Here is a 69767-nt window from a genome sequence, read left to right as displayed (position 1 = left end):
GAAGAGGCAGAGATGGCAGTGGATGGGGTCCCAAGAGGTGGGCCTTGGGATCTACTTGGAAGGGGGCACCCTCATGATTGATTTCCTGATGGAGCTTTTGTTTGGGGGAAAATCCCCCAGGCCCTATCCTCAAGGGCAGCCTTTCGAATGGTCCGTGGGAGGTGGGAGATTCCAGGTCTGCTTCTTTCCCAGGTAGGCTGGTGATGCTGGGGCCACCCCAGAAGTGGAAAGCACCTGCACACACCCCTTTCCTGGCCCGCATGGGCCCCAGTCCCAGTTCCGCTTGGCGTTACCATCCATGGCATGGTGATGGTAGCTTCCTACGCCACGCCCCAGAGGCTCACCTCCCAGTCACCCGGCCCCACATTCCAGTTAAAGAGGAAGGGTGCAGAACGGGAAGTGGAACTCCTGCCCTAGCCACCCCACAGTCTACTGGGAGCTGGGCAGGGATGGGTGTGGGGAGAAAGAGCAGAGGAAGCGGCTTCTCTCAGCGTTATTGGAAGCCACGAGACACCTCCAAATGCCCCCCTCCTTGATATGTCTGCAAAATCTCTGCTTCGCTGCATTTAATTCAGCATTTAACGAGCCCCCACTGCGTGATTACCCACAGGGCTAGGTGTGGTTTGCATATAAGATCACAAGTCCAGCCTTTGGGGGAAATAGCACTGGCGTCTGACCAAGAAGATCTGGGTAGTTGAGCCCCGTTCTGCAGTTATTAGCTAGCAGGCCACGGGCACTCCAGGAAACCTTCTAGGCCTCTAGTGGGCCATCTTTCGAATGGGGACTGTGGTATCTATCCAAGAGAGCTGCAAGGGAGCAGGAGTGGGAAAACGACCTCATGCACCGGACATCGCTGGGCAAAGGTCAGGTGATGCCCACAGCCTGGAGGCAGAGACCCACACAGGCCCAGCTAACCACAGGGCAGGGCACCCTGGGGTGAGGGCATCAGACACAAATAAGGATGCCATGGAGCCCAGAGGGGAGCGACTCATTCTGACCAAGGGTAGAGGGCAGTGAAGAAAGGGCCTTGAAAAGCAGGTGGGATTCCATGAGCTCAAATGGAAAAGAAAGAGCATTCCAGCAGAGGGAACACAGACAAACCCAGAGGCTAATGGGGTGGGGGTCGGGGTGGTTTCAGAGAGCAGGGGAGTGGCAGATCCAATTTGCTTTAGAGGTCGTGCTGGCTCCTGAGAAGGGATGGAGTGGAATTGCCAGGGCCCAGGTGAGCGAGCCAGCCTCACCCTCCAGGAGAGGGGCGATTTGCAAGCTAGCCCTCCCCACAGTCTGACCTGCCAGAAGCTGTAAAGGGTTAGAACCTGGGCAGGGCTGAGCCAGCTGCCTGCCCACAGCCCCTCCCCCAAGCCCACCCCCACCTCCTGGGAGCCTGGAGACCTGTTTGTTTTCCTTGTAAAGAGGGGAGCCCTACCCTTTGTGAGATTTCTACTTAGGAAGGAGCGGGCAGTCAGCTTGTGCTGCTGCCTGGATTCCCAGCTATTGACACAGACTCTGACAATGAAAGCAAAGGCCAAGAGAGGCAGAGACAGGGCAGCTGATTAAAATGTTCTTCCCGGGTTGTTCAGCTCTGCCTGGGGAGGCTTGCTGGAAAACCCGGGGAGGAACCATCACCTCCAGAGCTTGGCCCAGTTGGAGGCGGGGCTGAGGAGCTTCTGCACCCCCATGCCATAGATCCAGTGGCTCCAGCTCCCAGGGCCCCTGCTTTTGTGGTTTCACCCTCCAGTAATAACCAGGGTCAGGGATGTGACTGTGACTCCTTTCAGGCTCAGTTTTGTTTCTAAAAAGGCACAATAACATACCACTTCATGGGCTTTGTTATGGGTCAGATTTGCCCAAGAAAGGACTCAGAGATGGAGCAGGGTTGCCAGATCAAATACAGGAAGCCCAGTTAAATTTGACTTTCAGATAAAGGAAGGATTTCTTTTTCGTAGGTAAGTATATCCCATGCCATATTTGGGATATACTTATACTTTGAAAAGTGTTCTTTGTTTAACTGAAATTCAAATTTAAGTGGGTTTCCTGCATTTTTATTTGCTAAATCTGACAACAGGAAAGTGGAGAATGTTTCAGTTTGCAGGGTGTGGATGGAGGAGGGCTCTCAGTGTCAGATCCTGGTGAGGAGTGAGGGCAGCAAGAAGGGGCAGAGGCAGAAGACAGAGGGCTGTGGCATCGCCACACAGAGGTCTCAGCTGACCTGCAGGAATGCTCTGGAGCTGGGTGGCTTTCCAGAACTGCCTAAACAGAGGCTAGGGCGCTGAGCTTTTATATTCCCACAATCCATCCATCATTGGTTTCTGGCTCTCCAGGGCTTGACCTTGGGAGAGGGGGTTCACCTCTGCTGAGAGTGGTTCTGAGAGCTCCCAATCCCCCCCTGAATCTGGGGCCTGGGGCCTTGGTCCCCAGGGGGAGTCTGGGCAGCCACCCACCCCTGCCACCATGATCCGATGGTTATACAGTTTGGTGAGACAATTGAGTAAACACCTGAATATGGGCTTGATAGCTAGGAGTCAATGATTTTAGCCCCCACTCCCCTCCCCCCCAGTAAAGGCCAGGTCACTTAGCCTGGTCTCCAAGGCTGCCAACCATCCAGTTCCAAGTTACCTGCTCTTCCAAACTCCTGCAGCTCCTTTCTGCCAGCCCTTTCCCACATCAGCCCTGTTGGTTTAACATCTGGAAGGGGGGCTGGGTTCACAGTTCCCCTTCTGTGTCCATGACAAAATCTGCTCCAGCCTTGACTTCTGCAGGTCTCAGCCAACAGCATAGCACTGGTCTTCTAAAGACGTGTCTCAAGCCCAGACCCCTAGCCACAGCTGTGGGGCTTTGGTCTTCCTCTGTCTGGGTCTGGCCTCATTCTCATCTTAGGAGTTATGAGGCTGCAGTTAATTGGGTTGGAGAGGGCACGCTCCTCATTGGCTAAAAAGGGATCCATCGTGCATTGCCAGTTGTGGGGGCAGCCTGGCTCTGGTTCCCAGTGTCTCTCCAGATGTGGCTTTTGTAAGGTAGGAGGCTGCAGTCCGGCGGGCAGGGGCTGCCTCTGCGTCAGGCTCTCATTAGTTCTAGATGAGCAAGTCCCCAAGCCCTTCTCACCCACCCACCCACACATATCTGTTACCCACTGCAAACCAGCCCCTGCTTGCAGTCTGCCTTTGCAAGGACTCCAGGGGCCTCTGATGAACATTGACCTCCAGCATTTAAGCCTCAGAGTCCCCAGCTTCTCCTCTTTCCATGTGTCCCATTAATGTGAGACATATTTAAGTTCCTAGAACAGAGAATCTGGCTCCAGAGAAAAGCATCTAAGTTTGGATTTGGACAAAGAGGCTAAGGGGTCTGAATACATTGTGACAAAGCAGTTGACGTGCCCTCATTCATTCAGAATCACTAACAGTCACAGAAAGCTTGCTGCCAGCCCATGTTATCCCACTTAATTCTTACAACCACCCTATCAGGAAGGCACTATTAATAGCCCCATTCTACAGATGAGGCAACTGATTCTAGCCCAAGGATCCATAGCAGAAAGAAAGAAAGAAAGAGAGGGGGGGGGGGAGGGAGGGAGGGAGGGAAAGAAAGAAAGAAAGAAGAAAGAGCATCAGAACTCCATCCCACATCTGTCTACCAACAGCTCTTGGGTTCTGAATAGCAGAATGTACCCTCTACCAGACTGCACCAAATCATCTGTTTACGCTCAGGCTTGACGGCCCTGAGTCATCGTCATTTTCAGTATCACTATTCTTGTGAAATAGGTAAACAGCAAGAAAACACAAAACACCCCCAAGGCCCAAGTCAGGCTGAGATTGGCACAGTCAGGAGGTTTGCTGGAAGTAGCAGGAGGGTACCAGCCAGGAGTTTGGTGCAGGGAACAGAAGCCACTCTAGCTATGTGACCTAGACAGCATTCCAGGGAAGGAATTAGTATCTGACACACCACTGGAAGGGCTAGAGCGGAGGGCTGGAGCTGGGCCTCTCAGAATCATACCCCGGACTCCACAGAACTCCTCTGCCAGCAGTGCTGCCTCTTTTTGATTCTTCCGACTATGGTACAAACCACATAACATAAAATTTACCATCTTAACCAGTTTTAAGTGTCCAGTTCAGCAGTGGTAACTACATGCACACTGTTGTGCAACAGATCTCCAAAACTTTTTAGTCTTGCAAAACTGAAACTCAGTACCCATTTCCCCTCCCCCCGGCTCCTGGCAACCACCATTCTACTTTCTGTTTCTATGAGTTTGACTAATTTACATACCTCAAATAAGTGGGATCATACAATTTGTCGTTTTGTGACTGGCTTATTTCATTTAGCATAATGTTCTCAAGTTTCATCCATATTGTAGCTTATGACAGGATTTCCTTCTTTTTTTTTCCTGTCTTTTCAGGGCCACACCCACAGCATATGGATGGAAGTTCCCAGACTCGGGGTTGATTGAATCAGAACTACAGCTGCTGGCCTCCACCAGAGCCACAGCAACACAGAATCCGAGCCGCATCTGTGACCTACACCACAGCTCACAGCAATGCTAGATCCTTAACCCACTGAGCCTGGGATCGAACCTGAGTCCTCATGGATACTAGTCATGTTCGTTAACCACTGAGCCATGATGGGAACTCCAGGATCTCCTTCTTTTTAAAAACTGAGTAATATTCCGTTGCCTGTGCATTTATCACATTTTGCTTATCCCTTCATCCATAGACACTTGGGTTGCTTCCACCTCTTAGCTATTGTGAATAACTCTGCAATGAATATAGATGTGCACAAACCTCTTCAAGGTCCTGCTTTCAAGGGGTTTCAGATGTATACCCGGATTGGAACTAATGGATCACATAATAATTCTATTTTTAACTTTTCGAGGAGCCTCCATACTCTTTCCAGCAGTGGCGACACCATTTAACACTCCCCACAGTGCACAGGGGTTGGATTTTACCACGTCATCACTAACACTTGTTATTTTCTTTTTTTATGTAATAGCCATCCTAATGAGGTTGTGGTGATATATCATTGTGGTTTTGATTTGCATTTCTCTGATGACTAGTGATGTTGAGCTTCTTTTCCTGTGCTGGTTGGCCATTTGTTTATCATCTTTGGAGAAATGCCTATTCAAGTCCTTTGCTCTTTCTATTAGGGTTTGTTTTGTTTTTTTATCACCACACCCACAGCATATGGAAGTTCCCAGGCTAGGGACTGCATCTGAGCCACAGCAATACCGGATCCTTTAACCCACTGTGCTGGGCCGGGGATTAAACCCTTGCCTCTGCAGTGACCTGAGCTGCTGCAATCAGATTCTTAACCCACTGTGCCACAGGGGGAACTCCTGCCCATTTTTAAATTCAGCTATTTATTTTTATTGTTGTTTAGGTATGGAATTCTTTATATATTCTGGATGTTATCACCTTATCAGATATAGGATTTGTGGACATTTCCTGCCATTCCGTGGGTTGCCTTTTCACTTTGTTGATTGTTCCTTTGACACACAGGAGTTTTAGGTTTGATATTGTCCCATTTGTCTATTTTTGTGTTTATTGCCTGTGCTTTGGGTGTCATACAATACATCATTGCCAAATCCCATGTCCTGAAGGTGTTCCCTCATGCATTCCTCTAGGAGTCTTGGGGGAAGGGCTACCTGGCATAGTCAGGAGGATGGGGACATATAGATGGCCAGCTGTAGGATCTCTTAACTTGATGAATACCTACTATTACAAAGACTCGGAGCTTAGAAGCTGCACTGCTCCTCCCCATGACTGCAACTTATCCTTGACATCTGTAAAGCTCAGGATTAGACACTGGAACATGGATGCAGGAAAAACCCACCATCTCCACAAACACATCACCAGGCAGAAGCAACTGTGGTGGCCAGAATGATCTCTGACATACTGCTGCTTTCCAGTCTTGCTTGAGAGCATCTCATTGTGGAACTGCATTTTTGGTCGGGGCCCTTGCAGTGAAGGCATCTAGAAGTGTGATGTTTAGCTGTCAGCCTCTGCAGTATAGGAAGGTGCCCGGTAAAGAAGCTGGAATGCAGGATGAGTGCTAGGGTGAGGGAGTGGGTAATACATTAGGTGATGTATCAGAAAGTGCCAGGGCCCTGCAGACAGCGGAGCATTATTTCACTGGGACCTTCAGGGCGTGAAGGAATGAGGCTGGGCTGATGAGGCAGGGTGGTATCAGGTAGGAGAATTCAATGGTCCTGGGCACTGACTCTGCAGCTGGACGGGGCTGGCGTGGAACTCCAGGTCTACCATACATGTTGAGTGATTGGAGCAGGTCACCCGGTCTCCCTGGGTTTCCCTTTTTGTCTTCTATAATATAAATGGCAGGGGTGGGTGGTGGGGAGGGCGGTGGCCCAGAATTATCTGCTCTCCCCTTTGAGCCACTCAACCTTCTCTGAGAGTGTGGGTGTGGGTGTGGCCCTCAGCCTCCCAGAGTGTCCCTTTGCTCGTAGGCCATTTCACAAGAGAAAATGGGAGGGCAGGGCCACTGACAGCTCCCTGGTTGTGAAGACAACACAAGGCCTTCTGCCGTCAGACCACGTCAATACCCCTCCCAGGGAGGCGGGCTTCTATAGCCCTTCTAAGAGAAACTTCTGGAGTCAGCTGAGAACGTCTGGACAGATGTTATGTAGTTTAATGATTCTGTAACGTCTTTTCTTAGCCCCAGAACCTCTTTTGTTTTTGTTTTTTGGCTTTTTGTCTTTTCAGGGCTGCACTCTCAGCATATGGAGGTTCCCAGGCTAGGGGTCTAATCAGAGCTGTAGCCACTGGCCTACATCACAGACACAGCAACGCCAGATCTAAGCCCCATCTTTGACCTACACCACAGCTCATGGCAATGCCGGATCCTTAACCCACTGAGCGAGGCCAGGGATCGAACCTGAAACCTCATGGTTCCTAGTCGGATTCGTTTCTGTTGCACCACGACGGGAACTCCCAGAATCTCTTCTTTATTTCCTCAAAATATTTTGTAGAACCCAGTGTATTAAACAGATAAAAACTAGAGCTCTTCCAACAGAAGTGGAGGAGGAGAATCCCTGTTGCCATCCTCTCTACTTCCTCCTCTTCTTCCCACCCCTCTGCAGATTCCAGGACCTCCTTAAAGCACAATCTAAAACCCTGACTGGTTTATAGAGCGAGTCATTCTAATGCCAGAAGGCCTAATTTTGGTCAGAACTTACCATCATCAACCTGTGTGGTGGTAGACAAACCACTTTCTCTCTTTGGTCCTTAATTTTCTAATCTATCAAATGGGGATGATTTCTCTGCTCTACAAGTTGAGTCTTGTGTATGAGTCCATAGGTAGGATAGTGCTGTAAGCTGAAAACACAGCTTTGGTTTGGTTTATATGCTGCCTCCTTTGGCAGATGTTTTGCAGTGGGTTAGGGGTCAAATAATAAGCTGACTTTCAAAGTTAGTCTCTCTCTCTCTTTTTTTTTTTTTTTTCATTTTGCCCTAACATCAAAATCTGAGTGGTCTATCTGCTTCATTTCCTTTTCTCTTATATAGGAAGCCCCTTCTCTCTTTTCTGCCCCCTTCTTTCCATGTTCCCAGAATTCCAGGTCCACTTGCAGCCTGGTTGTTCAGCATCTTCATCAGTCTCTTCCCTCTGCACCCCCAGCCCTGTCCCAGCCCACCCTTCTCAGGGAGCCCCAGTCTCTCTCCTGCAGGACCCTCCTTCCAGCAAGGGCACCTCCAAAGAAGGCAGTGTACACTTCCTCCTCCTGCAAACTCCATGCAACCTCAGCCAATTTAGTCTTCCACCTGCATGTCTTTCAGAGCTGAGCCAGCAGCTACCTTCCTGACTATTTCCCAGAGTAATGTAGACACCCAGAGGGGCCAGACTTCATGTCCCCACTTGGAGGAGCTACCAGGAAATCCCAAGACCTTGTCTAGAGCCAGCCCTTCATAGAGAGACTTTATTTGAATGACTACATAATTGCTAATTTGTAGAGCAACCTTTAAAATGGCTTAAACTCTACACAAGGGAGGATGCCAAAGCCAGTTGGTTCTAATTACTTTCCAGTAGAGAGAGCACTGAGAATAGGGAAGAGAGAAGGAAAGGGGTCTGGAGACCCTGATGCAGAGTTGGAAAACAGAGTTTAACAATTGCTTCTTCCCGTCCTGCCCACACGCTCCTTTCCTTCCTGTGTCTCAGTTTGCTCACCTGCAAAACAGGAGCAGAGGGAGTTCCCCTGCTTTTCCAGGTTCCTGAGACAGGTTGGTCAGGGCTCCTCAACCTCAGGGCTCTGGGCATCTGGGGCCAGATCCTTCTCAGCTGTGGGGGCTGTCCTGTGCACTGTAGGATGTTTAGAGGCATCCTTGGCCTGTACCCACTAGTTGCCAGTAGCACCCCTACCCTCTGTTGTGACAACCAGAAACTTCCCCAGCTCTTGCCAATATCTTCTTAGGAGCGAAACCCCACCTGGTTGAGAACCACTAGTATATGTGAACACACCACATAAACTCTTCACTGTTATTGCCCGTATGCGACGACGAGCAGCCTTCTATCCGTTCATTGACTAAAAGGATATGAAGCTGAGAGCAGATTTGGAAGTAAAAACCAAAGCTGTCAGGCAAGTACAGACCCTCTCCTTTCTCCTCCCCCCCACCATCAAGGACAATTGGTGACAATCCTGCCCCCCCACCATCAAGGACAATTGGTGACAATCCTGCTCCCCCCCCACAATCAAGGACATTGGTGACAATCCTGCCTTCATCATCCAGCCTGCCCCCAGCACTCCCCTCCACAGGCCTGGATAATTCTTGCGGCATGGGCCTCACCCTTGTGAAGTCGGATGCATTAATACCAGCAAAATATTTCTTAATCTCCTAAGCCTCCACTTTGAATCCTTAAAAAGGAAAGAAAGGACACAAATCTCTTAATTAGGACGCCCAATCACTTTGATAAATATTTACCTGGTTCCGGCCTGAGGCAGGGAAACCCTGCGCCCTTAGTCAATGGAGGTCAGCAAAGCTCGCCTTGGAAACAGTTCAGGGTGTGGTGGAGCACAGACCAAGAGCTAGCAGGATGATTCCAGTCTTCCGCTTCTGCTAAGGTCAGGTGAACAAACACATTCCTGCCTACGCTGCACAAAGTCCCAAGTGGACACGAGGAGCTCATGAAATTATTGCCCAGAGTCCTTAGCATTTTGGAGAGGTGGTGGCCTCCTCTGCCAGTTGCGCCACCAAGCAAAGCAAAGCAAACCATCCCCAGCGATCTCTAGAATGTCCTGGCTGGGTACCTCGGGCTCTGTCTGGAATTCTCCCGCCTCCTCTCCACTTAGCCTTCCAGAGGGCCACCCCCTCCCTACAGGCAGCTTTCCTGATTGTCAGCCCCCAGCCTGTGACCCCATACTGCTTCACTGCATAGACCCGTTTAGTTCTTAGGGCCCACACACAGCCTGGAATGAGGGGCAGTCTTGCCTTGTGTACGTCCCAAAGGCAAAAGGCTTCTCTTAGGTGTCAGTACCTCCAGAGAGGTACTTATATAAAGTAGGCTTTCTGTAAATTCTGACCAGGTAAGCAATCAAGCATCGCCATTCCCATTTTACAGATGTAGAGACGGAGACCCTGCGAGTTTCAAGGTCTCACCCAGGATCTTACAGATCCTCAGGCTCCTGGTGCCCACACAGTACAAATGAGTGGATTCCTCTCTCCTGACCTTAGGAGACTTGACAACAGATTTCACTGGAGCCTGAAACAGAAGTGGGGATGAGCACAGGGCTAAGAGCTCCCTTCCTCAGGGAGCAAAAACACCTTGTCAGGTGGCCAAACACAGAAAGGATCCAAGGAAGCAGAAAGCACCTGTGCAGGCTGAGGGGGAGGGTTTCTGATGGAAGTACTTGCCCATCCCGGGTCCCCTTTACCCCCTGGAACTTCTGTCCATCCTTCTGTGCTGAGCGTAATCTCTACCTTTCCAGGAAGTCCTCTGAGGACCTCCCCCCGCAACAATTCCTATTCTCCCTCAGAGCCGGATTACTTTATACTCATAGACTTCATTGTTGTGACTTATTTTAGCATCAGAAATGCTACCAACTCCACTACAGTTGTAGTCAGATTTCTCTGCCTCTAGCAGCCCCGCCCCCCGCCACCCCACAAGCCCTCCAAGTCTTTGAATTGGCCCCTCTTTTCTTTCCTCTCCCTCCCGCACACCTTTCAAGGGTCCTTGGGCAGTAGGGATGTCCTAGGTCATCTGAGGACCATGATAAAGAATGGGACTTCCAGAGAGTGAGGGGAAGGCCCGATGACCTCAGGTGGGGCTGCAGAGAGCTGGAGCTGGGTGTTCCCACCTGGGCTTGGCTACTGCCTGGTGGACTCCCTGCCAGGGTTGGGGTCCTAGATCTTTCTGTTCTCTGCAGGCACCTGGAAAATGTGTGAGGAGTTGAATCACGCCATGCTTCCACAACATCGTAACGGCCACCGTAGCTAACCCTTATTGATCACTTAATGTGCCAGGTTCTGTACTAAGTACATTGCATGCATTATCTCCATCGATCCTCAAAACAGTCCTGTGGGGTGGACAGGATTGTTATCTCCACTTTACAGATGAGGAAATGGAGGCTTAACAAGATTAAATAAGTCCCCCAAGGTCACAGAGCCTGGAGCAGCCAGAGAATTGGAAGAGGGATTGGGAGATGCTGGGAAGTCCCTTGACCTCTCAGAGCTCAGTTCCCTTCCCTGAAATGGGGTGGTTGCAGGATGAGCTCTCTGGGGGCTCCCTCTGGGACTTCCTGGGGCCCTTCCTGTGGTCTGTCCTGCAGCCCTGACCTGCATTCCCAGGAAAGCCGAGCTTGCAGAGTGTGAGGGTGAAGACTCTGGAGCTAGATTGCTTGGATTCTAGTCTATCAGCCACTGAAGTGACTGTGGGCAAGTCATTGTACCACTGCAGGTCAGTTGTCCCCTCTGTAAAATCGGGGTGATCCTGATAGCACTCACTCCATTCACTGTGAGAGGATTAAGTATGTTAATATTTGTCAAGGGCTTAGAACAGTGTCTGGGACAGAGTTAAGCACTATGTAAGAGTTTGTTAAATAAAGAAAAATTCCCTTTCCTTTTGCTCTGTGATGAGGTGCTCACTGGTGGAGGAAGGCTGGGGATGACTGGGGGGGCCAGGGTGAAGGCGCATGGAACTGCCCTAGCAGCAGAGTCCAGACTTAGAGAATCAACCAGAGGGTGGGGGGAGGGAGAGAATCAAAGCCAGGGGGGAGGCTGTGGGGGAAGGGATACAGGGAGTGACCCATTCTAGGCACTGGGATTTTCCTCAAATAGGAGGCCACAGCCTGGTGGCTGATCTGAACCAGTTCCTTTAATTCCTGGAAAAGGGAGAAAACACATGGTAATGCTCTATCTAAAATGCTTGGCAGTTATTTTTTAAAAACCAGAAAAGCAGCTCTTGGAGCTAGCCAACAGCTGCCTACCAACCACCTTGCGCCCCAAATGAGGGGCTAGGGAAACTCCACTTTGCAAATCCAGGCCGGGCTTTCTGTCTCACCGGGTGACTTTTTTTTTTTTTTTTTTTTTTTTTTTTTTTTGTGCCAGGAATTCCTCTCCCACGTGGGGTGGACTCCGAGGTACTCAATTAAGCAGCCAATGAAAAGTCAGCTCTCCGGTAGCAAATGACCCTGACACTTCTTGTAACATAAACAGTTGAAACGTTTCCAATTAGAACTGGAGACAGAGACGTTTGAACTCTCTCTCCACTCCCCTCCTTCTTTAAAAATAATTGTCAAGCGCATTGGATGGGGTGTTGTATACATGTTTTTTCCTTTTTTTTTTTCCGCGAGCATACAAAAATGGTTTTTGTCCTTGTTTTTCCTAATTTGTGGGGTGGCAAGGTGCGGGGGTAGAGAGGTGGTGAGCTGAAAGGGGTGCTGGCTTGCTTGCTTACCTCCAGGCTCCTTTTCCTGCTCCTAGGCCAAGGCAGCCCAGAAGAGTGGAGTGCTGCTGGGTGCACAAGAGTGGAAGCCAGGGTCTGGGGAGCCGGGCCTGTGACCTCACCACCAGACCCTCAAAATGAATGAGTGAATGGTCATGAATGAATGAGTGAATGCTTATGTTCCCAGGGATCCACCTCTTGCTGTCAAAGGTGATGCTGAAGTTGGCTGTTGAGCCTGTTGCCCTGGATTGCAATCCTGATTCCTCTGCTCTGCTTGGGGTAAATTACTGAGCTTTCTCGGCATCTCTTTTTCACTTTATAAAATGCAGCTATCAGCCAGGCCGCTTTCTTCGGGAATGAGGTGAGGATGAAGAGCCTTCTGGCCTTGTCCTGAGAAAGCTTTCTGATGCCACTACCATCGCTGATTGCGTGGTGGAGTTCTCTAGTCAGGCCAGGCAGAGGAGGCGGCTCCTTGCAAAACCAGGTCGATCAAACGCCCCGCGGGCTCCTCCAATGTGCTAGGCCCAGCGCTGAGGTTCACAGGTGAATTCGAGGTGAGCCCCACGTGAATCTGCCCTGCAGGAGCACCCTGGCTTGTGGGGTCCTCAGGAAGGCGGACATCCGGGCAGAAGCTACGCCAAACTCGAGACAGAGCTGCTGTGCTCTTCTGGCCACTGTCCTCGGAGGAAGACCCGGGGGCCGGCGGCTGACCCCCGGGCAGGGGCATCTGAGCCAGTCCACGTGAGAACCTAGAGAGAGAAGGCTGGGGCAGGCGCTGCGTCTGGGGCATCTTGAAGGCATTGTGTTTAATAAATCCGGGCTAGACTCACACCCGCTTCCCTCCCCCCACCGGCCACCCCCCTCAACGCCCAAATCGAGGCCTGCTGCGGGATCCCCAGTTTATGGGGTTTTACCCCCCCCCTCCACTTTGATTAGCAGCTTCAAAGAGCTCCCTTTAAAGTTTACCCCCATCCCCGCCCCACCTACCCTTTTACGGGGCCACCACTCCCCCATCACTCCTAGACTTCTGGACCACAACAGAATACTTATTCAAGTTTAAAAGTAAGGTAAGGGGGGAAATCTTCAGGCCTCCTTCTGAATGTGGGTCTTAGAAATTACCTGTTTCAGGCTTGCACAGGAGTAGGAGAACCGTGGAGTTTGGCTTTTTTCCTTTTTTCTTTCTTTTTTTTTCTTTTTTCTTTCTTTCTTTTTTTTTTTTTTGGTTTGTGTGTGTGTGTGTGTTTTACCTTTTATTATTTAAATTGATACGTTTCATTACTAGGGAGAAAAATAAAATATTCCTTTGATACACAAAATCAAATTGATATTTAGCCTCTGCTTACTTTTTTATGCATGGCTCCTTTATACCACATGGTAGTGACAGATTGTTTGAGCTGGAAGGAAAAGCCATTCAAAGCTAATTAAGCAGCCATTCCAAGCACTATTTGCAAGCGGGAGGCTCAGAAGCCTCGGCATTTGTCAGCGCTCCCCCACCCCGCGTGGTTTTGACTGACAGCCGTGGTCGCGGACTGACAGCGCCTGGCAGTTGAACCAATCAGTAACAGAGAGTCCCATTAGCTGTCTGTGATTGGCCTTCCTGTCCTTGCTCGGGGGCGGGGTTGGCGGCACCCACGTGGGGGCAGGAGCGAGAAAGGGGCGGGGCGGGTAGGAAGAGGGTGCGCCCACCCGTGACGTAAGGGGGAGGGCAGAGAAGGGGGAGGGGAAAAGGAAGCTCCAAAGAGGAGCCATTTTGTGTCTAATGAATGCTGCGGCCAGATGCTCGCATCTGTCGAGCCGGGCTTCTCCCCACCCCCCTCTTCGGTGCGTGCCTCACACGATTTATGTTTTTATTTAGGAAAATAAATAAATGAAGAGAGGAGTGCGGTTCGGGGCTGGCGGCCGGAGCGGGCGCAGGGAGGTTCAACTCCAAGGCGGGCGCTCACGTGTAACTCCCAACGCACCGGCCTCCGAGCGCCCGCTTGTTCTCAGCTCCTCATTAAGATGCAAAAGCGAACTCCAGCTCCTAATGAGGGGAAAATATAGATCCGGGGCCAACCGCGGGCCCGGGGTGCGTGCAGGTCCGCGGAGATACTTGGGAAGGGAGTCACCTAGGGCCCACCTGGGCCCGTCCACTCGGCGGTGCCCGCGGGATCTGGGGCGCGGCCACTCCAGCCTTCCAGCCGCTTGAGGCCCGTGTCCCCACGGCCCGTCTGCCCTGATGTAACCCCGAGTGCAGGCGATCGAGGCTATCTGTTTGCGGGCAAACTGGACCCAGAGTCGAGTGTGCAACGGCGCGGGGAGTCCCGGAGGCGCGGCGGCGGGGGTGGGAAGAGGAGCGCATGGGGGCGGATGAGAGTCTGCACCTCCCAGGGCGTCAAGGCTGGCGGCCGAGACACCTACGGGCTTGCACGCGCGCCCCTCCACAGGCTTCCGCCGACGCGACGACCCTGCCGGGAGCAAGCTGAGAAATCCGGGACGGAACTCGGAGCTCCCGGGCCGCGGTGGGGCCAGCGGCCACGGCATTCCCGATTCCGCTTCCCCGGCCCCGACGCTCAATGAACAGCTGCGGCGAGGGCGTAGCCGTCTCCACCAGGAAGGAGCCCCGAGTGGGGACAGCGCGGGAGGACGCGGGTGTCCGCGGGCAGTCGGGCCCTTCCATCTGCTCTGCCCGCCAAAGGAGAGTTCCTTAGGGTTCTCCCCGCGGGCAGCCGCCGCACATCAAAGACGCTGTTTATTTGGCTTTCTGAAAAGGACTAATGAACAAAGAAGAAAAGCTGGGGGCCTGGGGTGGGGGGAGTAGGAGGGCAGGAGAAGGGGAAAAGAAAGGGACACTCTCAGTTCCGAGCAAAATTTTTTTAAGGTGGCAGGCAACTTCGGGAGCCACCATTTTATCGGTCCTAAATCTTGTGAAGTGAAAACATTAAAGTGACAAAGTGATTCTGTTTGTTTTATAGTATCTAATTGGGCTGCTTTGCAGACCTAATGAGATTAGAGGGAGGAACCCTTCGCCGCCTCTGCAGAATAAACTGATACATTACTGCCAGCCACAGGTTTTGAGGACTGTACAGTTTGTCTTTTTTTTCTTTTGTTGTTATTCTTCTGTCTTCTCTCTTTCCCCTCCCGCCAAATAATTATTTGCTAGTAGATCGTGGGAAAAAAGAGCGGGGGGGGGGGAAATCCTTAGCAGCCCAGTACTATAATATATATCTATTTATTATATGTCTTTTGGTTAATTCCTGATCTGAGGAGCGCTGTTTTTCACTCCCCTGCGAAAGTCACCAGCGGGTAGGGCCTGATTGCTACTTTTCATGCATAGTTTTAGACACAAGAGGGCATTGTGACGTCGCGCCCGGCGGCGCCCAGTCGCAGGCCGAGTCCGACAGCCCCACGTGGGGACCCCGCGCTCCCATTGGTTAGCGGCTGGCGAAGCTGCCACATTATTTTGTTACTTTTCAGTCCCTATTTGGAACTGCTCTCGCGGCAGTTCAGACCTCGTGCTCGTCCCCCTCGCTTGTCTGTGTGTGGTATCCGCAGGTCCGGGGCACTTTTTTTTGGTGTGTGTGTGTGCGCGTGTGTGTGTGTGTGCGCGCGCGCGCGCGTTTGGGGGGATTGTCGGGGAGCGGAGAGGAGAGCCGGGCCGAGGGGAAGGAAGGAAGCCGCAGAGCTCCCCGGTCTCGGGCTGCGTCTCCCCTCCAGCGCTCTCCTGCTTGCGCGCTCGGAGGCGGCGGCGGCGCCAAGCGCTCCTCGCTGGGGACCCGGCCCTCGAGCTGGGAGCAGCGAGGACCCTTTTGCGGCGGTTTCCTGTGCCTGCTGGAGTTAGGATGCCAGGGCGGTTGATTCCCACCTCCTGAGCGCGGAGTTTCCTCCCCGGCCCTGGGAAGGGCTCGCAGCGGCGGCGGCGGCGGCGGCGACAGAAGCAGACTGAACGGCAGGCTCTCCTCTCCAAGGGGGGGCGTCGAAGCGCCCGCGCCGGGCTCCCGCCCTCACCCTCCGGCGCTCCTGCGGCCCAAGCCGCCACCTCGGTGCTTGCCTTCTTCCTCTTTTCGCGGAGAGCTGCCCCTGGGATCGGACCTGAACGCCCTGGATGCTCGGACTGCCCCGGCGCGCCCCCCTCCCGGCGCGACGCGCTGAGTGATCCGGAGGGCGCCCGCGCTTGCCCCAGGAGGGGCCCCGGACCTCGGGACCCCGCGCCGGACCCTCCGGGGTGACGACGATGTCCGCGCAGTCTCCGGCTCTGACGCGCTCCAGGCAGCGGGGGGAAGGCGGCCGGCTTCAGTCAGCCGAACCCTAGGTGCACAAAGCCCAAGCCCACCGCCCGGCCTCGGCGCCCGCCGACGACTTTGCCGCCTGCTTCTCGGCTCTTTGTCTCCGCTTGGGGCGGGCGCCCGACTCTGGGATTTCGCTGCGAGAGCGGGCTGGGGGGGCCGGGGGCGAGCTCTCGGTTTCCCGGCCGCCCCCCGCTCGGTCTTGGCTCCCCCCTCCCCCGCACCTCCCCGACCCGAGCTCTCCGCGTTTCTACGCTCTCAGAATCACGACCCCTCCCTGCCATGTATCCGCAAGGCAGACATCCGGTGAGTAATTGCAACTTGGTTTATTTAAGCATCTATCATGGCAGGGTAAACGAGGCAGTTTATCTGGCACCTCCATTTTGCTTGTTGCTACCTTTATGGTGTGTGTGTGTGTGTGTGTGTGTGTGTGTCTGTGTGCGTATGTGTGTGCGCGCGCGCGCTCGCACAAAGGGGATGGGATGGGGGGGCGCCGTTGCGAGAGGAGGTTAATTCCGCTCGATTGGCGGGGGGGGGGGGGGGGGGGCTGCCAGTGTTCCCGGGGAACTGTTTGTTTTCACGCTGTCCTCCGCCCCTTCGCCTAAGTCTTCCAACTCACTCAGCCTGTCTCCCCCACCTGGATCTTACTTGGGAATGGGTGCCCCTTCTAAAAAGGAATGGGAGCCCCGCGGCCAATAGGGAGAGATTCCCCCCCCCCCACGCCCTTTCGGAGAGCTGAGAAACTTGCTGGGAAGGTTCTGGGCCGTGAGGGTGGCTTCTCTGGTTGGGTGGGGGCGGGGGGAGACCAGAGGAAACCACCGAGGGGCCTGGACACCTTGGTGCCCCGTCTGACGCCCCCGCCCCTCCCCTGTCTTGTCCTCGCCGGCTCCAGGCTCCCCATCAACCTGGGCAGCCGGGATTTAAATTCACGGTGGCTGAGTCTTGTGACAGGATCAAAGACGAATTCCAGTTCCTGCAAGCTCAATACCACAGGTAAGGTCGGTGGGGGCTGCCCCAGGGCTGGCGGGGCGGGGGAGTCCCCGCCGAAGCTCCTGTCACCCTCTCCTCTCGGGGACAGATCGGGCTTCAGACCCCGGGGCGGCGGGGCAGCCTGGGCCTCCGCCTTTTGTTTCCCCTTTCGGAGCGCGGCGCCTTAACCCCTTGGTGCGGGCAGCCTCTCGGATCCCCGCGCCGCACGCACAGTCCCCGGGGTGAGGATCCGGGTGGCGAGCCGACTCGCTCCGGGTTCTGGGGCGGGGGGCAGTCTTGAGCCTGAATCAGGATCCCACCCCTCCACCCCCCACCCCCGCCTCCGCAGCCCAGATAGGTTTACTCCCTGGGCCGCGCAAAGTTTCAAATTGTTTCACTCCTTCTCCGCGCGTCGGGGACCCAAGTCCCCCGCCGGCTGCAGAATGAGGGGGTAACCTGGGGGCTCTCCACAAAGTGGCTAAGTGGCTGCCAGACGCCTTTGGGTTGGGGCCTCTGAGGAGGCTGTGCAGGCGCCAGGCCTGAGCCGGCTCCTCCTGCCCTCGCAGCCTCAAAGTGGAGTACGACAAGCTGGCGAACGAGAAGACGGAGATGCAGCGCCATTATGTGATGGTGAGAGGCGGCCGGGGCCAGGGCGGCGTGGGGTTGAGGGGCCTGGAGCTGGGTCCCCTGGCCGGCCCACTGCAGGGCAGCCCCCCAGTGTGCCCATGGGCCCCTCACCAGCCTTCCTTTGCCCGGGCCAGTTGGAAGAGGGTGGGTGAGAGGTGGGGCAGAAAGAGAAACCCAAGCCTCAGGCCAGGCACTTGCGCACTACCTTTTTGTGCCCCTTTAATTTGTGTTTTGAAGGTTTCCCAGAGGGCTGGTTGCCCTGTGTTGGCTAGTGAGGTAAGATTGGATCAGCCCACGTTAGGGTTGGATAAAAATCTCTCTCAGTGACCTCCTGGGAGTGTTTGGAAACTTTGCTGCTTTGCAGCCCCAGGACCTAGCCAGAGTGGGACAGAAACCCTCTCTGCCTACCCCTTTGCTTCCCAGGGGTTTCTGAGAGTGGAGGAGCGTTTTCAAGTCCCCTGTCTCCACTGCCCTTTCAGGGATCCCGCAGCTGAGGATCTGGTCAGCCTGGGGCGGTAGGGAGATGTCCCCCTTTCCCCCAGCATCTGTTCCAGCAAGTTTATGTCTTCTCTTGGTGAGGAGGGCATGGCAGGTACTTGAGTGAGGCTTCCTGCACCGCTTTCCGCATAAGTGGCCTTTGACATCTTGCTGAATAATTCTTAGAGGAGAGGCCAAGAGGGTCCTAGTGTACACGTGATTCCCTGTTGAACCCAAACCTCCTCTAAAGAGGATATGGGGCACAGGTGGAGCTAGTGGGAGGGAGGGCCCAGCTCTTCTTATGCTATTGCTCCTAGGATGTTCTGTTGAGATGAGAACAGCATTCGCCCATCTTCAGCTCTTCAGCCCCCCTGTAGCAGGTTTTAAAACTTGATTTAAACTTCTTTAGCAAACGTATCATAAAAGTACCATTTGGCCACCCCCCCCAAACTGGTTTTGGAAAATGAACAAACTTCATTTGTGAGTTAACAGCAACTCTTTTTACTTTTAGTACTATGAGATGTCCTATGGCTTGAACATTGAAATGCACAAGCAGGTAAGTGCTGCAAGATGTATGTCTAATTTTTAAAATCTTACATAACATGTGGATTTTTTTTTTTTTTTAATGGTCACTCCTGTTTGAAATGAGCCTAGTTGTTGTACCTCCCCTTCCTCCTTGACGAGTGATCAGATCCAGCCCTTGACACACGGGGGTCTGAGGTTTGGCTGATGCCTTAGACACATGTTAAGATTTCAGCATTCGAGCTTGTGAAGTTTGTCCTGGTCTTGGATCTTGGTGGAGGAGAAAGGAGCAAAAGGAAAGTTGTCCCTTCAGGATGTCCTTTACAAACTCCTGAAACCTAGAGGTGGCTGGCTGCCTTTATTTGTTTAATGTAAAATTCTCAAGGGGAGAGACAGGAGGGGGTGTGTGTACAAAACGTGATGTTCTGCCTTGATTAAACTTCGAGAGCCTTAAAAAGCCAGGCTGAGCTGTCAAAATGTAAGGGAATAAGCTAGCAACTGCTTAAAAATATAAAGCCAGAATGAACTACAACCTAATGCCTTACACATTTGAGGCAGCTTTCCCATCTTAATGGGAAGGCAGCCACGGTTGGTCCTATTTTCCAGAGAAGGAAGATGAAGCAGAGAGGTGAAGTAACAACAGCCCAGGGGCAGCCTCGCCAGGACTTTTGAGATGGCTGGGGGTTGAGCTCAGCTTTGAAATCCTGAAGTCAAACCAGTTTAGCTAGTGTGGTGGTGTTTGATGGATATGTAAACTGCTCCGCATTGTCACTCTTCTAATAACAGTATACCTCAAACCGGGCAAATACAAACACCTTTATCTTGGGTGCATATCAGTAACTCATATCCCGGGTGCTGGGCTGGGCTGTGGGAGAGGCCTGTTTGTGTATTTGTGTTCCGAGGAGAGGCTGCCTATAATTTGGCTTGGCCAGCGATTAGCGTTGACTTGGCACGGATAAATGGCGCAGGCCGGTGGTTGTTCTTTTTAACAATTGGTGTTCTTGAAATCTCAGAAGGCTGTTGACTCATTCTAGCCTTTGGTGACCGTGACTTGAATGGATTTTCTGCTCTAAATTAACAACAGTGGTTTACAAGGTTTAAATTTTGCTCTTTGAAGGGGCAGGACCCAGGGCAGGTGAGAAGGGCTGGTGACCTGTGCAATGCTTGTAGGTTCCTGCCCGCTCCAGTGGCTTTTTGCCGAGAACCTATTGAATCTGGTTTCCTTTCCCTTCCTGGAGGGAACCCCAGTGTTGGGTGAAGGGCAGCCAGAAAGGAGCCTGGGTTTGTGGAGGAAGCTGGGGAGCCAGTCAGGGGTCAGCTCCATAGGGAAGCACAGGAAGGCTATCAGGGTTTTACCTCTTGACCCACAGACGTCATTAAACAGACACCACATTGTGAGTAAAGATGTTTCTTTCTCCTCCGGCATCTGGACTAGAGACTGAAGGCCCTACTTGAGGTGGAACTGACTGGGTCTGGCTAGTGCAACAAGAATGTGTGCAGTGGAACAGGGTCCCAGGTGTTTAAGGACCTTGGGGACTTAGGCAAGATGCCACCTCCTCCTTTCTCCACCCCCTCTTTTTTTGTGCTCGGTGTTTGGTATCCTGGGTGTGTTTAAAGAGGGTAATTGCACCCAAGTTTGAAATTTATAGCAGATGTTCTTTTAAGAGCTTCGTAACGAAGGTGTAATACGTCGTTGGATGTTGAGGTCTGCATGGGTGGTGTTCCCCGTGTCTGTGAGCGGATGGTTCTGTGGCACAAAGACTCCACCTTGGCTGGAGGAGCAAAGCTGTTCCTGGAGTCCTGGGGACACTCTGAACCCAAGAAGAGTTATTAACCTTCTTAGCGCATTTGGTGGTAGGGTTTGTATAAGGAGCAGCTGTGTGCATCTGGGACTTTTGGCCGTTCCCCAAACCGGGTTCTTAGGGGGAGAATGCCTGAGGTTTGGCTACATGGTCTCACTGAATCCGCTCAGCTGCCAGAGGCAAATAGATGGATGCTTTGCCTCCTTTTTCTAGGCCAGGAAACTGAGGCTTCAGAGAGGCCAGGAAGGCAGAGCTGGGACTCAAATCTGAGCCTCTGGCTTCCAGAACTGGCTGCTTTACTCTGCTTGCCATTCACCTTTGCCTTCCAGCCTCAGCTCCCACTTGCTTGCTTCCCAGCATGAATGAATATCTGTTCTCTGAGCACAGTGTCTTTGCAGGTTGGGTTGGGTGCAGTTGCCCCATGGCTGTTTAGGGACAAAGAGGCAAGGAGGTGAAGACACCCTGCGCTGAGAAATGCAGCCCTGACCTCATGGGGCTGGCCACTCCCTAGGCATGCGAGGGTTCAGCAGAAGAAAATCGGCCACTAATTGTAGTGTGGGTCTTGGGTGCATTTGGCGGATGGTGGTTAGGCCTGAGCAAACAAGTTTATCAGCTGACCTGTTTAGCGGTTGACTGGTGTTTTATCTGCACACACAATCAAGTGACTGGAGTGCTTGAATTATTCATGCAGTGTCCTGCCCTCTAGACTTGACTGTTCGTGTGATTACATCTGCCTGGAACAAACAGGCTGGATTCCTCATCTTGAAGCTCGGGAGTGGGGGCGGGGACTGTCTGTACTTTTATATAATAGGTGATCTTCAGAGCTAGAACCTTGGGAAGTGTGGCCGTCCTCAGCCTTCTTTCTCTATCTTTCTCTCACACACACGCGCGCATGTGTGCACACCGCGCCCCCCCCCCCCCCCCCCCCCCCCGACTAGCACACCACGTTATTTTTTTTGCGGAAGCCCTTCTCTGCTGGCTCTATGGGAAATGCTTATTTCTTGGGAACCTCCAGTCCTGCTAAATGGGTCTGAGTATTGACACACGGTAGCTGATGAGGTGCATCCAGCCCATTTTTGTTTTACTGAAAAGTTAAACTCAACGGCGGCTGGCTCCTCTCCTGGCAGTTTCTCTGTCTCCCTGTCGTTCTTCTTCCAAGCTGTCAAATCCCAGAGAAACAGGCCATGGTTTCTCCTCCCCTTCTCGGCCTTCCTCTCTAATTGTGGCAAAGCAGAGATGACAGAATCACGGGGCTGGCCCGAGATTTTGAGAGGTCACCCACCTCCTCCAAGCCTCTACTTCCAGGCAGGATGTCAGCGGTGATTCAGTAAGGCTGGGGAGGTGACCATGGCTGGCCCACTCGTCAGCTCCCATCTTGTTCCGGCAGAGGACAGTGTCAGCCACAGATCACGAAGCTCGTTTAGAAACTAGCACTCCAGAGCAACTGTAGTGCCTTGGGTTGGAGGCGCTGATGTTCTGAGATGCTGGAGCAGGCCTTCTCCCCCCATCCCCCCCCCATCACCACTGGGTGCTGAGGTTTTGGAAGAGCACGTGAGGCTTTTGGACTTGGGGGCCATGTGCCAACACTTTCCCATCACCCAGCCACTCTTCCTCTAACTTTGTCTTCTGACCAGGAGAGCTCTTCGGCTTCTTATGCAAACCTTTCAAGTTACAGATGAGGAAACTGAGGCCCTGGCAGGATCCACTGTGTCCAGAACCACCCAGGCCCACATTAGCGGAGGAGCTGCTACTGCTCCTCTCCCTCCTGACCCCAGGTCTGGTAGCAAAACTCAAGAAACGAAGAATGTTCCTTCACTGACTAATGGTACTCTCTGTCTTTACTTTTTGTGGCTTCTTTCTGCCTTATTGTCTCAGGAGGCTGAGGCTACAAACCTGGTTACACCAGAGTCCAAAGTCCCCCATTTCAGGTTGTATAACCATATCAGTTGAATCGTCCTTGCCCACCGATCCTCTTCCGAATTGCCAGCTATTTGCACAACTAATGATTCAGTGTGTTTAGTAATAAACACGATGCATAGCTAGCTGTCCCAGAGGTAAGGTTCACAGGTAAGGTAAAGTGGTAAAACCTGTGAACTTTTCACCCGAGGATGAGTACGGCCAGGGGGTGGCCGTGAACCCAGGGCTGGAGAGGGCGGTGGGAAATCACCTTTTGTCATGTCCTCTCTCTGGGTCTTCATGCCTGCCTAGAAAGGGGCCTGAAGTTCTGTGGCTGCTGTGAAGGTGTGGATGGCCAGAGGGGACCAGCGGGTGGTGTGGTTACAAAAACCCTGCCTAGGAGTGGAGTCTGTGTCAGTAGGGGGAATGTGGGACTGTTTGAATTGAAGGGGACCTGAGTCCCCACACTAAGGCAGTGCCTTTTTGTGTGGCACCTGGGTCGAGCCAAGGAAAAAACTCCTTTGAGTAGTATCATTTGGGCCAGAATGCTGGCATCCAGGAGCCTGTTTATGTCCCGGCCCGCCATCTGCCTTTTCTGGCCTTGTCACTCTCCTCCGGAAAGGTCTCTCCTCTTGTTACTCGGTCCTGGGGTGCCTGACCCTCTCCACTTTGGGGTCCGCCATGCTCAAAGCTCCCTTCACCCTGTCCACCTACGAGGAGCCCCCTTTCCTCATCCAAGACTGACTCTCGCCCCAGCCTTCCCAAGACCCTGTTCTTTCTTGCGGGTGGGGCTGTCACAGCAAGGGTCTCTGTGCTTCTCTGGCATTTTCCTTTCTCATACACTTGATTATTGAGATGACCTGGGAGATGGACACGTGGTCCTTAGGCTTATCTGCCAATCAAGGCACCTGGTCCTTGGTGGGGACCTGGCTCCTTTTTGACGACTCCCTGTGACTCCTGCTGGACCTCGAGCTCCTGGAGGGCATGAAGCCCTTCTGTTTGTGGATTTCTCCTTCCCCACCAAGTACAGGAAGGGTCTAATCTATGTCAGAGGCCCTTTGTTCCCTTTTTGTGTAGGGAGAGCATCAGTCGAGGGATGAAGTCCCTTTCCTTTTGCTTCCTGTGCAGGGCAATGTTTTTCTATCCTATTTGTACAAACTCCTGGGATGCCAGAGGCCAAAAGGTGATCCAGGCCAGACCCCCCCCCCCAACCTGCCTGCAGGAGTTCCTCCCACACCTGGGGGGCTAGTTTTTGTAGCTGTGGGGAAGCTCCTTTTCTGAGGTCTCTTCCACGCACTTAGCACATAATAGGTGCTCACTAAACAGGATGGTTTTTCTTCCTTCCTCAGAATGACTGAGCTGTCTGAGAGTGCCCAAGCCCTGTGAGTGGGGGGGGGGGTTGTTCACTGTGGGCTGGCCATTGGCTCTGCAGGCTTCCTCCTCCTTCCTCCCGCAGCTCAGCACCCACTTTCTTCATCAGGCAAATGAGAAGGTTGGACTGATTCCCAAAACGGTTATTAGGGGCCTGGGATGTGCTTGTCCCACAGACACCATTCCCTTCATGGGCGAGTCGGGCATCTCACTAGGTCATTGCAAAGCAGTGAGGTAAGTGCTAACAGGGCTGGTGTCACAGGAGAGGAGCACCCGGGGACAGAACGGCTCATTCTTCTCTGGGAAAGGGGAGTCGGGTCAGAGAAGACTACACCGAAGGGCTGTTATTTGAGCCGAGTCTTAAAGGGGGGTGCTGCGTCCATGAGGCAGGAGTCGGCTGTGGCTGCTCCTCTGGGGGTGGCAGTGAGGCGTGTACCGGAAGCCATGGGTCCACAAGTGTTGGGAAGCGGGGGGGGGGGGGGGGTTTGCACTTGGGGTGGGAGGCGAGGTGGTGACATGTTGCAGCAGAGTGATCTCCAAGGCCTCTCTGCTCTGCCCCTCATGACTCTGGCTCCTGCGTCCCCAGATGGCTCTCCAGGGCTGGCCCGAGTCCATCTGCTGGGCTGGGGGTGAGCGGCACTCCCTGCTGTCTGTGGCTTCCCCTGCCGGCTTCCCCACCGTCGTCTGCTGGTTTGAACCTTATTCCCCAAAGTGGCATTGTCTTCTTGCTCGTATTGGTAATTCCGTAATGACTGGTTATGACCCGCCCCCTCCCCCATATTTAATTCTCATCAGCGCGGCTCTCCACTTTGCTATTAATGATAGCAGCCAGCAAAATAGCTTTCAACATGCCATTGACAGTCTGGTTTAAGAGAGCACTTGAAGTAGTGCTAGACAGCTGAAAGCACCCATAATTGTGTACCAGAGTGAGAACTGCACGCTCAAGGGCCTTGTTTTTATATGCTTAAAGGGGCAATATCTTGTTTTCAACAAATGCTCTCTGAGACTCACAGCCAAGATGTTCTCTCTCCCTTTCTCTCTCTCTCTGCTTTGCTCCCTTGGCTTTTGCTTTTCCTTCTCTTGCCTTTCAAAATAAATGTTCCCTCTCAAGTTGGGGCTAAGGGGGAGCTTAGGGAAAGGGGAGTTCCCTGCCACCCCAGAAGTGAGGGTGAAGGGGCCATCCACTGCAGACAGCAGAGTTGCGGGGTGTGTGTGTGGGGGGGTGCTGGAGGGACGCCTTCCTGCTGAGGGGCTTCTGGAGGAGGCAGTAGAGGAGTCACAGTTCTCAACTCAAGGCAGTGAGTTTGCACAGTCAGCATGAGGGTGGAGTCGGCAGGCTTTCTAAGCTGTCACCTTGTCACTGTGGATGTGCAGGTAGAAGCCACCTATGGGGAGGGGGGAAGCCTTTGGTGAGTCAGGTTGGGGACTGCTAAGCCCCTCAAATCAAATTCCAGGAGGCTGTTTTTGTGCTGAGGCCCCTCTGGAAATGGTGAGGGGCTTACTTTCTTCAGGGGAGGTTCATTCCAGCTTTATGGGGTTAACCACGGGACCCGTTTACTCAGCCCCAAAGGTTCTGCCTGAGAGCTGATATCTCCCTCCCCTTCACCCCACTAACTTTGACTTTGAAGACGGAACAATCTTCTGAGAAGAAGCTTCCTTCACCTGCTGTCTGTCACCAAAGCTTCTTCTCACCAGTGGCATCCTTTGAAGAGCAAAGGAAGAAAGCTAGTTCTTCTGGGAGTCGGGCTGAGACCCCAGGGGAACCTTGTTGGGGTTGCATCTGGCTGTGACCACTGCCTGTTCTCTCAGAGGCGCCCCATGTCACTCACCCATCACATAAGTGACCCAGACGGGGTCCTGGGCAGCTGCCGCCACCTCGAGATAATCCCCTGAGAAGGCATTTATTGAGGATAAAGACTGAAAATTTTGATCTAGTGAACATTATAGGTGATAATAATATAGCTCTTCATATTTCTGTAGCATGTGATTTTTGGCAAAGCAGAGTAGACATTTCCATGTTAGAAACGTACACCCCCAGGCCCTTGGGCCCAGGACAGACGCGCTCCAGGTGGAGAGCATCAGGATGACCTGTATACTTAGGGGGCCCACAGGGCTTGAGCTGGGGCTGGGGTGGGAGGGAAGGAGAGAATCTGGGCCCCGCGGACTGAGGCCATTTTTTGATCACAGGGACCCCTGAGCCCGTAGTGGATCACAGGGTGCATTTTGTGGGGGACTCCAGGACAGTTGCGTTCCAGCATGGGGTCTCCCCGACTCCACATAGCACCATGGACCTTTCTGAGAAGGATACAAGGCTTTCCTGGGTTTCTTTAAAAGTTGGGATTATAGGAAGAGACGTGAAAGTGTCATAAACCTTTATTTTAATATGTCTTAAGTAGGAGCTTAAGCATTTCTTTTTAAATAGAGCTTAGGCATTTCTTTTCCCATCTCACAGGACAGACAAGGGAAGAAAGGGGGGGGGGAAGAGGTAGTTGGGCGAGAGAAGATACAGCAGAGATGGGGGGGGGGGGATAGGAATGGGGAGGGGCCGGGAAATCTTGCTGAATTTGCCTTAGGAGCAGGAAGCCAGCGTTAATGGCTTGGAGGTAAATTAGTAAATGATGCCTTTCATGCCTTAGCTATCTTGAGTTCCAAGTGTTAGGGCCTTATCGCCCTGCCCTTTTAAATCCTTGATAACCATTGTTCACAGCTCTTTGACTTGTTTTTTTTCTTTAATTCTGAATGGGAGTTCCACCAGCCCAATGGGAGAGGTCCCTTTTTAGTTAGCCCTGGAAGGCCTTCCTTTCTCTCAAAAGTAGAGTCCTTCCCACTGGTCCTGCAGCCTGGGGGCAGGGGAGGGGTCTTTCCTGCTTGGTTGGCTGGGAGGGCTTTGGTTTTAGACCTGCCCAGTGAGGGCTGTGTGACAAGGGAACAGGTCTGGCCTGCCCCTGAGCCTGAGACTGGACGGATCATCCTGGCTGGGACATGCTTTGGGAACCAGTAGTGACCTCTGCTGGGGAGGAGCACAAGACAGATTAGTGTGGACCAGGGGGTGAGAGGCAGGAGTCCTCTTTCTAAGGTGGGGGTGGGGGGGTATGGGACTCTCAGGCTTCGGGTCCGGGAAACGCTTTGGCAGACTCTTGGGCCTGGGAGAAGCTGCTGTGATGCCAGTGGTCTAGAAGGGGGGCCAGACAGCCTGTGGGGCAAGTCGGGGTGAGATGGGGCAGGTGGAGGCAGCTGGGCAGGGCTGATCAGTCAGTGGTGCTTTGTCTTCTCCTTTGACTCCTACTCTGAGATGAGCAGAGGCCCTTCGTCAGAGCTCCCTCACTTAGAGAGGGCTGAGGTCCAGCATTCATCTTGCTTGGCTTAAGAATGGAAGTCTTAGGGCAAGTTTCCAGAGGAATTGAGGTTGATGGCCTTGTCGCCCAGGACCTCACACTTCGTCCCAGAGAAGCAGGATGCCCATGAAGCCAACCCAAAGTGAAAAGCGTTAGAGTCCCCCCCCGCCCCCCTGCGCCCCTCCACCCCAGAGCTGCCCTGCCCCTCACCAGGTTCCTCTCACTGTTGGCATGATGCTGGCCTCTGTGTCACCTGGGGCTTGTGTGTGGCACCAAGGAGCCCAGACTTCAGGATTTCGTGGTGGTGGTCTTGTGTCTGGATGGTCCTCTGTCTTGGCCTTTTTTGCTTGCTCTCTATTTTCGTGCTTGGTTTTATCCTACTTCTCAAGGGACCTCTACCCAGCTCTCCCCATCCCCCTGACCCAGCATTGCAGGAACACTGGGCATTTCCCACCTCCCGGTGGTGGATCTTCAATTAACCCTTTTTCCCAAAGGTGCCAGTGGAATCAGAATTTCTCCATCAGAAGGCTGTTGGTTCTCAAAAAGGAATCCTGGGAAGTCAGGTGCAGAGCACCAGAAGCTGGGGGATGCTGTGTCCTGGTGGCTAGAGACAGGCTTGAAGTCAGACACACTTAGGATTGAGTTCTAGATCAAACCTATTGGCTGTGTGACTTGGGGCAGCCCATTTGCCCTCTGTGAACTGGAGTTTGTCATGGAGATGATGAGGATGCCTCTTAGAGCAGTGCCGCCTGATGGAACTTCCTGGACGTATCTATCTTATTGTCCAGTATGGTAGCCATCAGCCACAAGGGGCTATTGAGTGCTTGGAATGTGGCTGCTGTCAAATTGAATTTCAGTTACTATTAGCTAGCCACACATGGCCAGCGGCTTCGTATGTAGGACTGTGTAGTATAACACTCCTAGCAGGAGTGTTTAGAGGATGATAGGAGATGTTGTGTTGCAGGTGCTTAGCATAGTACATACCTTGTGTGTGGGAAAACCTCAGCAAGGGATTCGCACAGCAGGACAGTCCCCAAGTTGCCAAGGCCTTAGAGAGCAAGAATCTTGGTGTTCTGGATGTTGTGAGACTTTCCAGCCCCTTTGTCATTTGAAACGTACTGGCTCCACATGCCAGCCCTGCAGTGTAGATACCACAGGCCCCACCGAACAGTAGGCACACTGATTCTGTTTCTCGAGGTTAAGTGCATTGGTTGTGACCTCACTGTGGACCAGGGGCAGGTCCAGAACTGGAAGCTGGGCTGGCTTCACTTGGACCAGTGATCTTTATCCACATCAAGGTGTGGTCTCTTGTGGTCTCCGCACTGGCCCAGCCCAGCCACCTGCACATCAGGGCTTTGATTCCAGTGTTGGGGTAAAGAATTGGGTAAAGCATGAGCATCAGGATGTGTAGATTAGGGTTCCTCGGGCTGAACATGGTCAGCATTTAAGGGCTGGATAATTCCTTGTGGTGGGGCAGCCCTGGGCGTCCTAGGATATTCTTCATCTTTTACCTCCTAGTTTTTAGTAGCACTGCTATTGCGACCCTCCAAAATGGCTCGACATTGCCTCATGTCCCTCGGGGAGCAAAATCTGCCGTGGTGGAGAACCCCTGATGTTGGGGGAGGAATTCTGGCTCTAGAGTCGCTGTCTCGCTTTGTGACCTAGGGCAGCTGAGTCCTCTCTGGGCCTCATTGTCTTCATCTGGAAAATGAGATGTTGAAAGTGATGGTGGTTTGGGAGGAAGCCAGTCTGCGAGCAAGCTGATCATATAAACAAGTTTCTAAATAACTGATTTTGATTTTTATGGCCTATGAAATGCCACCATTCCTGCCATCCTCCTCTGGGGAAGAGGGACCCCTCCGACCCGTTTAGTCTAAAGAGAGGGACACGCTCTTGGGTTGTGGGTAGGTCAGCGGGTGGGTACAATGGGGCTGTTTGTGCCCGCAGTGTCCCTGTCTCTTCTACCTCATCTTCCCCTCCCCGCCCACCACCCAGGTTTCCCAGAGAACCCCTGCCCTTAAAAAGCCGGAGCCCTTGCTTCATTTGTAGCGCTGACCTTACAGGGAGACCCCCAAAATTTAACGAGCTGCCTCTGCAAGGGTAATGTGACTTTTACAGCCTGTTGAGGGGCAAAGGGAGATTTGCATAATGTTCCAAGGGGGATTAGGTGGCTGGGGGTTGCCATGGCAACCCCACAGGGATGAATTGAGAATTTTTCCTCCTGGCAGGAGTTGGCCAATGGAGTCTGGGAAGGTGGGGGAGGGGGGCAGGGGGTTATCTGAGGGGAAGGAGGGGAGGGAGGGATGGGGGGGTGGGGGGAGGGTGGTGGCGGCGCCTGGGATGAATGGGCAGTGTTGGGGGAAGATGTAATCTGAAAAGGCTTTCCCTGTTTCCGTCTACACAAGCAGCCTCTTTGAGGGCCATTCCCTGGAGTGGGGGTGGGAGGCAGGCAGAGTTTAATGTGTTTGGGAACCAAGAAATTAAAGTGAACAAATATTTAAAGATTATTGGATCTTGTTAACAGGAAGCCCAGTGGATGGAAACTGAGAGTCTTGAGAAATGAAAGTCTCCGGGTCTTAGAGCCAGGGAGGGACTTACTGTCGTCTTCCCAGGTCTCTCCCATGAAGTGGTGTCCATCCCCTTGTCCCCGTTGGGCTGCCATTGACTGCTCCCCAGGACAGGGCCCTGACTTGCACAGCCCCTCATTGGTTTTTGAGAGCTAATTATTATCTTGGACCCAAATCTGCCTCCTTCCTGCAGCGGACGCTGAGGCCCTAGTGCAGGACACGCCCGGGGCGGGAATGCAGGTCTCTGGACTTTGCATTGCCAGCTCTTTCCAGGGTCGGTGGCCTAGATGCTCCCTCTGTTCCCTGACCCGTGCCACTCCCACCCCCTCACTCAGCCTCACCATTCCCAATTCCCTTACTTCCTAAACTCTTGGCAGAAAATGTCGGAGATTTCTAGTGGGCACAGGAAAGGAAGTCGGATTTCTTCCAGGGAGCATGTGGGATGGCGCTCAGCTCCTCGACCCCCTCGCCTTTCTTCTGCCCAGGAGTGGGAGGAATCCTCGTTACCATCCTTACCCTGTGTGATGGGGGCTACAGCCAGTGTCCCTTTTCCTCTCCCGCGAGACAGATCCTCAGGGTCACACCAGGGTTGGGCCTTTTCTTGTTCCCAGCCCTCCCAGCATAAAGAATTCAGCAGGCTTCCTCGGAAGCATAAATATTTAATGGCGTTGTAGTTATATATAATTTGATCAATATGTCAGTGCTAAAAGGGCCTTTAAGGAGGCTCACCTATCACTGAGTGATCGGTGATGTAAATGTCCTCAGCCCCTCCAGGAGCAGGGGTCATTATCTCCCGGCTGCTAAGTGGGTCATTTATTCACCCCCTTCCTAAAAACACTGGGGAGCTGCTCTCCCCTAGAGCCTTTGCATGGCAGAGATGGAGTGGGGCCTGGGAACCTTTGCTGGAGGCCTCAACCCTTCCTGTCTCTGGGCTTCCTTCCCACGGGCAATAAAACACCCATGTGCAGAGTTCCCATTGTGGCTCAGCAGTAACAAACCCGTTACCGATATGAATAGTATCCATGAGGGTGTGGGTTCCATCCCTGGCCCCACTCAGTGCGTTAAGGATCTGGCGTTGCCGGGAGCTGCGGTGTAGCTGCGGTGTAGGTCGCAGATGTGGCTCAGATCCACGTTGCTGTGGCTGTGACTTAGGCCAGCAGCTGCAGCTCCAATTTGACCCCTAGCTTGGGAACTTCCATATGCTGCAGGGTACGGCCCTAAAAAGGAAACAAAACAAAACAAAACAAAACACCCACTTGCTTTATTTCAGTGCTCTGCTAGCTCAGTCAGGAGAAAATGCCTGGCAAGGAATTTAATCTTGTAGTCCAATAGTTAAGGGCCTATCAATTTAGAATTGCCTAGGAAATGCAATGGGATATTTTAAGTTAAAATTGCCCCGATGCCTTGTTCTGGATTCTTCCTATATTTGATTGCCTGGTGACTGTGGTGCCTGGTTGCTGGTGATTCCTCCTGCATAGCCCCAGCCTCTCCCTGAGCCCCTGTGATTTTAATTCAAGATGAGGCAGACTCACCTTGAACATCTGAGGACTTGTGTCAGAGGGCCAGGTAAAACCTGATTCAAATTCAAGAACCCCGGAACAGGAGTTCCCGTCATGGCTCAGCAGTTAACAAACCCAACTGGCATCCATGAGGACATGGGTTCAATCCCTGGCCTCGCTCAGTGGGTTAAGGATCTGGCGTTGCCATTGAGCTATGGTCTAGGTCACAGACATGGCTCGGATCCCCCATTGCTGTGGCTCTGGCGTAAGCTGGCAGCTACAGCTCTCATTGGACCCCTAGCCTGGGAACCTCCATATGCTGTGGGTGTGGCCCTCAAAGACAAATCAACAACAACAACAACAAAAAGAACCCTGGAGCAGACCAAGCGTCCACCCCAGACACACATGAGGGAGTGCACAGTGGAGTAACCCAAGGCCCTGCCACCAGGATGTGACTTTATGTGGGTCATATGACATGTCAGTCACAGAGCTGGCTGGAAAACCACCATTTCCACATGGCTTGGAGTGTAACTCAGGTCTCACATAGGTCCCTTTTCCTCATCTCATTCTTAGGCACATCCACAAACGGGTCTCCAGAATCACTGCACACTGTGCTGACTATGCCATGAAGAGATCCTTGTTTGAGAAGTGAAATCAGGACCCTAATGGCAGCCCCTGTGCTGTCTCACAGATGGGGAATTGCTCTTACTTCCCACCAAGTGACACATCTTCAAGAGCCCTTGCCTCACTGTCGAAAGCTTCTTGTGAATTACAGAAGGAACGTGGACAGTAGCTGCTTGACACAGATAGGACCCTCTTGCCTGCTCTGCTCAGTAGTGTTCAGTTAGGCTGATGGATGCACTTGAACGGGCCATGCTATGAAGACTGGTCCTTGGGACCGAACCCCAGCCAGCTGCAGCTTAGCCCACACCCAGCATCCATCCATGCCTTGCCTCTTACTCTGCTTGTCCTTTAAACTCATGCATGCTGTGCTCTGTTTTACTGAACTTTCTGGAGCAATCGACATGTCACAGAGTGACTGAGGAGGGTTTGGCCTTCTCAGACTCTAAATGATGGCTCCGGGATCTTACAAGTTATCCACTTTGTCCCTCTGTTTTGCAGACAACAAAATTGAAGCCCAGAGGAGGGAAGGGATTTGGCCCAAAGCCACACAGCGAGATTGGAGGCAGAGCTGGGAGTAGAGGCCAGGTCACCTCTGTGTGGCAGGGGGTCATAATATGCTCTTTAAAGCAGCCAGTTCCTCCCTCTCCTTGTTTTTATCTGGCTGAGGTTAAAATGTGTGCATTTTCGAAGAGCTGACAGGGCAGTTTAAAACTAAATACCAGAGAGAATCTGGTGGAAGTGGCTGTCAGATGTGTCTTGAACAGTCAGTTAAATAATTTCAAAAAAAAAAAAAAAAAGTCAAAGACTGGCCAGGTGCTGCAGCCTGGGAGCAAGAGGTTGCCAGGGTGTGGACCGAGAGCCGGTCCCATCTCCCTTCATTCAGTGTCCTGAGTCAAAGGCCCAAGAGATGGGAACAACAGTTAGTGTGACTGCTAGGGCGTTGCTGGAGCAGTGCACTCTGAGAATGTCCCACTGCCCTCTGTGTACAGTAAGATGTTCAGAGGCCCTGCTTTAACAAGGAGGTTGATGGTGTGAATAGGACTTACCTACGGGCGTGGAACAGACTGCTCTTTGGGAAATGACACCAGCCCCCCCCCCCCACCCCCCAACTCTTTTGTACTCCGTCATTTACTTGCCTAACAACCACAATGGAGGCAGATGGTCCTCCCAGTGCCCACTCGGGAGCTCAGGATCTCGAGCTTGCAGGGTCTCTGCACACACTTCTGTCTGTGGTGAGTAGGTGAGTTCCTTCTGAGGCACAATATTTTTCCACCAGCAAAGCTGCCTTCTTTGAACCACACTTGTAAAGGAACTTTCAAAGGCAGCACCCGGCTCTGCAAACACCTTTTTCCAAAGGAAGTCGTCATCCCGCCACCCAACCTCCGCCTCCTCCCTGCTTCTCTTTCCGAGGCTCCGACTCAAAGGCAGTGGTTTTGTGGGACCAGGATGGAGGGAAGGATGAAGGCCCAGCCCAAGAGCCCCAGCTTATCGTTAACAGGGTGGCGGTGCCCTGAATTGCCAAGAAGAGTTTTCTAACCTAGGATCTTGTTCCAGTTGGTGACTTGTGACCTGTCCCGTTGGTTAAAAGTCACACGTCTTGATCCCTTTTTTTCTTTCCTTTCTTGGAACTGATGTTTAGAGCTTGTTTGAGTTGGATCAAATGCTGTTTTAACAGCTGTTCTAATCGGAAATGCTGTCAATTATTAACCCTGACAGTAGTTTTTCTTTCAAAAAGACTTCTCTGAGTTCTCTCAAAATGTCTCAAAATGTCGAAATTTGGCTTCTTGGTAGGAAGTCACTTTGTGAGGTTGCTTAATTGCCAAGTGTCAGTTTCCCCCTCTGAGACCTGGGGATTTAGAAGAAGCGCCTTCCCTATACGGTTCTTGCGAGCTCACACGCCTCAAGTGTGTGGAACAGCTTGGGTCAGCGGATGCTCGCCATTATTATTATCGTTGTTGTTGTTAAGAGTGCCTCTGTCCGGCCAACTTTCTGTTTGTAGGAGCTTCCCCTCCCGTTAATCACCACCCTCCAAAAACTAAACATTAAGAGAAAAAGTCAGTTAGTGAACAGTTTTCCTGTTCATTCTTTGACACACCCGCGTGCCGCGAGCCCGTGCTCAGGGCTGGATGGTCTTAGGTAGAGGAGGCCAAGGCTCAATTCCTGCTTCCACATGGTGGGGAGACCAGGAGGGGCATGGTGACCCATGGCAGGTGATGACACAGCCACAGCTGGGAGGGATGGGATTTGCATACTGTCCCCCCCCCCCCCCCAAAAAAAAACCCAGAACCCAGACCCAAGGACAAGGACCAACTGCTCCCTCCCCTCTGCCGGCCCCCAGCTCTGTACAGTCCTGACTCATGGTGTGCCAAAGTCCTTCCCTGCCACGCAGGGAGGTCGCTCTTCATTGAGTCTGAGCCGCAGAAGAGAGCCTGAATGTGGATACCCCAGGCTTCTGGAACATTCCCTGTCTGTCCTGTTGGCGCTTGGTTCATGTGTGTGGTGTTGGGAGGTAAAAACTGCTCTCGAAGAGTGGAAAGGTGAGATGAGAGGGGCTTCTACGGAGCGACCCCAGTCATGGTCACCTCATGGCCTGGATACCAGGCCTTGAGCCAGGCAAGGCCACATGAAATCCCAGAAGACCCCTTTTGCTCATAACTAGAGGATGCTGGGCTCTGGACCAGGCCTTGCAGGGAAAGATCCCACCTAGGGACACCCTGTGGCCACATGGTTGCTAATAAAAGATGTGCCAAGGGAGAAGGTTACTTTTCGTTTTGTTCCTTGGCCTACCAAGATCCTGACACTTGACCTGTTTGCTGGAGGAAGTAGATGACCATAGGGACTCTTTTCTGACCACCCACCCCAGAGAGCTATAGTTGCCGAGCGGCCTAAAGTGACCAGGAAGGTTCAGGGCCTACTGCCTGCTTTCCTGGCTGGGGAAGGGCCAGCAGCCTAAGACCCACTGGGCAGCTTGTGGCTGTTCTGGCTTGACCACTGCCTCACCCCTTTAGCAAAGGACTTGGGCTGCTGCCCACCCTGCCTCCCAGTTGTATGTCAATACTATCCACCACAGCCCTTCCCCCAGATGCCACCCACACTGAGGCAGGCCCAGGTCCCTGGCCAGGGGATCCTGTAATATGGAGTCTCAGAAAAACAAATGCAGGGAGGCCAGTGAGATTCTTTTGGCTCAACATTTCCTGAGCACCTACTGTGTGCCAGGCACTGCTCTGCCAGCCATTTGAGGTAAGAGGCCTCAGACCAGTGAGCTTCCCTAAGCAGTGAGAATGATTGATTTTGTTTATTTCTCTTTGCTTCTTGTTTTTAATAAAACTTCCCATTCTTATTTGGCACATAAACCTGTGACAGTTGAGTGATTATGTTGCTCTGTGCAGGTTTGGACTGAGCTGATTGTTTCTAGAACTCTGGCATATACAACCCTAACTCCTATATTTCATCCACTCTTGCCACTCTCTATCAATTGGGGAGAGGAAAAATGAACAGAAGTGAGAAAGGACCCTGTTTTGGAGTATGACTCTTCCCACTTACCTAGATTAATTATTTATGCAATAATTAGTACCTTCCCAGTTTCCTTTACAGTATGAATGGTGGGCACCAGTGGGCAAAGGCTGGGACGCTGCTACAAACTGCAATGCAAGAACAGCCCCATGCAACAAAGAATTGTCTGGTCCCAAATGCCAATAGCACTGATGCTGACAAACCACTCTGTACAGGGTCCTTGCTAGAGTTTACCTCGGGTGTGCAAATGTGCCCCCGAGTCCCGAGCATCCCAGCCAGCATAATACACCCCCACACCCACCGAAAGTTTGCACACACGAGGACCGCTGTTGGCACTCAGTGGGCCTGGGAGATGAGGGACAGTCTTTCGCACCAAAGACTTGCTTCACCCCAGATGCCCGCGGGAAACACCAGCCCTGTTCCGGAGGGTCCAGAGTATTGCCAGAGAGAACAGTGATCCCTGACCCCCACCCGAGAGCCCCTCCTGCCGGGAACAGGTGGTCTGTGTTGGAGCCTGCACTGCAGCCAGCAGCCCTGGGCTGCAGGGCTGCAAAAGCCCTTTGGATTCCTAGTCCATGGCCCGTCTCTTCACAAACAGGAAGCATCCTCATTGCTGGCTGGGGGCACTTGAAGGGGGTGGGGGTGTTGGCCCCAGGAATTCTCCTGAGGTCCAGGGTCTGTCTGTAAGCCTTCAGACAGCATTGTCTTTAAGTGCACAAGGATTTCTCATCCAGAATCATTTGACATGCAGATGATCACAGATTTTTAAAGGCTGTTGTCATGGTTTTGTCTCTGAAAGATTGCTATGTGCTGATGTGGGCTTTGAAGCCAGCTCTGGGACCTCAGCCCTGGCGGCCTCGGGTTCAGAATGAGATAAGAGAAGCAATTCATGACTTGTCTGTCAGTGGTCCTCGGCCTTCCTGTCTGGTTCAGTTAACCATTTAGCCCCATTCTTTTTTTTTTTTTTCCTTTTTCTTTTTTAAAAAATTCTCCATCAGAGATACTTCACATAGAACCCAGGTGGCCAAAACTCTTGATGGTTTTCTGAATGTGATCTTTTCTGCAGTGTTAGGGGTAGGGCAGAAAATCCATCGGCCTTTCTCTGATCAGCTTAGACCAAGGGCTAGGGATCCAATGAGTTGTGTCCTGAGCGGCGTCTTAGAGAAGACAGTGCTTTACCCTGAAGAACGAAGCGTCAGTGCTAGGGTTTCAGGCTGGGCAGCACATGTAAGGGCGAGAGATTAGTCTGGGGAGGAAGAGGCAGCAGTGAAAATGGGGGGCCGAGGGAGACCCTCTAAGCCGTGTATCACTGTGCATGGGGCTGGCCCTGGGGACCCTTGGGCACATGCAGCCGGGGGCCTCCCCTCACCTCTTGACTTGTCTGGGAGCCCGAGAGCCTGTCTTGCTGTTACCATGGGGGCTGCTGGGCCTGGCAGTTCCTTCTCCCACATGGCCTTTCACTCTTATGCTAGGTTTTTCTGCAGTGTGCGGTGTAGGGGTTATTCTTGTTTAGTTTTGCGGTGTTGATTTGGGCCTCCATCTGGAGAAGACCAACTGTACTGTGAACCAAATGCAGAGACCACCTCTGATAGGAAATTGGAGCTCCCCAAAATGTGGGCAGCCTGGCTGGAGGGAGTTGGAAGAGATTGCTTCATGCCATGGATTTAGCAAGGCCTCCTGGCAGGAGGCCCAGTGAGGGTGGAAGGATGGAGCCCGTCGAGGGTCTGTGGTTTTGGGGGGTGGGGGTGTTGGCCCTTCCACTCTGTGACATTTCAGCGACTTGATTGATTTGCCTGAGCCTCACGCAGTCTCTTTTCTTTTGCAGACAGAGATTGCGAAGAGACTCAACACAATTTTAGCACAGATCATGCCTTTCCTGTCACAAGAGGTAAGACTTTCTTTTACCTGGTCCTCCTTTGCTTTCCAGGGCTGCCCACTGGCTGCCTGGGTCTCGCTAGAGCCTGGCCCCTGTCCTTTCATGCGGGCTGAAGCTGACAACCTGGGCCTTGAGAGAACCTTCTCCGGCACATCAGAGGGGTCATTTGCTCCTCCTTCCACCGGAACTGGTTCTCCGTAGCTGCCTGAGACCCAAGTAGGGTCCTGGCCTGTGAAGGGGCTAGTGATGGGCAGTGGGTACCTCTGTGCCTCCCCACCCCCAGGCCCCATCCCAACCAGCATTCCCAACCGCCACTTCCTCATGCCCCAACTTCCACATTGGGAAACATCTCAGAGCTAGGAAGCCTGGCCGGTCAGTGCCAAGGGTCGGACGCTCTCAGGGGAACCATTAGCCAAAGGGGACCCCAGGCCCGAGGACAGAGTGTCCTCCTCGGAGACATCACCAAGTCGTTACATCATCATCTAAGCACGCTTTCCAAGAGGCTCCCACCTGAGTCCGGGCTGGGCTGGCTGATGGATGAGAAAATCATCTTCAAGGGGGCCCCTTGGTGCAGGGCAGACAGGTGGGCTGCCTGAGAGGGTCCCGTTTCTGTCTAGCAGAGCTCCCTTGGCTGGGACAGGCCCTGCCCTCCAGGCCCCCTCCGTGGCTAGGACCACCCCCCACTCCGTCCTGGAGCCGTGGGTCTTAGAGCCGAGGAAGTGACCCATACCTGATGGAACTCATGTAAAAACAGGATATAGTGATGTCCTTGGAGCTTGCAGCCCACTAGTGGGATGGCAGCTTACAAAGTGTGTACCACCTCAAGGCTCAAGGGAATGAATGCACTAAACAATTTTTTTTTTAAAATAGACTTTATTTTTTAGAGTAGTTTGAGGTTTGCAGCAAACCTGAGTGGAAGGTACAGAGATGTCCCCTAGCCCATCCTACCCTCACCATCCCACACCAGAATAGCTGATGAACCCACATGGGCATATTACCGCCCAAGTTCGTAGCTTATATTAGGGTTCACTGTGCCATTTTTTTCCCTATCCAGTCACATGCTTTGTTGTGTGTTTTCTATTTAGATAGTCAGAGGTTGAGTATATATAGAAATACCCGTGCGTTTCTTCTGTACCCTTTGAATGTAAGGTGCAGACATCCTGACAGACTCAGCAGCTCTCACTAGTCTACTCACATCTCCTAAAAACAGGACACCCACCTACAGGACTACTGTGTCGTCACCATATTTAGAAAACTAACCATTATTCAGTAACCTCACCTAATAGCCAGCTCACTCTTAAGTGCCCGGAAGGAAGCTGTTTTGTCTCTGGTGGAAAGGGACAGTTGACAAACAGCCATCTTTTGCTTCATTTCTATTTTAACTTAAAACTAGGGGACATTTTGATTACAGAAGTAATTCTGGCTCATTGCAAAGGGTTTCAAGCAGAAAGTCCCTGTTCCCTCCTGTCCTGTTTTGGTTAGGGGACCGTGGGGCTGGGTCACCGCCTGTCCCGTGGGGCTGCCTCTAACCCGCCGCACCCGTCTCTTCCAGCACCAGCAGCAGGTGGCGCAGGCTGTGGAACGAGCCAAGCAGGTCACCATGACAGAGCTGAACGCCATCATCGGGGTACGTGGACTCCCCAATCTGCCTCTCACCGTGTGTATAGCCCTTTTATTCCTCTCATTTACCATAACCAGAGATGGACCCTGACCTCAGCTGGCCTCAAAGAATGGCGGCCCCAGGGCTCCGTCTTCCCCCAGCATCTCATGGGCTCCGACCCACTTAGAGACCTTCCCCATTGGCTCCCCAGTTGCCTCCCAGTCTCCAAATTAGAGGGGTGCCCTACACACCCCACTCCACCTCTATAGTCATTATCCCTGCCCCTCCCCTGGCCTTTGGTATCTTCCACACTGAGGGGGGGTGGGCCTGGAGGCCCACCTTGGAGGCCAATCCAGCCTCCTCCTTTCACCTCCCCCTGGGGTGGGGGTGGGGGGTGCTGTCCCCTCCCTGGCACAGGTCTGCCCTTCTTTGGCCACCTAAGATCAGAACTGTCTCTGCTGAACTGTTGATGTGAAACGTGCTGTGGCATCTGGGTCTGGGCCTTGCTGTGCCGTGCGCTGAGCTACCTGGCCGAGTGTCCATCACAGGCCCGTGTGAAGTCAGCCAGGGCTCCTGGATTGGTCTCTGTGAGGTTCTAGAAGTCAAGTCTCAGCTGGGAAGGGAAAAGATAAGGCACAGGGCCCTGTGAGGCCCACTTCTGGTCTGACCCCTTGGTGAAAGGAGGAAGCCAAATGGCTGTCCTTTGGTGGCCCTGCAGTGGACTTTGGATGCACCTGTCCTCCTTTGGTCCCTAAAATGAAGGGCGGGGGTGAGATCACTGTTTCTTACCCACCATCGGCTGAGAACAATATAAATTCCAGGGCACTCACCCCAGAGTTCTTTTCCATAGGTCTGGGGTGGGACTGGAAGTCTGTGTTTCTGGCGTTTTCCAAATCATTCAGGCCTGGTAAGCAGTGGACTGGTTGGCTGAGGTCTCTTTGGCCTTCTGGTTGGTCCTCATTCTTTTTGTTCTTAGGTACGGTCATTATTTCGAGGTAGAATTGAAGGCCCAGAGTCTTCTGCTTGGTGAGGCGTACGATGACGCTGGGCTCTTCATTCTGGGGCAGAAACCTGGAGATCTGTGTTCTAGTTATGCCTCTTCCCCTTATGACCTCAGGCAGGTCCTCTCTCTTCCTTGGGCTTTTAGTTTCTGTATCTGTCAAAGGAAGGGGTGGACCAGCTCACCTCTTTGGGCCGAGGATGCCGGGAGGGCGGGATTGGAGACAGCGATGCTGATGGATCCTGACCTTCCAGCATGCCACTGGGACCCGGAACAGTTACGGGGCTCTGTCTTTCTGGCCTGTGTCCCCCGGCAGCCACCCAGCGCTGCTGGGGATGGGCAGGGGAGTGTTAGCCTCCTCTGAGTCCTGGCAGTGTTGGGGGAGGACCAGGCCCTCAACTGCTGTGTGGGAGGAGCAGAGAGGAGGCTGGGAAGGGAGTGAATGGTCAGTTCTTAACCATTGAGCTGGGAGGTGGAGCCACCAAGAGGGAAACCGTACCACTGTAAAGTTTGAAGTGTCCTCTGAGACCATTAGCCCAGGGTACTTCAGCTTCAGCTCTCATAAATTTTGGGGCCAGATACTTAGTGGGGATACACAGTAGGAAGTTGAGCAGCAGCCCTGGCCTCCACCCACTGGATGCCAGTGGCACATCCCCAACACACAAGTTAGGACACCCCAAATGTCTCCAGACATTGCCAAGTGTCCCAGCAGGGGGTGGGACACACAAAATGGCCTGTGGTAGAGAACCGTGGATCCAGCTGATGGCCTTGCTTACAGAGACAGTGATTTGCGGACAGTCACACGCTGTTCAGGAGCTCAAGCCAGGCCAGAGGCCCAGGGCTGTCTTTCTGCTCAGGGCTATCCTCTCCCTGTTCCCACTCCGTCCAGCCCTGGTGTGGAGCCTGCGTCCTCCTCCTCAGTGACCAGTCACAGCTCGGTGGCTCTGCGGCTAGTGGTAGAGGGTACAGGGGTGGGCAGTGCCTTCTCCCCAAATCTCTCCTTTTCCAGCTCCCCGTCCCCATCCGCCTTCCAGGCTGAGCCCTCCCATCCCTGCCATGGTCACAGTGGGGTCCCCTCTCCCCCTCTGCCTCTCCCTTTGGAATTAAAATCCTCTTATGAAAATAATTTTTTTTTTTAAGTTCTAAGAAAAGAGTGGAATTGGGGAAGAAGCACTGCTTGGATTAGCTCCACTTCCTTCGAGGAGTATTTAGGAAGCTACGCATTAGGTCAAGGCAGCTCGAGGCAGATATTGGAATTCAATTAAAGCCAACGAGTGGGGCCTGTGACCCCCATTTTCAAGGTAATTGCTTCTCTGGCTCTGAGTGAATGCAGCCGTCGCCCTGTCATTAAGCAGGCAGCCGTCTAATCGCTGTGCCTGACAGAGCCTCACAAGGCAGGAATTACGGACGGCTGAGGACGGCTCACGCCGGGGAGCCGGGCTCGACTGCATCCAGCGAAGGAGGAAGGAGAGGGGCTTGCGGGCTTGCCGCCGGCCTGACTCAGAAAAGTGATGGGAAGAAGGTGGCAGGGGGCTGGGAGGGCTGGTGGCCACAGGGCAGGAGTCCTGCTCCAGCAGGAAGGGGCGGAGGAGGGAAGGGCCCAGGAGGCTCTTAGAGCAACTAGAGGCCGTCCCCATGGTGCTGGTGGATTTGCCCATCGGAGGGGAGAAGTAGCCCAGCCCCCTTGCTCCGGGATTTAAAGGGGACTTTGGGCAAGTCACTTGGTTCCTCTAGGCCTGTTTCCCCATTTGTGAGAAGGTAGAGAAGGCTAGGCCGGTTCATTGTGATGTGCCCACTTCCGTCGTCTGTGACTCTCTTTTTTGGGTGTGGGGGGAGGATTCCGAGTGGCCCGCTTCAGAGGAGATGAGAGCTCAGCTAGACTCATCTGGGGTGGGCATGCCTACAGCGAGGGGCGTATTTATCACACAGATTAGAGTACTTCTAGGGCCTCCCCTTCTGGAGAGAGAGGCCAGGAACCAGTGTCCTGTGGGTGTGAGGGGAGAAGGGACAGAGGGACAGATGAAAGGCCAGACTTGCTGGTCCAGCCTGCGGGGCTGCTGGCAACGCAGGCGTGCATCTAGGGAAGGCGGCTTGGAAGCTGTGTCTCCCTGCCGGGCCCGGCAGGACCAGTTACTGTAGGCTCTGGTGCACATCCTTTTTTCTTGGATCCATGTTATTGGAGGGAATCCTTAGAGGGTCAAAAGATTCCTGAATGTAAGCGGGGGAGGTCTTGTCCCTTGGTCAACAACTTGAGGACGGCCTCCCCAGGCAGATTAAACACCAGTGAGCTGACGTCCTTAGCCAGTCCCAGAACTTGTGTTTTACGTTGCTCTGGGCTAGCCCCGGGTCAGTGACTCTAGCAGGTGGAGGGGGACTCACTCCACTTGCCCACTGACAATTTGGCCTCCGTTTCCCCCTTGGAAATTATTAGTGGAAGAGATGTTATAAAGTGTTGACTTTGTTTTTTTTTTTTTTTAAGCAGGGGGCAGGTCAGAAAGAGGGAGGTGGTAGCTTGTCACAGACTGCACAGGGTATTTGGAAGCCAGACTCTCGAGGGTCTCGCATTCACTCCAGAATGTTGATGAGTCTGGTTCAGCTGATTGATTGAATTTTACATGGGGAAGAAGGATGGTAAAGAGAATCCTTAGAATGAACGCATCTGCTTCTTCCAGCCAGGCAGCCGTGGTGGAGGAAGCAGGGCTGGGTTTGAGTCCTGGCTGTGGTTGCTGTGGCTCAGCAGAGTCCTTTCACCTCCCCAAGCCGGTCCGCATCTCTGAAACGGGGATAACGGGTTGTGGTGAGCATTCCAAGCTGGTAGAGAGCACAGAGGCACCATTCAGCGTGGAGCTCTGGGCCCACCTCCGTGGGCAGGAAGTCGAAGGACCAGGCGGAGGCCGGGGCTGCCCTCCCTGTCTGGGAGGGTGGGAAGTCTCCATCTGATGCAGTCAGGACTGTCTTGGCCTCCTTCTGGTCTTGGCTCTGGAAATGCCCAGACAGCTTCACTAAGTTGAACCCACATTATGAACCTGAGAAGTGAAGCATTAAATCAGGTAGCAGCAGCAGAAAGCATGACTGCATAATCCAATTACACAGGCTCGGCTCTCGGCAAGCAAGAGCCTCCCCATCGGCCTCTCCTGTAAGTGGCTATACCTTCTGAGCCCAGGATATGGACACATGGCACCTGTGAGGACAGGGACGCACGTCTGCCCCACGAGACATGACGTTGAAGGCTGGACAAGGAAGTGCTCACCGGTGGGCTTGCTTCCAGACTCCTCACACCTCTTTTGGGGTTGGGGGGATTGTTGACTGCCTTTGACATCATGGATGGAGAAATCCTGGCCTTAGAGGGAATAGTGGAAGCTGGGGACAGGCTGCTGCAGGGTGGCGCACCCAGGGCCCTCCTTGGACGGTGAACTTGATTCCATTTCTCTACCATTGAGAACTCTGTCACCCCGCCCTCAGATGTCACTGTGTTTCCAAATGTTGTCCTCTGAAGTCAGAGATGTGTCACAGAGATAGAAATGCAGCCTGAGGATGGTCACACCCTGCCTTTGAAGGGATCGGGGCTGTGACATGGGGGTGATGAGACAGGGGAATCGTTGCCAACCAGCTGCCCTTGCCCTGCTGAAGAGAAAGCTTTGTCTCGCTCTCCATCGCAACCAAGACTGTTGTTAGCAGACCCTTCACCCGACAAGCCTAGGCATCTGCCATGGCCCCGAGAGAGAAGCCTGGGAAGTTGGCTGTGATGTGCCTGCTTGCTGGGGTCTGCTAGGCTGCTCCTGACAGGGCCTTCAAACCATGCAATGCAGACCTCGACCTCGGGGAATTTCTGGCTGTGCACGGGGTACTCTTACACTTGAAGATGAGAAGTCCATGGAAGATGCCTTTCATCTATTGCAAAGAAGACACTTATATGCTTGACAGCCTGCGGCAGAAAACTACATTCTCCCTCTTGGAAGCTCAACAGCTTTAAAAGGCACTGTCTTCCAAACAGCCACTTCAGCTGCAGCGTTTGTTCCAAGGGTCTAATGCTGGTTCACGGGTTCATGTTTTGGGAAGCAGGATGCCCTGCTGATGCCTTGTCCCAGCTAACTGTTCTCGCTGCATCACTGTGGACCTTGGAGAGGCGGCTTGGATCTGGGAGGTGGATGGCTTTTGGACAGAGCCCCTCTGTTGACTTACTTCCCAGCCTCTCTGTGTAAGCCTTTTCCAACATTTTCACTTAATTCACACAGCAAATGTGTACTGAGCAGACATCCCGGGCTCTACGCAAGGTACCAGGATGGATGAAACAAGGTCCCTTCTTCTTGGAACGCAGGACTTGCCAAGCATCACAGAGAGATGAGAGAAATGGTTTCTATTTGTGGTCCATTCATAGTTTTTGCTAATGTCAATTGAGCACCTACTTTGCCTCCCCACATCATAATGGACGTGATCTTTGCACAACCTGAAGAGAGGGGCGCATTCTGATCCCCACTTTGCAGATCAGAAAACTGAGGCTGAGAGAGGTCCACCGACTCCTCTAAGATCTCATAGCTGTTAAAGGATGGAGCGTGACATCTTCCTTACTCTGTCTGGCTCCAGAGTCGGAGCTGTTAGAACTCTCAGAAGGGAGGAACGTGTTTTGATCCTGATGATGGCGAGGGCTTCCAAAGGACCCTTTGGCTTTGCTTCTGCTCTGGCATCTTGGGGCACATCTGGGGTCAGGCTGCCACTCAGATCAGTGCCCACCAGCACCTTGTGTGACTGCCCACCAAGAGATGTCCCAGGTCTCGAGCGCTGGCCACTGGTCCCATCCTTTCCCTCTAAACCGAGAAATGAGCCCTCTGGGACCAGGAGTGAAGTGCGGCTGGGGTTGCCATTAATTTGGCAGGGCATCAGGTTGGCAGTTTGCGGCTTAGTTGGCGGGAGAGCAGGGCCATTAACCCCCAACCTCAAAAACACTTACTGCCTCTTAGAGCCTCTTAGAGTCCATCCAGAACTATGGGCCTCCACTGTGTTTCATTGTCTGTCAGGCGAGCTTGTCAGATTTTGGTTCTTTGTCACCCCCACCAACTCTTCTTATTTTGGGGAGTGAGTCTCCTTAGGAACATTCTTCATTCTTCAGATGAGTGAGGTTGGTGGTTGACTGATTTGAGTGTCCTAGTGGTGGAACTAGTTACTGGCTGCCCACTTCGGCCCCTGGAGTGTCAGTTTGCCATCTGTAAAATGGGTACAACCTCTCCTGTGCCAAGTATTTGGAAAGGTCAACCCCAGTACTGCAGTAATATTTGGAAAGTGCCCAGTCATTCAGGCATTCAGTAAATTTCCATTCCCTCCCCTGTGCTCATTGAGAAGGAAGATGTTTGCATATCCAAGGCCCCAGCCATTCCTAAGAAGTATTTCAGTTCCTATGAAATACGTGGCTGTGCGTCCTGCGCCACAACGCCCATAGTTCTTGACACAATCTTAGGCATGATAAAGGGTGTTTTGTCTTGGCTGCTGGGAGAGAACAAGGGGTGGGGGGAAGAAGACCCTGCGGCTAATGCTGGGTCAGGGTGTCTGCGGCGGCATCTGTGGAGCAGAATCCTTGGTTAGGGATTCTTGTCGTGGTTCTTGATAATAACTGACTTAGTGCAAGTCTAGATCTTGGAACAGTTGGAGGAGGCGGGGTGCGGGCGTGGAAAGCCCTATGGTCAATGTTAGCCATTGTTATGAGATCACTTAATGAGTAACCTGCCTGAGGTCACCCAGCTAGTACGAGCCAGAACTGAGGTTTGAATCCTGGTCTGTCTTGATTCCAAAGCCTCCACTCTTCTTGTGACCCTGTTCCCTCGGAGGTCCAGTGATGCTGGCTCTCATTCCACTGGCCCCAAGCACCTCTTGATTTCGGGACTTTTCTGCTGTGTCCTGCCCCCGGCTCTGTAAGACAGGCACGGAGTTCCTCAGAATTAGGGAAGCTTCCCCAGGGTGCAGGCTCGGGGTGGAAGATGCTGGCTGCTGACGTTTGCAGGCATGTAAGCATGCGCAAAGCCGGGACCACTAGGGGCTTAAAAATGGACCTCCTCAGTGGAGAGGGAACCTTGATGACGGTGTGGTTTTTGAATGCATGCTTTGTTTATCTTGGGTTTGCTTGCAAACATACATTGAGAAATTCTGTCCTGAGACTAGGGTTGGGGAGGTGGAGTATTTGCAATCATAAATCTTGTATCTAAATTGTGGTCCATTAACAGCCTTCCTCCGGCATGGCAGCATGTGACTGAGATGGGGGCAAAGGCTCTGGGGGAGTGTTCCCCTGCCGCCACAGCCGTCTCCTGGAGGAGGGAGAGGGCTGGCTCCGGCCTCCCCCGCCCTCCCTGCTCAGCCTCGCTCACCCCCAACTTCATTGCAGCAACAACAGCTCCAGGCGCAGCACCTCTCCCATGCCACACATGGCCCCCCGGTCCAGCTGCCACCCCACCCGTCAGGCCTTCAGCCTCCAGGGATCCCCCCAGTGACGGGGAGCAGCTCGGGGCTGCTGGCGCTCGGTGCCCTGGGCAGCCAGGCCCACCTTTCGGTAAAGGATGAGAAGAATCACCATGAACTGGACCACAGAGGTGCGGCCCGGGGCTGGGGGGAGGAGGGGTGGGGGTAGGGGTTCTGGAGGCCCCACTGGGAGTGGACACAGCAGATACTGTTAGCCTAGGACCAGGAGTCAGCAAAAGGCTTGGAGTCATCTCTTCCATCCCAGGCGCATGGAAACCAGAGCCCCATCCCCCATGCCCAGCCCCGATCCCTGAGGTGGACCCGGTATTCTCTGCCCCGGAAGACAGCTTGTCCTTTCATCCTGGGGGACCTTCCCCTCTCCCCAGCGACACCCTGCCCACTCTCCGAGGGCCAGCCCAGGTCCCACTGCTTCAGGATGCCTTCCTGGCCAGGCTGAGAGCCTTTCTCAAATTCCCATGAGAGTTTAAGTGTCAGAGTCCCAAGACAGAGGGAACCCTTTGCCGCTGTCCTGTGGCATCCTGCCCTGGAAGGTGTTTATCGTCACCAAGGTCATTAGTGCTCTGAGGACAGAGGCCGAGTTCCTGCATGTTTAACTTAGCATTTGTGTCTCACCCACCCAGGGTCCTTGGAAAAGGTACCCAGTTGGCGCTCAAGTCAAGATGTGTTAGTGGAGTGGACTCCCTTTAAGCGGAGGCAGTGGTCACGCTCCTGCAGGGAGATGATTGGAAAGACTGCGAGTGAGAACTTTCCCCAGCCCTTCCCGAGGGGACCCAGGAAGCCGCCCCAAGCAGGGCCTCAGGAGGACTTAGTTTGATCGGGAAAGGAAAGGACCTGGCTTCCTAGGAGACCTTTGGCAAAAATTGCCTCCTTGTGTCCCCTAGATGATTTTTTTTTCCAGCTTTACTGGGATAGAATTGACATGTAACATCATATACGTGTAAAGAGTACAACATGGTGATTTGATTTGTCCTTAGGTGTTTACCAGGGCACGTGGCCAGTGCTCACAAGTTCTCCCTGAGCACTGGAGGCCTGGAGTGTCACAATCGTGCCTGATCAGGGTGGTGGGGCGGTAGCAGGTCGTGGGAACCAGAGACTAAGTTTTCTGTCTCTGCGGTAGGAGGGTCCTCCTGGTAGAGGAAGACGGCCTCCCCACCACAGGGAGCTGGTGCTGGGCTGGGCCAATAATCAGCAGCCTCAGCTTCCAGGGACTTCTTGGCAAAGAATCAAACAAACAAAAAAATGGTGTTAATTAAAAAACAGCACCACCAAAATTCAATCCCATAATTCCTTTTTTTTGAAAAAATAACAACGTTCTCAACTCTCGGATCCTATGGATACTTAGCATAGCATGATCCTTCCCAGGCTTGCAGCTTTAAAACCTGCCCGGTCATCTCCGTGCCTGTCAGGGAGAGCTAGAGATCCCCCTGCTGCCCCACCCGGACCTGGTGGCCAGCGAAGCGTTGGAATTGGGGCAGTTAATTTCCAAACTGAGAGACGTCACCTAATGGCCCTGCCTTGGCTGACCCACAGTGACTCAGAGAACCAGGCCTGCTGCCCATTTTAAAACCCGTGAACTAGCAAAGCATAAAAGCCAGCTGGAAGAGACTGACCTTTCTTTCTTTTTTGTTTTTTCTGTCTTGGGGGACCTGACCCTCCTCCTGTCCTGGCCTTCTGTCCCCAAAGAGAGAGAATCCAGCGCGGTAAGTGCCAGCACTTTGGAACCCACGGGGTGTGTTTGGGGTGGTGGGAGGAGGGGGGGACCATGTGGGTGCCTTGCCGTGGGGGCAGCAGCATTGGGTGTTGTCATGAAATAGGAGTTGTTGTCACCTGTTGAGTGACCTTCACTTGGGGAAGCCTTTATCTCTACAGGCTTTAGGGCTGTCACTTGTCAAATGAGGAGCTGGGCTGGTGAGAGCTCTAACCCCTTTTATATTAGAGGTGATGACTGGTGAGGTCAGCCGGCCCGCCCTGAGTCCTCCACGAGGGGGTGTGGAGTCACGGGACTAAACCCATAGCTCAGGACCCTGGCGTCCATCATTTGGGGCTGGCATGCCTCCCTGCTCCCGAGGCTGGCTGCCCCTGGTATGGTCCTATATCCTCTTCACTTCCTCCCAACACCTGAGGTTTCTCCCTGTTCGGGGCTTTACCTCGGTTTAAGAAAGTGCTAGCAAGCCAGCATGTAGGCCAGACTGCCTGCATGTCTGCCAGCTCTGAGATTTGTTGTAAATCTTTCTGATCACACTGAGGCTCAGAGGTTCTGTTTCAAGTGAATAAGCCTTCTAAATAAGCACAGTGGAGTCTGGATTAAAAAAAAAAAAAAAAAACCTCCAGCGATTAGCAAAGCTATTTTATTCCTCATCGCCATCCTTGTATCTGGGGCCATCTAATCTGTTAGGATGGCTTTAGTTATTACCTCGTGTTAAGTAGGACTTGGAAGGTCAGGCAGTTAACTAACCATCTAGACCGCACTTCCTCGGGCAGCTTCTCCATCCCGACCCACCTCCGCTTCCCAGCCTTCCACCCAGGCTGTCTTGAAACCTCCCATTAGAGGCAGTTCTCACGTCCCCTCTCGACTCGCTTACGTGCCCAGAAATCCAGGTCATTTGGGCCCGGGAATGGCTAGGTACATAAGAAGGGAATAGCTGAAGCTGCAGATCCGTTTTGATGGCTCTAGTATTGATCCCCAATAAGTGGCATTTTTGGAGAGGTGGTTTGCCTAGGCAGGAAGGAGGGCTGGGCTAAACAGCTCAAGGCTCAGTCTGGTCCCAGCTTCATGGGACATTGGGTGGCCCTCTTGGCCTCTCTCAGCCCCAGTTTCTCTATCTGTAACACAGGCATATTCCTCTCTGCTTCACTAGGAAGACCCCCACCCCTGTTCAGAACAGGACCCAGGATCTGGGAGCTTACCTGCTAGACAGGGACCTGCTGCCGAGAGAAACCCAACCCCCTCCCTGCCTTCACACTTCCTCATTGCTCCTGGCTCTGGCTTTGTGCCCCTGTCTGTGAACGCTTTCTGCTGAAAACAACCACATGGAAGCCTCAAGAGCAGGGCTCTTGACTCCATAGTGCATGTGAACATACAGACTCAGCAGAGGGGGCACCCTGGGGCCACCAGAGAGGCCTGTGGCAATGAATCAGGACACCGCCGTCCTGGGCCGGGGTGGGCCGCTCCAGGCAGAGGCCGTCGGGCTCACAAGTGTGCACACGGCCGTGGTGTTGGAGGGAGTGGAGACTAATGTAATCAGCCCTTTGGAAACCAGGTTGTCAACAGATGAGGCCCCGGCAGGAAAGACAGGGCCCTGTCGGGGTGGGAGGGGGGCCGGCTGGACGGGCTGGAAGCTGTCCCAGAGGGGTTAGTCTGGAGTCCAATTAGAGGTAGCTTCATTCATATTTCCTTGCCTAGCCGAAGCAATAAAAAATACTTAGTTTTTTGGCTGCCTGCCAGCCAGAGGCGGGCTGGATCGATGCCGCTAAACGCCTGACATGACTCTCCTCCGGTAGCAGCGTGGGTTTTCAGCCTGACTGCAGGAGAAGAAAGAGCTCGCTGTTCTCCGAGCCGCGGCCCGGGTCGCGGGGAGAAACACGAGCGGCCGCACGCCCCCCTCTCCTCCCCGCCAGCCAGCCGGAGAGCAGAGGGGCTGGAAGCGGTTCTGCTTAGCACGGGGTGGCCACCGTCAGAGGAAATGAAATGAAATGACGGTGATTTTTCTGCCGGCTCTCGCAGCGGCTAATTGAATTGCGGCTGTGCGCGCATCGCCGCCGTGCCTGCCCGGCTGCGGGGAAGGTTGAGCTGCAGTTCCATTATAACCTCCATATTTTCTTCAAGGCTTGATAACTCTGCCATTTTAATTTGCTTCAGGCAGAAACTTGGCAGGGAAGGGCTGCCCAGAAACCGGCTTAGGGGAGGAAATTAAGTTCTGCGGCTGGTTCCTGCACTGCTCCCCACCAAAACATGGGCCCTGGCCTCTGGGGGGTGGGGAGACTTTCCACCTGCCTCCTGATGGCCTTCTCCTCCGACCAGACGTCCCTCTGGGTCCCCGTGTGGCCTCATCATCATCTCCGGGGATGGGGACAGCGTGGAACAGCTTGACTGTAGCTCCTAGAGGGCAGGGACTGTGTCTTGTTCATTTCGCCCGGCCTGGCATCCAGCCCCAGGCCTGACCCAGGGCAGGGGTCCAGAAGAGGGTGGGTGACTGCTTCGGGGAGGGAAGGTATAGTGTGGTATCTTAGGAACGAGGGGACCTCAGGGGCCCCTAGGGGACATTGCTTCTGATATTCTCCCCATAGAGATTTGCTGGGAGGCACCCCCTCCCGGAGCTCCTCCCTTCTCGTTCCCAGCCCAGTACTGATAGCCGCGTGATGCCTGCCAGTCCTGGTCGCCCTTAACACCACTAGCAGCCAGGGTCCTCCTCTGCGGGTGGCTCTCACCTTCTAGGAAAGCTCTGTCCCCAGCCCTGCCTGCAGGTGCTTCTCCTGCATTCCCTGTTGGGCCCACCTCTTCTCTTTCCAGATCTCAAATTCCAAACTCTTGCTTTGTGGTTGAAGGGAGAACGTAGTCTCTTCCAGGCCTAAAAGACTTGGGTTTCCTTCGTGTTGCCTCCTGTCAGGAGACCTTGGGTGCGTTTCCCATCCTCTTGGGGCTGCTGCTTTCCCATCATTACAAAGTGGGGGTGTTCTACCCACTCTTATGCCTCGTCCCATCTTAAGAGGGAAAGGCTTCATTGCTTGGCATTTTTTGTTTCTTTATAGTCTTGGCATTTCTCTACAGTCATGGGAGGCCATGCTGGAGTGGTAGGGCATTTGCACAAAGTGGCCTGTGGTCCACCTACACTTGGGAGGCCTGTCGGCAGCCTGGCATCCCCCCACTCTCTCAGTCTCCCTGTTTTTATTGGATTCAGGAGATGAAGTGTTGCACGTGGCCCCAGTTTGTGGGCTTAGATCCATCTTTCAAGACACAGAGCAAATTCCATTGATCTACCCTCAGAGCAGATGTGTGCGGCAGGCACAGATGGGGGGTGGAGACAGGCATGACCCCCGCCCTCAGGAGGCATACAGTCTCCAGAGGCCAGAGGCAACTGACTAGTATGATGTTCATTATTGAAGAGCAGTGGCATTGCTGCAAAAAAGAACTGTCATGCTCGCGGGGCCTCTCTCGGGGGACTTAGTCTGGGAAGGCGTCCCTGGTGAAGCACTGATGGAGCTGAGACCCGTGGGACACACATGGCACCCTGGCTGACTGCATGCACAAAATGTTCACACTCAATCTCCTTCTTTCAGAATAACTCAGTGTCGCCCTCGGAAAGCCTGCGGGCCAGTGAGAAGCACCGGGGCTCCGCAGACTACAGCATGGAAGCCAAGAAGCGGAAAGCGGAGGAGAAGGACAGCTTGAGCCGATACGTATGTCTGAGGGCACGGCGGGCTCTGCTGGGGTCTGTGCTGGGGAGGCTGAGCTGTGGGAGACCCCATGGGGCCTGAGTTGTGGGAGAGTCAGGCGTAAGCGAAGACAGGGGAAGGGTTCATAGAGCCTTCTGTGAGCATGTGGGCCATGGCCAGGAGGGCATGGATGAGGGAGAGCCAGGGGCACCTCCCCAGGTGGGCCACCAACCCTGTGCTGCCATCAAGGCCCTCTCAGCATCTCTAGTCTGCTCGGGGTGCTGTCCCTGGCGCCCCCACACTGACCCTACAGGTGGTCATGATGTCTGCTCTGGGGTGTGGGATCTGTTGGTCTTATGCCTGGTACCCCCCCTCCCCCCCCCGCCACCTTTGCAGCTCTCCAGCCACTTGGCTGCTCTGAGGCTTTGGACACGTCACAAGTCGAAGCCTCAGCTGCATTTCTGGGAGATGAGGCTAATCACCCCTCCCACACAGCGATGGAAATGATGAAATGAGGCTGCTGCGCTTACTTGCAAATGATGGCGGATATCAGACCAGCTGGAGAGTGGTGTCTGGCACCAAAGGGACACGTTAAAAGGGGCTTCTAACGGGGCAGGTGTCAGAGAGGCTGCCAGTGGGTATGGGAGCAGAGTGACCCCGGGGCGGCGGGCTGGGCTAGAAAGCAGCAAGGAGGAAGCTGACTTTGACAGGGCTGAGTGGGGAGAGCGTGACTTTGGCCGGGGTTCAGATCCTGGCTGGTGGAAGCTGGGGGCGGGGTTGGACTCATTCTAGGGTGGATATGGCTTCTTACTGGCTTCTCTCCGTGCAGGACAGTGATGGGGACAAGAGTGACGATCTGGTGGTGGACGTTTCCAATGAGGTAAGGGGCAGGCCCAGGTCGCAGGGTGGCTCTCTGTGTGGGGTTGTCTGAGCTAGTTCCTGTCCTGAGTGGGAGCTGTCGTGTCTCAGCTGTTGCACGGTTACTCGCAGCCCCCAACCAGGTGATGAGGCCCTTGGGGTGGAGGCATCAAGTTAGTCAAGAGGAGAGTTCGGGGCTTGGCTGTGTGGTGGCTGTGTGTTCGTGCACACTGAGGGGTTCCTAGGATGAATCTCCAGAGAGAGAGAGACCCCCAAAGATCCCAGGAGAGAGCCATCTTCCACTCTCCGCCATCCCTGGGATCTCGGGGTTGTGACACCCCCACCCACCCCAGGATCAGCCTTGACAGGGAAGGTGGAGCTGAAAAGCAGCTCCATAAGGCCGAGAGGCCAGGCTGCCCAGATTGGAGTCCTGATCTTGTGTTTGATCCTGGGCGGGTCACCTCCACCCACCCAGGCCTCCATCTCCCCACCTGCGGGATGAAGGCGTCAGACTAGATCATGAAGAACTGGTCGGTCCCCACCTGGGACCATGCTCCTTTTCCCAGACCCATGCCCCCTCCTTTCCCGGTCCCAGAGCAGAGAAGACTCAGCTCTTAGCACAGCACACTTCTCTTAGCACATCTCTGCATCACTTGTGCTTTTAGGACCCAGCGACACCCCGGGTCAGCCCAGCACACTCCCCTCCCGAGAACGGGCTGGACAAGGCCCGTGGCCTGAAGAAGGACGCCCCCACCAGCCCTGCCTCGGTGGCCTCCTCCAGCAGCACGCCCTCCTCCAAGACCAAAGACCTTGGTCATGTATGAGGCTGGGAGAGGGCTGGGGAGGGTGGGGGCAGAGGAACAAGGTTCTGGAAAGAGTGGTGCTAATTGGAAGGCAGAGGAGTGGATAGAAAGCATGTGGGTTGGGGCTTGGCCTGGGTTCAAACCCTGGCTTTACCACCTACTGCTGGCTGAGCCCTGTGCTTAGTTCATTAACACTTCTAGGCCTTGGTTACTGCATCTGTAAAATGGGAACAGTCATCACAGTCCCTGCCAAACAAGGCTGGGCAAAGAATTGAGGGGCTGTGGGGCAGAAGGTTCAAAACCAGGGCCAGCACTGGCTTCACGTGGTGCCTAGCTCTTGGGAGAAAGGAATCTTCATGGCTTCCCTTGGTCTCTGCACCTCCCCTCTGCAGAATGATAAATCCTCCACTCCTGGGCTCAAGTCCAACACTCCAACCCCAAGGAACGATGCCCCAACTCCGGGCACCAGCACGACCCCGGGGCTCCGGTCGATGCCAGGCAAACCTCCAGGCATGGACCCGATAGGTATAATGGGTAGGCACTGTGGGGCTGGGCTGCCCGCTGGCGGGAGGGGGGTGGGGGGTCTGCCCCGGGCCAGGGCTGGAGCCTCGCAGATGGGCCAGAGCACCGGGGAGGGTGTCGGAGTTGGGACCTTCCCAGGGCTTGTCTCTGTGGGACTTGCTCGGGTTTGAGAAGGTGAGTGCCCAGGGCTTCAATGCCGATGTCCAGGTGTCCTGGAGCCACTGCCCAGCTAGGTGTGTGGAAGGAGTTCCAGACAGGTCAGCGCACCTACTGTCTGTCCTGCCTCTGTCGTTAGTTCTCTGAGGCTCCGAACAATCCCCTTCTCTGAGCCTCTGAGTCCTGCTCTAGAGGTGGGCACATCTCTCAACTCACACCTTCTTGGGCTGGTGGGTTCCATCTGGGAGGACTGCCTGGAGAAGACAGCTTTAGAACGCAGGAAGTATGGCTGCTGGGCTAGGAGGCAACCCGGTGGCCTGGGTGTTTTCTTGGATGGAGGGATGGGGCCCACTGCCCTTGACAGCATTTCCCGGCTGACGCCCGACTCCTTGCAGCCTCTGCCTTGCGCACACCCATCTCCATCACCAGCTCCTATGCTGCGCCCTTTGCCATGATGAGCCACCACGAGATGAACGGCTCCCTCACCAGCCCCAGCGCCTATGCCGGCCTGCACAACATCCCACCCCAGATGAGCGCGGCTGCCGCTGCCGCTGCTGCCGCCTATGGCCGATCGCCAATGGTGAGCTTTGGAGCTGTACGTAGACCTTTTGGCTCCTTTTTTGGGGGGACCGGGCCGTGAATGGGGGAGTTGGAATGGGTTAGGGATGCTCTTCCTGGTGACCAGGTTGCTGCCTTACGGGTAGACTGTTTATTAGAAACAAGACAGGAACACACACTTGGGGCTCAGCAAACCTGGGTCTCATCCTGCTTGCCCATTAGTCACCCTGTGACCTCATGCAACACAGCCTCCCTTTCCATGTGGGAAGCGGGGCTGACACCTGTTTTTCTGGGCTCTGTGGGAATGGGAATCCCGCAGTGAGTGAGGTGAGTTTCCATGGCAAATGGGGCTGCCAGGTACACAAAGATGTGTCTGCTGTTACTGCTCAGCACTTGGGTTGGCAGGGGCAGTTTCTCTCCTGACCTCCTGAACATGGGGTGGTGGTCTCTTCTCTATGTGGCCTGCTGGGACACCAGGAGAGGGGACAGGGATCAGCTTGTCTTGCAGAACAGGGAGAACGAGCGGAGGGTGGGGGTGGAAGATCCTGGTTCAGAGTCTGAGGGTCTGGACTGTCACCCTGTCCCTGCCATTGTCCTGGGCAAGGCACGTGACCCTCCTGGGCATGTGTTCTCTCTGGAACAAGGGGCTCTGCTCTGCTTGGCTGCTCCTCAGGTTCTGAGGGGGAAGCAGTGCAGGAGGAAGGCAGGGTGGGGCATGTGTGGTGGGGGATGCGTGGCGGCACCCTCACTGAGGGCCTTGTCTTGCTTTATAGGTTGGCTTTGACCCTCACCCTCCCATGCGGGCCACGGGCCTGCCCTCAAGCCTTGCCTCTATTCCTGGTGGAAAACCGTAAGCTCTGGCTGTATTTGTATTTGTTGTACGCTTCTTGGGGAGGGCGGGGGCAAGCATACCACCCACCCACTTCTACCCTGCCCTGGGAGACCACCCCCCCAAGGAAAGGCACCCCCAGGCCAGGCTGCAATGCCAGCAATGGCTGCCTGGCCACACTCCTGCTCAGCTCCAGGCTCCCTCTGAAAGGGAATGAGGGAGGTTGGGGTTGAGGCTGTGGTCCCTGGGCTCTGAGAGAGAAGGGACACTTCAGATGCCGGGCTCTCCCATCCAGATGCCATAGAGCTGGTGCCATGCCCCCGTCTTGGGGGCTCCCGAGGGTTCCGCCCCCAGCTGGTGCCCACTGTGACCTAAACCAGTAGGCAGACCATGCCCGCTCAGGCCTGGCTCTGATGTGTTCATTTGATGATGATTCATTTGATGATGACGATGTGTTCAAGTGATGATGATTCATTTGAGGAGCCAATTTTCCTCCCTAATATCACTGGCTCCTGGGCGACGGGGGGAAGCATTCAGACTGCATCCTTTCCAGGATCCCTGTGTTAAGGATTCTGTAGCTGGTAGGAAAGGCTGTCCCAAGGCAGTGTGGGGTTAGCCACCTGGTTGGCAGCAAGGCTGGGTAAGCAGGAGCAGAGGTCAAGGCAGGGTTATCAAGCACTCTCCACCCTGGAAGAGCCAGACCGAGGAGGCCAGGGTACCAGCTTCCCTAGGATCTGGGGAGGGGGCACCTAGAGGCAGGGGGTAGGACCAGTCAATCCAGGCAGAACCCCTGGGAACCGTTAGAGGATTAGAGATGCCAGGAGTGATGGTTCTCCCCCTTCTAGAGCGTACTCTTTCCACGTGAGTGCTGATGGGCAGATGCAGCCCGTGCCCTTCCCCCACGACGCCCTGGCAGGCCCCAACATCCCCAGGCACGCCCGGCAGATCAACACACTCAGCCACGGGGAGGTGGTGTGCGCTGTGACCATCAGCAACCCCACGCGGCACGTTTACACCGGTGGCAAAGGCTGCGTGAAGATCTGGGACATCAGCCAGCCAGGCAGCAAGAGCCCCATCTCCCAGCTGGACTGTCTGGTGAGGATCCCGGGGCTCTGGGCATCTCCAGCCAGGAGAGCAGGGCAACCTGGGCCGGGGGCACACCCCCATCGACCTGGCCGGGCTCGACCCTGTATTGGCTGGGCAACATTGGGCAAACTGGCAAACCTCTCTGAGCCCCACTTTCATCGTCTGTAAATGGAGATGATACTGACCTCCAGGGCCTTACGAGGAGATGAGTGAAAGTTTGCAAGGTTATAAATGAGGAATGGAGATGGACTGGCAGCTTCCTGGAACTGCCGTGAATAAGGGCAAGAAGTGAGCAGAAGTGGCAAGGGTGCTGCTGGACGTGATGCCCCCGGGAGGAGGGGGTTGGGTGGCCCTGAGCACTGCCCCTTCTCCCTCTAGAACAGGGACAACTATATCCGCTCCTGCAAGCTGCTCCCTGATGGACGGACGCTCATCGTGGGCGGCGAGGCCAGCACGCTCACCATCTGGGACTTGGCCTCACCCACGCCCCGCATCAAGGCTGAGCTGACGTCCTCGGCTCCTGCCTGCTATGCCCTGGCCATCAGCCCCGATGCCAAAGTCTGCTTCTCCTGCTGTAGTGATGGCAACATTGCCGTGTGGGACCTGCACAACCAGACCCTGGTCAGGTGAGGTGTGGGAGGGAGCAGGGGTCCTTGTTCTTGGGAAGGCTACGCTGGCTGTGCCTGGCATTGACGCTCCGGGGGTCAAGTGTGGGACTTCAGAGCCAAGCTGCTGGGTTTGAATCCTGCTTCCATGTGACCTTGCACAAGTCACATACCCCTCCCTGTGCCTTAGTTTCTTCTGTGTGAAACAGGCAGAGGGAAGCCCTGTCCCTGGAGCTGGGCCCCAGCACAGAGGCTGCAGTGCCTGGCCCAACATCGGCCTCCAGTGTGGCATGGCCGTCTTTGTCAGTGGGAGAGGGGCCCAGGCTCTGCTGTGAGCTCACCAGGGGACCATGGGCCTCAGTGTCCCCATCTGCTCCGGCAAGCCTGGCCCGCTCCCTGGGATGACTGTCAGTTTGGCAGTTGGTGCTTCCCACAGGGCTCACCCCGATCCCTACGTGGCCTTCCTAGGCAGTTCCAGGGCCACACGGACGGGGCCAGTTGCATAGACATCTCCCACGATGGCACAAAGCTATGGACTGGGGGCCTGGACAACACCGTGCGCTCCTGGGACCTGAGGGAGGGACGGCAGCTGCAGCAGCACGACTTCACCTCCCAGGTGTGCACCTGAGATCTCCCTTCCCGGGTCCTGCTGGCTGGGTTGGGGATGAAGGGGCCCTTGCAGGTGGCAGTTGCAAATGGCCCTGAGACCAACCTAAGCTATCTGGGAAGGCTTCCCGGAGGAAGCAGCAAGGAAAGAGAATTGACGAGGCTTCGCAGTTGGACACACTTGACCAAGCTACTCATATTCAATTCCCAGGTCCTCTGCCATTGAGCACTTTAGCCTCGGTTTTCTCCTTCATGGGATGGGAATAGTAGTAGCTACCTTAGGGGTCTGGTCTCTCCAAAAGCCTCAGCTATAATCCTGGCTCAGAGAAAGGATTCTGTAAATGTTAGGTATTACTATTTTTTTGTTGCTGTTACTCATTTTAATATTTGCATCTTGCATCTTTAATACATTAGTGGTTTTTCCTGGTTTTTTTTTGTTTGTTTGTTTGTTTGTTTAGGGCCACATTCACAGCATATGGAGGTTCCCAGGCTGGGGGTTCAATCAGAGCTGAAGCCGCCGGCCTACGTCACAGTAATAGCAACTTGGGATACAAGCCAAGTCTGTGACCTACACCACTCACAGCAACGCCGGGTCCTTAACCTACTGGGCAAGGCCAGGGATCGAACCCATGACCTCATGGATCCTAGTCGCGTTTGTTAACTGCTGAGCCATGATGGGAACTCCATGTTAGTGTTTTACTTACACACATTTTTCTTAAGGAAAGGCAGAAGTCCCTGAGACAGAGGAACTTTGAGAGTATAATACCTCTGGACACTCATTTCTAGAGTCAGCAAGCTCTCTGAGCCTCAACTTCCTCGCCTATAAAATGGGCATGAAAAACAAGATCCCGTTCCCCTGGGTTATTGGGCTGAGGGAGAAGGGGGGCTTGCTTTGCAAATGGCAAGTGGTGGGGAGGTTGGGGGGAGGGGCTTGTGGGACATTGAGCCCTCAGGGTCCCTGAGCAGGGCCTTTGAGGAGCCCCCCATGGCTCTGGAGAGTGCTGATCTCTATCTGCCCCCTCCCACAGATCTTCTCACTGGGTTACTGCCCCACTGGGGAGTGGCTGGCCGTGGGCATGGAGAGCAGCAACGTGGAGGTGCTGCACCACACCAAGCCTGACAAGTACCAGCTGCATCTGCATGAGAGCTGCGTGCTCTCCCTCAAGTTCGCCTACTGTGGTGAGCCTGGGGGAGCGGGAGTCCCGGGTGGCCTTGCCTGCTCTGTGTGTGTGAATGAGGGCCCAGAGCTTAGAGAAAGAGCGTGAGCATGGCCCCAGAACCAGGCCCCTTGACCCCAACCAGCATTCCCCCATCCGGTGTCTGCCTCACCATCCTTGGGTGCAGATACTGTTCACAGGGTACCAAGCACTGGTGACACCAGGCCAGTCCTTGCTGGCTTGGCACAAAGGAATGGGACTCAGAGCCTTTCAGGCAGTGCCTCCAGGTGGTTCGGACCATGGGCTTTGGCAGCCATGGCTCTGGAGTCAGATATCTGCCCACCTTCCGTCTGGTTGTGCAGCTTTGGATGCATCTCAGCCTCTCTGAACCCAACGGGTGTTTCTGTGGATGGAAATAGCGGGCGGCCAGCATGGCTTTGGGAGCCCTGGGGAGTTAATGCAGCCGGAGCTCTGGCAGAGCGTCTGGAGAGTAAGGGTTCCTGCTGACCCCCACCTTTGTCTGGCTCTCCAGCCACCCAGAGCTTTTCCATTCCCAGTACTTCCTGCCGTCTTCCAGTTTCAGAATCGAGGTGGGTCAGTCATTGTTTTTAGTGGCTTTAAAAAGAATCTTTTGGGGAAGTGTCATCCCTGTGATTGACGGCAGATCCTAGCTTTTTCCATCTCAGCCCACCCAGCCCTCCCCTTGATTGTGGAGAAAGGCATTCCCTGGTTGACTGTGTGTTATGTGTTTCGCTTGCAAAATGCTTCTCACAAGTGGAGAGTCAGGCCAGCCCTGGTTAGCGGTTTACACCGCATTTCCATGGCAGCCAGCCATGTCTGGGGCAGGTCTTGCTTGAGTGTCCAGCAGGCCACAACCTGACGTTTCCTTCGCCTCCCGCCTGCAGGCAAGTGGTTTGTGAGCACTGGGAAAGATAACCTTCTCAATGCCTGGAGGACGCCGTATGGAGCCAGCATATTCCAGGTACCACCTGCCCTCCCAGTGCCCCTCTTGATTCTGCCCAGAGTTGCCGGTCTGCAGAGATGGGGGTGGGGATGAAGGAGGCTTCTCCAGCTCCTTCCAGCCCCTACCTGCTGCAGGTCTGAGATGGGTTCTGCACAGGCGGAGCCTTGGCCCTGGGCACACCAGCGGGAAACTCCCTGTGCTGCTAATGGCATCGGACCCCTCAGGGCAAGGGCTTTTAAGCAGGGGCTCTTGTAGGATTTCTAGAAGAGGAGGCGTAAAAACCTGCTCCTGGCTCTGGCCGGCACACCAAGCACTGACAGGAGGCGCGCTGGTGCATTTGAGCAAACTGGGCAGCTTTTTTCTGAGCATGTTACCCCATGTTCAAGTAGGTTCATATTTCATCTCAAGACTTGAATGTAAGGAGAGATGGGGTAGGAGAAGAAGGGTCCAGAAAGAGATGGGAGAGAGGGAAGAGGCTTTCTGTGAATTTTCAAGATCTGGGGCCTGCCACTGCAGCCTCCCACTTGCTCACTCACAGGCACGCACACACAGAGACACGCACACACGCACACAGTCATACCCTCACTCTCAGAGCTGACAAGCCACGTTCTGGCTCCAGGCTGGAAGTCTGGCACCCAGTGTGTCACACAGGTAACTTGGAGGAGTCTCTAGTTACACAGAATGCTTCAAAACTCAGGTGCAAATCCTTTTTTAGCTCAGTGGGCTGGGATCTGGCCTGCTGACACCTGCGCCCAGTTGGGAAAGGCTTCTTCCTGTTTATCGACTCCGGAGTGAAGCTCTCGCACAAGTGTTCTGTTTTTGCCCCTCAGAGCTGGCTTTAAAGATCACATCGGACCCTGTTAAGGAGCTTTGCTTATGGGAAGGCGGGTGGAAAGGGCATCACGCACGGGAAGGGCTGCATTTGAAGGCCAGGCAGTGTGCGCTCCGTGTGGGCGGAGGGCGGTTGGATGGAGAGAGCACTGAAAGGGCGTTGAGTACCCAGCAGTGAATTTCTGTCCTTTCTCCCTCCGCCCCCTCCTGCCTCTCCTCCTCCAGTCTAAGGAATCCTCGTCTGTCTTGAGTTGTGACATTTCGGCGGATGACAAATATATTGTAACAGGCTCTGGTGATAAGAAGGCCACGGTTTATGAGGTCATCTACTAAAGCAAGGATGCTAACAGGGCTGTCAAACTCTGGGAGAAACAGACTCGGCTGTGCCAGGGAGACCCCGGCGAGGGGCCCCAAGGATGCGGAGGGATGGGCGGCGAGCGTCCGGTCGTCCCAGCGCGGCGCTTCGGCGGGCGGAGAGGGCGCACGCTCATCACGGTTGGGACTCCCCTGCACGGATTGAGGTGTCTCACGGACTCCGATGGATTTCTCTTCTCCTCCCTTAACAATCCTGGCAGATGCTACAAATAGATTTATTTGGAGGCTCATGGCTCCTTCATGAGTCTCTCTTTCCTTCCCCTTTCTTTTGATCTGTCCCCTTGCCCAGGCTTGGGGACACTGGAGTGGGGACCACACGTTTGTGCCGGGGAGGGGGGGGTGGGGCTCGTGTTCCCAACTGTGCAGCGCACACGATTTGTGAAAAGTGTAAATAACAGACTTCTATCTCAGGCTGGTCAGCGGGGGAGGAGCCCCTTCCCACCGACCACACCAGCCGTGTATTTCGCCTGCTGTATTTGTAATCCACTCGTGGTGGTGGCTTTTTTTTTTTTTTTTTTTAACCAGACGTTCCCATCTGGGAAGGGGAGGCAGGGAGGGGGGGCAACATTGTGAGGGGGTGGAACGGGGAGAAAATGCCTGGGGTGGAGCAGGGGTCCCACAGCTGGTAGCCAGCTGGACCGTCAGGTACCCCCAGGATACATGTGTCTTCGTGTGGACCTGGGAATCCCCTGAGGCGTGTCAGGACCGTGTTCCAGACAGACTGACAGACGGACAGAGCTTGCGATGGGTGCCAGCCTGGACTTCTCTGTGACCTCCTGAGCTCCACCTGCCTCTTGGCCTCTCAACTCCCCTCTCAGGTGTCTGCCTCCCCCCCTCCCTCCGCATCTCTGTTTGATGCACACTTGGTTATGGTAATGACAAACAGAAGTTCAAAGGCACTCTGTCTCCAGCCCTTCTTAACCTTCAGACAACCTAAAAAGGATACAGTTAGAGGAAAGCATAGCAACTCAGCTCAGGGAGCTACCAGAGAAAAAATAGCAACAATGTGGGTGCTTTTTTTTTTTTTTTGAATTTGAATTTGAATGAAAAGAATTAGAAGTGATATCCTTTTGTAAAATGCCCTTCCTCCCCTTTCCTGCCTCTGACCCCTTCTCTCTTTAGAGGGAAAACGTGTATTTAACCTGCAGGGTTGTGATTCTGAGAGGACTATCCCCCTCCCAGGGCAGGGCAGGGGGCTTGGGCTTGGGCTGGTGGCACACTGTGCTGACGTGTGTAGCTTCCTGTCTCTCTTAGAAGCCCAGACAGGTTACAGGTAGAATATCGTTTCCTGCAGGTGCCACTTTGGGGTAGCAAAATGTTCTGAGGTATTAGGATTTTGGTGTTTTTGTTCTTGTTTTTTGTTGTTTTTTCCTTTTGGGTCTTATTTTTTCTTCTTTTAAGGAAAAGCAAAAAGGCCGTTATGAGTCCTGGAGGTGGGCTCTCCATGGATGTAGCATATGGATGATTTTTATACTGCATTTTTATGGATTATTTTATAATGTGTGATTCTGTCTGGTGAGGAGGCAGGGGGGGCTCTGGTGAACCCCCCTTCGATGCTCTTGCTCCCGGCTGAGCCCCTATCCTGGCCTACCGTGGAGGCTGCAGAGACCGGCAGGGCACCCTTACCTTTCTGAGGTTGGGGAGGGATGTCCAGAGTCTGTCTGTCTGTCTGTCTATCTGTTTCTCTCTCTCTCTTTCTCTGGGTCTCAGATGTTCATCTACCACCTCTTAAGGGTCTTGCCACAAAGGAGGGGGAGGGTAGAAGAAAGTTGATTCCTGAAGGAAAAAAGAAAATGAAAAGTCATTGTAATGAGCTGTTTTTATATTTTTAAAAGTTACTATTTAAAGGTTGGTTTGATTGTTGCGTTTTAATTGCCTCCCCTCTCCCAGTAGATGATCTCTCTTACCCCCTCACTCCACCTCCCCAGAAGAGAGAGGGGTGCTGTCTTAGACACACACACACACACTCACACTCACACTCCCCGTCCTGGATCCTGGGTGATTTCTTTTGTCACCCATGAATGTGAGCTCTTCTCATTTCAGAGCACTGCCAATGCTATCCCAACCCCCAAGAGTGATGGGGCAGGACAGTTAAAGGGAGTGTCTTCATGGTCCCACGTGCCACCTCCCCGGTCTAAGGGAGGGGGGATATCTGGGCAGTTCCCTCAGAGGAAGCACACAGTTAACACCGAAGTCCGTATAGCTGTCCCTGCAGTGCTTTTGGAGGAAAAAAAAATGAAATGTGACGAACTCTTAATGAAACTACGAAGTTGTCTGTGGACATCAGCATCTTGTAAACCCCCACTGTCTTTTTTGAGGTTAAATTCATATGCCCCTGGAGGACCCCACTCTAGTTCAGAAAGGTGCAAGTCGAAGGAAGAGGAATTTGCAGCAGAGGCAGGGTGGGAAATACAGAGCAGTGCCTCCAGGGGGGCAGGGCTGGCCTGGGGCACTTCCTAGGCTCTTGGGTTTCATGCACCCATGAGTGAAATCTCTCCAGAACTAGGAATGAATGTGGTTTCCAACACCTTATTTTGTCGAAGTCAGTAGAAATCAGCACAAACAATTCCCGACAGTTATTTCATATTAAGAGAATTGGACATTTGCAAAAAGCATGGTGATCAGGATAAAGCAGTCTTTATCTAAGCCTAGAAGGGACAGCTGGACTGCACACATGGGTCATTTAACTGGAGCAGGGGATCTCGGGCCCACAGGGGAGAAGCTTCCGGCAGGTAGGAAGAACGCCCATCTGGGGCTGCAGTTTGGCTGACGGCTCTGTCTTGCACTGACTGCACGGACTCAAAGCATCAGATCACCCTTTTGGATACACTTCCCTCGTCTGTCCTGGTCTGATCGCCACAATAGAGGGCTAGAGGGGCCAGATGGCAGGCTCTAGCCAGAAGACTCTTTGTCTGCCCAGGACTCGCCTGATGGGTTGCCCATCAGTGCCAAGATAGGGTTGGAGTTGAGGCTTGCAGGCCCCGGTGGGTAGAAGAGGAGAACGGCTCAGGGAATGCTCACCTCCAGTCTTGCACTCCTGGGAGTGAAGGCCAATGTCGGGCTTATTTCTGAGAAGAGGTGATCTCAGAAAGGTTGTCTGAGCGAAATTTCCTGGGCACAGTCAAGGCTGGAGAGATGACCAGCATCCCACCCCAGCCCTAGAAGCTCATGGTCACTGGTTGGGAGAGACGGCACAACCCTGTTATGTGACCTGTGAAAGCGGGGTTGGGGGCACGTCCTTCAGCATCGGCTGCAGGTGCCTGGATGCCTGCCTGTCCTCACTGCCACCATCCTGACACAGGCTCACCCAGCCCTGCCACACCAAGCCCCTCACTGCGCATGCTGCCTTGGCTTCCACCCACCTCTCCACTCCTTCGCTTTCCTCTTTTCCTGCTCAGTCCTCCCAAAGACAGACCTGCTTCTTAGCGCTCTGCAGGTGATTCCTCTGAGCTTCTAAACTTGTGAGGCCTCTTTTAGTCTTTGGGGAGAGGCCCCGCTTACTGTAAACAATCTGACTTCCAGCCTTAATCCCTCGAAGTTGCCCCCACCTCCTGCTCAACACGGTGGCAGAAGGCCTTAAGGCTATTTTGCTAGCCTTTTTCAAAGTCACCCCCTTGACTGTTCTTTTCCTGCAAAAACCCAGGCTCCTTCTAATCATAGCATTTGCAACATTTCCCCGCACCTGTCTGCCCAGCTAGACTTGTTTCCCTGGAGGGCAGCGCCCAGGACTTCACAGGCCTGGGTCAGGCATCTAGTGAATAAAAGATGAGCTTTCACTGGCTTGAGACAGTCCTGTTTCTCAGCAAGCAGGGTGTCCTAACGCTCATCGCCGAAGCCCAGAGAAGGGACTGGCTTCTCTGCAGCTCTTCAGCTCAGTTGTGCTGCCTGTGTTCAAAGCAAGGAGATCTGTTGAAACAAATAGAGGGCATGGTTGTCAGAAGACAGCTTTCATGGTTTTAGTTCACCTCAGATGATGTACCAGTGGCCAGGCCATTCCTAGCAACAGCGGCGCAAGCCACCCTCAGGCTTCTCTCTGAGTCACTGTTCAGCCCTAGGCAGCCCCAACCCAGCAGGGCCAGTGACTATCCTAACTTGTAAGGTCTATGGGAAGGTACCAGGATGCAGAGATCTGGGTGCTGGAGCTGGAAGCATCCTTAGCAAAACTTAACTATTAGGAACTGGCCATGGACTAACTTCTGGTGATAGAGTGTAAATGTTTTCTTTGCGGACATAGTGTTTGAGAATGAACTATTTTTAATACAAATACACCTGATGAGCCTTTTCTTTTTTATTTGTATGGTTAGGCATCATTTAATTTTGTGTGTGTGTGCCCAAAATATAAAATCTACTCTATAAAATGCACCATACTCAGAAGTTCCCTTATGGCACGGTAGATTAAAGATTCAGTGTTGTCACTGTAGCAGCTAAGGTCGCTGCTGTGGCGCAGGTTCAGTTCCTGGCTGGAGAGCTTCCACATGCCATGAGTGTGGCCAAAAAAAACAAATTGGTAAAGACTTTTTGGAAATAAAATATTCAATCTTTCGGCCTCGCTCAGTGGGTAAAGGATTAGGCGCTGCTGTGTGAGCTGTGGTGTAGGTTGCAGACAAGGCTTGGATCTCGCATTGCTGTGGCTGTGGTGTAGGCCGGCAGTTGCATCTCAGGTTCGACCCCTAGCCTGGGAACTCCCATGTGCTGTGAGTGTGGCTCTAAAAAGACAAAAAGAAAAGAAAAAAAAATGCATCATATTCATGAATTTTTTTTTTTTTTTGCTACACCCACGACGCATGGAAGTTCCCGGTCAGGGATCCAGTCCAAACCATAGCTGTGACCTCTGCCACAGCTGTGGCAACTCCAGATCCTTAACCCACTGCACTCTGGATCAAACCCACAGTGATGCAGAGACAATGCCTGATCCTTAACCCACTGGGACACAGAGGGAGCTCCTCGTGAAGTATTTTTAAACATTACACCGAAATTGGACCTTTGGTATTTGAAGAGACATCTATACTGAGCCCCTGGTTTGGTAGATGGGACAGTTAAGGCCCATCAAGGGTAAGTAACTTGCAGTGAGTCACACAACCTGAGCCAAGATTGTGACTTACACCACCTACCCCCTAAACCTGTAGCACATCTTCAGTGAGGCTGTCCAGTGGGCAGGACTGATTGATACTGTTTGGAGGATTAGTATCCAGGGGAGGAGGCCTCTGCCTCTCCTCCAACAGGACTGGTGAGGAAATTCCTCCCAGAAGGAAGATAGGCCACAGTAGTCATGGAAACCAGCCTCCCGCTTTAAGAACATTCTAGAAGTCACCAACCCATCTTGCTCATGCTTCCATCCATCGATCCATCCCCCATCCACTCACTCATCCATCCATCCACCTGCTCACTCATCCACTCACCTCTCTAGCCATCCTTCTATCCACCCATCCATCCAACCAACATTTCTGTAATAAGAATCTAACATGTGTGGTTCTGCATGCTGGGATGCAAGGGTCACTAAGACACAAGGCCTGCCCTGCCCACAGACCTCTGCCAGGTGGGAGAAACAGTCACATAAGTGACAGCTGCCACTCCAGGAGATGTGTGAAGGCACAAGCCAGGTGTCACACCACAAAGCTGAAACATTGCCCTGGGCGTGGAGTTAGAGCGAGAGGTTCTTGGAAGGGGTGAGCTGAACCGAGGCCTGAAGAATGCAGAGGTGCCATGCCCAAGGGAGGTGGGGGGAAGAGTGTTCCAGGTAAAAGGAACAGCATATGCTAAGGCCCGGGGTAAGGGCACATCTTACCCCCATCCCCCACCCACCCCTACTCACCTAGTTCTCCCCTCTCCCCTATTCTAGCTCCAGTCAAGTGCTGGAACTCCAGTTCCTGCTGCCTCTCCCTGGCCAGTCTCATTCTGTGCAGATTCAGGCCAGAGAGGCTGGTGAAACTCAGGCAGTGGGAGCTGCAGAGGCCAGAACCAGGAGGGGGAGGGGGATGAGGAGAAAATAAAGGGGATGAGCTGTAATTCAGGGGCCAAAACTGCCTTGATGAGCCCCAGGGCTCTTGGTCCCTCACCTCAGTTGACATTCTGAGCCCTGGGGTTGTGTGCACTCAAACTGTACATGTGTCCTTGCCATGCCCCTCCTGGGAGCCTCTCTGGTTCTCTGTGCAGCACAGAGTCTGAACCCCTTAACTTGTCCTCAGTCTCAGCCTTGTGTGTCTAGAGTCACACCTCACCTTTTCTCCTGTTTGGCTTCGCACCTGTCACACATGCCTCCAGTGCCCTGAAAAGCCACTCTCCGATTTTAGGTTTTATATGTGCTGCTCCTCCAACCAGGCATATGCTCCATCCTTGTTTGAACCCCACTGCATTCTTTAGGACTCAGTTTTCATTTCCCTTCTTCTAGGGAGACTTCCCTGATCCCCACCTCCTCTTGTCTGGATTGGCTGCATTTCCTCTGTGCTCTTGGAGCCTCCCCTGCCAGCTCTGTAGCACATACAACACACAGTGTACCGTGGCTATTAGATTAATGACATCATCCTCTCTCCCAGTGTCTACCTGGTCCTCCCACCAGACAGTGAGCCCCGAGAACAGGGACTGTGTCTTGTATCTTTGGTACTTAGAATGTAGTTCATGCTCAAGGAATGTTAGTTGAATGAATCAGCATGTGCGTGATGAAGATAAGAACTATTGTTATTGGAGTATTTAGTGTGTGTCCACCCTGCTTCATTAGCATTGTCTAATTCTAAACTCAACTGTCCTACAAGGTCAATGCTATTATTATATTCATTTTATAGATGACGTAACTGAAGTCACAAGAGCCCACAGCTTGTAGTGTTTGTATGACGTGGCTGCTGGCTGACTGGCTGGCTGGACAAATGAATGAGTAGGTAGGTGAATGAGTGGGTGAATGGATGAATAAGTGGATGGTGGACTAGCGACATCATTAATTGATGCAGAATTGACACAGAAGCTTGGAAAGAATTGATCCCACAGGTAGAGGAGGAGATGAGCAGTCTCAAGATGACCACAGGAGGAAAAGTCAGAGGAGGACAGACGTATCCGCTGCCCAGCTTGGGCCTCCTCACATCCATTAGGGCAGATCTGTCAATACCCAGAAACCTCCACAGTGTGCTCACCCTGACCCTGACTCTGTACTCCCCTCCCAGGCAGATGGACAGGGCAAGGCTGATGGCCCACAAGTGGGCCCTTGGGACCTCGTGCACTGCTGAGGCCAGGTCCGAGACTGGAATGCGGCTGTGTGGTTTGACTTTCCTGGATATTGCATGAAAGCTGCCTGTGCAAGTGTTTACCAACAGTAGGGGATAAGACCTGAAAAAAGCAGGTCTGGAATGTCCATTTGATAAAAGACTAAAGGTAGTGGGAGCTCCCAAGCTCAGAACACTATATAAAAACTACATAAATCAAAAAAGGACAGAATTTTGTAAAGAAGAATAGGAGGTTTTAACATACTACTAATAGAAGATCAAGCTGAGAGAAATTTATAAGGATAGAGAGGATTTGAACAACATAACTGAGACATAGAACCCTACAACCAACTTCTGAAGAACACAAATTATTTTCCAGCACAGCTGGAAGACTTAGTTTTATCAACCAAAATAAGCAGACAAGATTTTTGAAAAATTCAGCACACATTCATGGCTTCTATTAAAGTACCAAACTAGAAATTAAAAAAAATGTATTTACTCTGAAAATGCATAGGTAAAGCAGACCAGAAGCAACCCAATAACAGATAAAGGTTAAGTTTTAAAAGCATTATTTCAAAGTCAGCAACAAAACAAGAAAAACAAGAATACTCAATTACTCCTGCTTCTTTTCAACATAGTGCTGGAGGCTCTAGCCAATGCAATAGGATGAAGTAAAAGAATTTTTTTAAAAGTACAGTGATTGAAATGAAATGAAGTTGTAATGATGTATAGAGGATATGACTATATATGTAGAAAATATACAAACAAAACAGTTTAATCAAGTTGCTAGATCTGAAATCAATAGCATTTCTACTTATAAACAATATCCAATTACAAAATGTAATACAAAGACATAAAACAACAATAGCAACAAAAATGACCTATGAATAAATCTAAGTAAAGCTACACAAGACCTTTATTAAGGAAAAAATACATAAAATGTTATGGAAGGAATTTTTTTTTTTTCTTTTTAGGGCCATACCTGCAGCATATAGAAGTTCCCAGGCTAGGGGTCCAAACAGAGCTACAGCTGACAGCCTATGCCACAGCTACAGCAATGCCAGATCCAAGCTGCATCTGTGACCTACACCATAGCTTATGTCAACACAGGATCCTTAACCTACTGAGAAAGGCCAAAGATTGAACCCACGTCCTCATGGTTACTAGTTGGGTTTGTTACCACTGAGCCACAATGGGAGCTCCTGGAAGGAAATAATTTTTAAAAAGACCTATGCAGATCATAAGCTATACCATATTCATTGATGAGAAAATTTTGATTCCTTTTTAAAAGCTATTTTCCCCAGCAATCTACAATGCAGTGTTAAACAAAAGCTGAAGAGGATGTTTTCTATGTAATTTGAAAAGCTAATACTAACATTTATCTGAAGAATAAAGGACCAAGAATAACTTTTTTTTTGTCTTTTGTCTTTTTAGGGCTGCACCCGTGGTATGTGGAGGTTCCCAGACTAGGGGTCTAATTGGAGCTGTAGCCGCTGGCCTAAGCCACAGCCACAGCAATGCCAGATCCGAGCTGTGTCTGCGACCTACACCACAGCTCACAGCAACGCCAGA

At 53.2% G+C, this 69767-nt stretch overlaps 1 protein-coding gene across 15 annotated transcripts; it reads left to right on the top strand.

Annotated features, from left to right (window-relative positions):
- The first annotated feature begins 15328 nt into the window (after nucleotides 1-15328).
- Nucleotides 15329-61466, top strand: TLE3 (TLE family member 3, transcriptional corepressor). Of its 15 annotated transcripts, none has more exons than XM_047767184.1 (21): nucleotides 15342-16445; nucleotides 17032-17132; nucleotides 17675-17738; nucleotides 18724-18768; nucleotides 37167-37229; nucleotides 38770-38844; nucleotides 46188-46392; nucleotides 46903-47019; nucleotides 47966-47982; nucleotides 51560-51679; nucleotides 52485-52535; nucleotides 53179-53331; nucleotides 53709-53850; nucleotides 54390-54589; nucleotides 55326-55402; nucleotides 56227-56476; nucleotides 56846-57093; nucleotides 57541-57688; nucleotides 58707-58857; nucleotides 59741-59817; nucleotides 60856-61466. In XM_047767184.1, exons 1-21 carry the CDS (start codon nucleotides 16422-16424, stop codon nucleotides 60961-60963), a joined length of 2436 nt encoding a protein of 811 aa, XP_047623140.1. In that variant the 5' UTR covers nucleotides 15342-16421; the 3' UTR covers nucleotides 60964-61466. The 15 variants fall into 15 exon arrangements, 14 of the variants coding, with proteins under 14 accessions (XP_047623147.1, XP_047623140.1, XP_047623139.1 ...); XM_047767183.1 differs by having other exon boundaries at nucleotides 38770-38874; nucleotides 53709-53841; nucleotides 54390-54574; XM_047767181.1 differs by having other exon boundaries at nucleotides 38770-38874; nucleotides 53709-53841.
- Nucleotides 61467-69767: the final 8301 nt, after the last annotated feature.

Source organism: Phacochoerus africanus, chromosome 2 (genome assembly GCF_016906955.1).
Source record: "Phacochoerus africanus isolate WHEZ1 chromosome 2, ROS_Pafr_v1, whole genome shotgun sequence".
Classification (NCBI taxonomy): domain Eukaryota; kingdom Metazoa; phylum Chordata; class Mammalia; order Artiodactyla; family Suidae; genus Phacochoerus; species Phacochoerus africanus.
This window is presented reverse-complemented; position numbering and strand designations above follow the sequence as displayed.

Coding starts and splice junctions, on each gene's coding strand:
- TLE3 (XM_047767180.1), top strand. CDS start 16,422: ATGTATCCGCAAGGCAGACATCCG. Junction 53,332..53,708: donor AGACCAAAGACCTTGGTCAT/GTATGAGGCTGG, acceptor TCCCCTCTGCAG/AATGATAAATCCTCCACTCC. Junction 56,477..56,845: donor TCTCCCAGCTGGACTGTCTG/GTGAGGATCCCG, acceptor TTCTCCCTCTAG/AACAGGGACAACTATATCCG.